A 72,089-nucleotide genomic window follows, 5' to 3' on the forward strand; every position below is an offset into this window, starting at 1 on the left:
GTGCATAAATTTGGGCACCCTTGTCATTTTATTGATTTGAATACATTTAGCACTAATTATTGGAACACAAAATTGGTTTGGTAAGCTCACTGGCCCTTGACCTCCTTACACAGGTGAATCCAATCATGAGAAGGGGTATTTAAAGTGGCCATTTACAAATGTTTCTCCTCTTTGCATCTCTTCTATTGAGTGGCAACATAGGAGCCTCTAAACAACTCTCAAATGACCTGAAAACAAAGACTGCTCAACATCGTGGTTTAAGGTGAGGATACAAAAAAACTATCTCAGAGATTTCAGATGCCAGTTTCCACTGTGAGGAAACTAGTGAGGAAATGAAAGACTGCAGGCACAGTACTAGTTAAGGCCTGATGTAGCAGGCCAAGAAAAATCTCAGATAAGCTGAGGTGAAGGATGATGAGAACGGTCATAGTCAACCCACAGACCTGCTCCAAAGACCTACAACATGATCTTGCTGCAGATACTGTCTCTGTGCATCATTCAACTATACAGCGCACTTTGCACAAGAAGATGCTGTATGATGCTGTAATGCAGAGGAAGCCTTTTCTGCGTACACACCACAAACAGAGTCACTTAAGGCATGCTAAAGCACATTTGGACAAGCCAGCTTCATTTTAGAATAAGGTGCTGTGGACTGATGAAACTAAAACTGAGTTATTTGGACATAACAAGGGGCGGTATGTATGGCTGAAAAAGAATGCAGCATTCCAAGAAAAACACTTGCTACCTACAGTAACATTTGGAGGTGGTTCCATCATGCTGTGTGGCTGTGTGGCCAGTGCAGGTACTGGGAATCTTGTTAAGGTTGAGAGTCACATGGATTCCAGTCAATATCAGCAGATTCTTGAGAACAGTGTTCAAGAATCAGTGACAAAGTTGAAGTTGTGCCAGAGCTGGATCTTTCAACAAGAAATTAACCCTAAACACTGCTCAAAATCTACTAAGGCATTCATGCAGAGCATTCAAGTACAGCATTCTGGAATGGCCATCTCAGTCCCCAGACCTGAATATTATTGAAAATCTGTGGTGTGATTTTAAGCAGGCTGTCCATGCTCGGAAACCAACAAACCTGTGATGTTTTGTAAAGAAGAATGGTCCAAAATACCATCAACCAGAATCCAGAGTTTCATTGGAAGCTATAGGAAGCGTTTAGAGGCTGTTATTTCTGCAAAATGAGGATCTACTAAATATTGATGTATTTTTTTCTGTTGGGGTGCCCAAATTGATGCACCTGCCTAATTACCTCCACCAAGGAGGTTATGTTTTCGGTTACGTTTGTTTGTTTGTCTGTCTGTTTGTCAGCAGGATAACTCAAAACGTTTTGAACGGATTTTGATGAAATTTTGTGGAGTGGTTGGAAATGACAAGAGGAACAAGTGATTAAATTTTAGTGGTGATCTGGATCACGATCCGGATCACGATGCTAACGCGTTAGCATGTCTATGGCATTTTCAATGTTAAAAGTTAGCATTAAGCAGTTGCAGCTGTCATCATGTTCGGGTGCATTTGTTTTCAAATTGTAATATTTCTTACATTTATTTTTGTTTATATATTAATAATCTAATGATTATTATATACAATTTTAGAGAAAGAGACAAAAAGAAATAGATCACTGTGCCAAGGAGGGAATCTCTTTAGGGTCAGTGACCCTATGGCCTTGTTTAGAGAAGTGTTTCATAAATGTTAAAAAATTCATATATTTGCAGTTTAGTTGAATAATAAATTGAAGTTTGTCTCTTATTTGTTTTTGTCTATAAACACATGCAATATCAATATCAGTGCTCAGATGACAGTAGCTTCTGTGAAAGGTGCAAGTTGCAATAAACTGTGATGCCAAGCGTTAAGAATACATTTTATCCAGTCACAGCAGATTAAACTTTTTTTACTACTGAGCAAACATCATTGTTAGACTTTTTTAGGTTCAATGATACGGCGTATAGATGTTATGGCGTCAGTGACCCCATGGCCTTGGCGGAGGTTTGCACTCTCTGAGTGCTTCTAGTTTTGTTTAAAGAATTATTGCACATTTTCTGTAAATACTAGAAACTTATTTTCACTTCTCAAATATCAGTGTGTTCATCTGCTATATGATATACTTAACTGAAATGTCTGATCCAGACAACCAATGATTTATAAAGGAAAATCATGAAAATTATCAGGGGTGCCCAAACTTTTGCATAAAGCTGTAGAAAACGTGCAGGGCAGGTGTCCTCCAGGAAATGGGTTTGTGACCCCAAATTTTGCAGGTGCATGTCAGACTGCGGTCCAGCGTCTGAACACAGTTTGAAAAAATTAAAAAACAGTTGATCTTTTAATAAAGAAAATACGGTCCCAGTTTTCCTCAAATCGGCAAGTGCCAGTGCTGAATTTTTATTTTGTGCTTCTGTTACTGGGCACGTCCAGACTGCTCTGTCCTGTACATTCGACGGATTTTTAATGGAAGTGAATTACCATCGGACAACGTCATACAAAATCCCTTATATACGGTGTTTATTACATGGAAAAACCATACAAAAAGACTGGGACTTTTGTCTGATGAGTACAAGTATTTGATTTTTATGATAACGGTTTAGGCGAGTTTTACTACTCTGGCTTTTATGACCGAAATGTCATCAGACTGATGACTGCATTCTGCACCCATCCAGCTGCGAAGAAGCTGTAGGCATCCAAACTTTTATATGCCTTCAGGGCTTCTATAGGTGATCAAGTAGTTGAAAATGTCTGCATTTGCAATATTGTCAAACATATTGTGAGTCTGGCTGCTGTTCAAAATATTAAAACTGGTGAACGTCTTCCAGGGAAATATTGTAGGGATCCAGGTATCTGTATTTTCTCTAAATACCTCTTCTGAAGTTCAGGATCGAGCACTTTAGCTATATGGGACAAATTAGCTTGGCTGTCCACCGACAATCTGGCATTGACCGTGATATGTGTACACGGAGCTTGCCATCCAGTGTGGTGGTGTAAACAAAACCATGTGTTGCGTGTAATGTCACTGCACATCGTCTATACCTAACATAAATACAATAGTGGCCGAAAACCAGATAGCAGGGAGAAACAGAAAGATACTGCGTACGGCCAACTAGATTCAATGGCAGCCCACACACATACAAACACACACACACACAAGAGCGGGGCGGGGGCACACGCACTCACACACCCTTGCACCCACACTGAACACTCACAGACCAGATGGAGACAAGACAGGTGAGCACTGAGACATAGACAGACATGAGGACAGGGAACACATGAACATAATTCCCAAAAACAACCCAACTAGGACAGGATAGATAGACAGATAGAGAAGGCCAGAAGGAGTTATATTGTGTGTTTGTGGATTTAGAGAAAGCCTATGACAAGGTATCAAGAAAAGAGTTGTGGTATTGCATGAGGAAGTCTGAAGTAGCAAGGAAGTATGTGAGGGTAGTGCAGGACATGCACAAGGATAATGTCACCGCGGTGAGATGCGCAGTATGAATTACAAACTCATTCAAGGTGGAGGTGGGATTACACCAAGGATCAGCTCTGAGTCCTTTCTTGTTTGCAATGGTGATGGACAGGTTGACTGAGGAGATCACACAGGAGTCTCCATGGACCAGTTGTTTGCAGATGACATTGTGATCTGTAGTGAGAGTAGAGAACAGGTTGAGTCTAGCCTGGAAAGGTGGAGATATGCTCTGGAGAGAAGGGGAATGAAAGTCAGTAGGCGCAAGACTGAGTACATGTGTGTGAATGAGAGGGAGCCCAGTGGAATAGTGCAGTTACAAGGAGTAGAAGTGAAAGCAGATGAGTTTAAATACTTGGGGTCAACTGTCCAAAGTAATGGAGAGTGTGGTAGAGAGGTGAAGAAGAGAGTGCAGGCAGGGTGGAGTGGGTGGAGAAAGGTGGCAGGAGTGATTTGCAAGAGTGAAGGGGAAAGTTTACAAGACAGTAGTGAGACCAGGTATGTTGTACAGCTTTCTTTGTAGGTGGGAAAACTTGCAAAATGGACAGTGGATCAAATAGTTATTTGCCTCATTATTGGGAGAAGGATGTTGAAGATGGATCCACCAGGCAGGAGGAGAAGAGAGAGGCCAAAGAGGAGGTTTATGGATGTGGTGAGGGAGGACATGCAGGTGGTTGGAGAAAGTTACAGAGGATAGGGTGAGATAGAAATGACTGATCTACTGTAGCAACCCCTAACGGGAACAGCTGAAAGAAGAACAAGAAGTAGTTGCATGACAATGGTGTCACAGTGGTGGCTCCAGAGATATTTTTCTGCAGGTGCTATGGGGGAGCTTGGCATTTTATGAGGGTGCTATGGGCTCGTGTGTCATGATGGCTCTCTGCTACACCTCTGCCACATTCATAGGCGTGTGTACACATAGCCACATGCTGATCTGTGACAGTCTCTAGTGACATACAGAATGACCAAAATCACACACAAACCTAGGCTACTATTCAATACAAATATCCACAGACCTACACATGTAGCCTATAGCCTGAGGTAAAAAAAAATGCCAACAGTAGGCAGAGGAAAAAAATCTTTCACCTACCATCAATGTCTTCATAACAGTACAATGCACCTGTTGTTGTGGTTAAGAGCAAAACCACCAATGATGACTGCAAACTCTCAAAATGGCACCAGGTGTCAATTTGAGAGTTTGCAGTATGAGAGTTGCACACAAGGTGCAACAGATCTGGCACCATCTGGCACTAAATGGGTGAGTTATTTGTAATGAAAACATGCATTTTATTATAAATTTAAATAAATGGAGGAGTGGGTGTACAGATGAACATAATACATGGTTTGAACTTTGGAGAGGTGTTGGTTTAGGGGTTATGGTCAGGAGGCTAACACTTGGCTTGTGATCAGAGCAACCTGGTTGCAAGTTTGCTGTCAGATTGGAAAAAAAAATAATCACTGAGGTCCCTTGGGTAAGACCCTGAATCACCAAGTTGTTCCTAGTGTGCAGCTAAGCACCTTGCATGGCAGTGTGCTGAAGTGGGTGAATGTGAGGCCTCATTGTAAAGCACTATGAGCATCTACAGCAGATGGAAAAATGCTACAGATATGCAGCCTATTTAACAGGCTCTCCTGACCGTGTCTGTCTGCCTGACTGGACCGAGCAGCTGCCTTGTGAATCATGATTTGTTTTAATGGGCAGATGAACAGGTGGACTTAATAAAGGGGCCGGTGAGTGGTTGTTAGAGTTTAAAAGCATGCCATCGAGTAATTAAAGTGACTCACACACTCACACACACACACACACACATCAGTCACAGCAACAATGACCAAATGCTGACCTCCAGCCAGAGCGTTATCAAGTCAAAGCTAACTATGGCCATTCCAAATCCATTACATCATAGCCCCCACCACACACACACACACACACACACACACACACACACACACACACACACACACACACACACACACACACACACATATATGCATCAACATACAACATACATACATCATACATAAAGCTGACCAGACAACAAACACACATCTCGGCGCTGGAGGCACAACAATCGTGGACTTGGGTGAGGAGGAAAGACTCTGAGAGAATAAAAGAATGAGTGCAGACTGAGAGGCGGTGGAAGGGTGGAGCCTCTCACAGCAGCAGCAGTGCACTTTTAATGAACTTTTGGGTTTTTTGGAAAAACAAAACATGCACATAAAATAAGGTGACACCAGCGAAAGTATGGGAACCGTCACTTGTTTTTCTTCCCACTTTCCCCTCTTTCCCTCATCCTGTGTGGCTCCCTGATCTTCACCCTCCCCATCCTCTGCTGCCTCTTGTCCTCCTTATGGACACCTCTGTGTCTTTGGCTTTCCCAGCTGTTGTTCTTGCTGTCAAGTGTAAAGTAATTGGGCGTCTTTCAGCCTGTACAATGTGGATTTGCATGTTGTCTCAGAGGAGCCTGCGGCTTCTTTCAAACTCGGATGGCATTAATAAACCACAAATACACCAGAACAGGAAGTCTTCTGAGTGTGATGCAAAGATAACTGCGCTCCATTTTGGCGGATAGGTTAAGCCTAATTTAATTCTTCAGCGGTTATTCTGATCCAAGCTCGCTCTCTCTCGAATCCCGCTCCGCCTCTGTCCATGCCAAGTCATAACGAATGAGCTCGATAATTAGAACCACAAAGCCAATGGTGGAGGGGGGAAGGGGTTTTAGGAATGGGTGGGGAAAGGACAAAAGGAATAGAGTGTGAGTAATACAGGCATCATGAGTGCAACTGCTCAGGCATCTTAAGATTTAGTCTCACTTTTGTGGGAGACAAAACAGCTAAACACAAACTCTACACTGCATTTTGTTTTTAGCCCAAATTCAAGCTTGCCTGAGTGGGGTGACATGGTGTGTGTGTGTGTGTGTGTGTGTGTGTGTGTGTGTGTGTGTGTGTGTGTGTGTGTGTGTGTGTGTGTGTGTGTGTGTGTGTGTGTGTGTGTGTGTGTGTGTGTGGTTTTCACTCGCTATTCTTCTGTTTGATTCCTGCCAGATAAACTTTTTACCCGAGAAGTAAATTAAATGAAGAACAAATGTGTTTTACGGGAAGATTTCATGACACACATTTACTGGCACACAAGAGCATGCACACACATGCACACACATGCACGCGCATGCATCATGTGCACAAAGCATTACAGCATTGTACCAAACTGGCCTCGTCTTCAAACAGAGTGTTTGGTTGATGTTTGTGAGATCTGGTTTTCACCATCTTTCAGTTTCTCTTTTTTCCTCTTCTCCTCTTGCGTTCCACCTCTCTGCCTTTCTTTTCCATACAAAATCTTAAGTCCAGCCATCCCTTTTGCGTTAACAGAGACCATGTGGTTTCAAGGATCCACATGGCCAGTAGTGCAGCACATTATTTGGCTTTGAATGTGTTACTGCATAAAACGGTGTAAATCACACAAACCCTCTGAGATGTCAGACCCAAACTCATGGACTTTTTCCACCTCATTGTCCTTACCTCTGATCTTATCCTCTCTTCTTGCATTTATCTGCCTCCCTTTGCATTTGATTGCATTCAGATGCAGACCTACCCTCCCGGCCACTGCAATCAACCTATCAGTTTTCTTGTGGATGTACTCATACATACAAGTAGTTGCTTTAAACTTTAAAATCTAGGTCTTTGAGTACATTTCTGCATCTGGGTTTCTGGAAGGATCCTGATTAGCAATGCTATGAAACGCCAGTCATATCAGAAACATTTTCTAGAGGTTGGGTCCTCATCTCTGACCCCTGCTTCTCGATCATATCTAACCCAGTTTTGACATTGTGTCAGTTTAATGCCAGCTCTCAAAACCCATCCATTGCCATCACAGGCCAGGCAAAAGCTAAACAGGAACTGATTTGCGTCAAACTTGATTTACCAAAAAGATTATATGACAGGCAGGAGAGCTGAGTAATCACGAAACAATCTACAAACTACAGGGTGATGATGATCTCATTCAGGTCAAGATTTGCCAAACTGGTGCAGAGGGGGCATAGAAAAGGAGCAGAGGTTTACTCAAAGAAATGTTCAACTATATATTTGTTTTGTCTGTATATTCGTTTTGTAAATTGTTTTGTCAATTGTGTCGCGAGCATGGCCCAGGCAGAGGGTCGCCCCTTTGAGTCTGGTCTGCTTGAGGTTTCTTCCTGAAATCACTAGAGGGAGTTTTTCCTTACCATTGTTGCCTGTGTGCTTGCTCTTGGGGTTGGTAAGGTTAGACCTTACTTGTGTGAAGCTCCTTGAGGCAACTTTGTTGTGATTTGACGCTATATAAATGAAAATAAATTAAAATAAATTAAATTGAAACTTTTGTACTGACAGACATCTTCATGAAACCGTCAAGTACGACAGCAACTTCTATAATTGTTGAAAGTGTGTGACATTCCCGAGAGGTTAAAGGCCGGTCGTAACAACTTCCAGGGGTTTAAGTAAGGGTCAAGTTCACATCTGGCATCACTGAGGAGAACTGGGGGTGAGCGGATTTACTAGGGGTCATCTGGATGCTAAAGTGGAGAATGTAGCTGAAAAGAAATATTACTACTGATTGATAACGCAAACACACACACAGCTACACTCACAACTTCCAACAAAAAATATGACTGAAACCAGTTAACAAGAGCTCATCCTGTGGTGAGAGTAGTTTCTTACTTCAAACCGGTGTAAGTTCTGTTTACGACTGTAAACAACCTGTTCTTACATCTGCATTATATGAATGAACAGAAGAAGTATGGAGGAAAAATCAAGCTGAAGAGAAAGCAAAACCAGAGATGTAAAGTTCAACCAATTGTTGATACAAACTTGATTTGAATGGGAGAAAGAGTTGTATAGCTAGTTCAGTTCTTTCTCCTGATACAGATATGGTTACATCTCTTTTTCAGGATTCAGGCTATTGGAAAACAATCCATTGCCTTTCATTTCCAACTGTGGAAAGCTGTGGGAAACATGAACGGATTAAATAATATAAAAAGAATAACTCAAACAAAGAAGTTCTGGTCTTACAGGTTTATGGTTTTTAGGCATGAGAACAGGTTAATAATAAGAGTTAAAAAAACTGTGAAGGACTCCAAATGGCAAAACAGTGTGGCTGTTGGAGATGTCAAGTTGGTGATATCAGTTACAACGGTCTTCTTCGTGACAGCAAGAACGAAGGATGACGATGGCAGAACAAAAGAGATAAGTAGTATATGGGCGGATGATAGCTGGGTGATTGAAATAAAGTTGGCACCAGCAGCACAAAATAATACTGGTTCCACTTCCACAGACAGAGCAGTCTCTCTCTTTATGTATCCTTTTCTCAACCTCTTCATCTCTGTCACTGTCTGTTTGCCTTTGATCCCTGGCTCCTTCAGTCTGTTTGCTCTCTCTCGCTTTCTCTCTCTCCCCCCTTTTCTTCTCACCCGTGAGATAAAAAAATGACCTGCACTCCAGTTTTGAACATTCTCACTTTCGCTCCTATCCCCTTCACTCCCTTCAACGTGCTTGAGGAATGTGTCAAAGTCGCACAAAAGAACAAAAGCCCGACAGGAGGTGAAGGAGAGGGGGGAAGGAAGGAGGGAAAGTTGCAAGAGGTAAGGAGGGAAGGAATGAGAGGATGAGGTGAGAAGAGTGGAGCATGGTCGGCTCTGCTGGGGGCACTTTGTCACTGAGCTGAGGTGCAGCATTGCCCATGTTTCAAACAGCACCACCACCAGATGGGTGAGGTTGGCACTGCGTCGTCTGTCGTGGCTGTCTTTTGAACTCAGTGGACCATTTGATGTATTTTATGTTAACTTGTGGAAAAATGCAAATGAGCAAAGATTCATTTTCACATCGCTGACAGGTCTCGATTGTGACCATTGTGTTTGCATTGCCCACTTTTAAACAGGAGCAAGATCCTGCGTTCAACAGGCCCCCACTGAAAAAACAGAAAACCAAATTAAATTGCTTCAACTAGAAACACTTAAATGAATCAAGTTTGTCAACGTTAACAAGTTAATGTAAATATTATTTGTAGTTTATTTGGATCAACCTAATATATTTGACTGTTACCAACTGAAGAACGTTATTAGTTCAGTTCAACAATTTCTCTGTATTTATTATACAGCATGGTGGCTTAGTGGTTAACACTGTTGTCTCACAGCAAGAAGGTCATGGGTTTGATTACCACCTATGGCCTTTCTGCACTCAAAAAACTGATGCATTGGATGAACTCAATTCAATTATGTGCAGTATTTCCATCTAATAAATATATGTAGCCCCAACTCAAATAAAGAGTATCTATGCAAGATAATTTAATTTAATTTAGTTGGGATTACATATATTTATTAGATGGAAATCCTGCCCATAACTGAACTGAGTTCAACCAGTGAGCCATTTTGTGTGTGTGTGTGTGTGTGTGTGTGTGTGTGTGTGTGTGTGTGTGCGTGCGTGTGTGTGTGTGTGTGTGTGTGTGTGTGTGTGTGTGTGTGTGTGTGTGTGTGTGTGTGTGTGTGGAGTTTGCATGTTCAATAAAAAAAACAAAAAACAAAACTGACTCACTGGATGAACTCAGTTCAATTATGTGGAGGATTTCCATCTAATAAATATATGTAGCCCCAACTCAAATAATGCACATCCATGCAAGAAAATTTAATTTAATTTAGTTGGTACTACATATATTTATTAGATGGAAATCCTGCCCATAACTGAATTGAGTTCATCCAATGAGCCATTTTGTGTGTGTGGTGTGTGTGTGTGTGTGTGTGTGTGTGTGTGTGTGTGTGTGTGTGTGTGTGTGTGTGTGTGTGTGTGTGTGTGTGTGTGTGTGTGTGTGTGGAGTTTGCATGTTTAATAAAAAAACAAACAAAAATGACTCACTGGATGAACTCAATTCAATTATGTGGAGGATTTCCATCTAATAAATATATGTAGCCCCAACTCAAATAATGCACATCCATGCGAGAAAATTTTATTTAATTTAGTTGGGACTACATATACGAGGTCTGTTAGAAAAGTATCTGACCTTATTATTTTTTTCAAAAACCATATGGATTTGAATCACGTGTGATTACATCAGACATGCTTGAACCCTTGTGGGCATGCGAGAGTTTTTTCACACCTGTCGGTTACGTCATTCACCTGTGGGCAGTCTTTGAGTGAGCAGTCGCCCACCCTCTCGTCAATTTTTTCATTGTTTAGGAATGGCTCAGAGACTGTTGCTTTGTTTGATCAAAATTTTTTTCAAAACTGTAAGGCACAACTGAGTGGACACCATTCGATAAATTCAGCTTGTTTTCGGTAAAAATTTTAACGGCTGATGACAGATTTTGGTCTGGTAGTGTCGCTTTAAGGACGGCCCACGGCGCCTGATGGCGATCTGCGCTTCGAGGCGGCAGCGTCTCGCCGTTTCAAGTTGAAAACTTCCACATTTCAGGCTCTGTTGATCCAGGAAGTCGTCAGAGAACAGAGAACTTTCAGAAGAAGTCAGCATGAGGAGTTTATTCGGACATTCCATTGTTAACGGACATTTTGTAATGAAAGAACGTGCGGGCAGAGTCGCATGTCAGGCCGGACCCGACCGCGGGGGGTCGTGACAGGAAAAACACCTCCGTTGGAAACCTTAACGGGCAAGTTGGAACATGCCCAAGCTGTTAAACAATTTCTCAGTTACTCACTTGTTGAAAGCCATCAAAAGCCGCCTGAATTTTACAAATGGTTTTCAACACGGAGGTGTTTTTCCTGTCGCGGCGCAGACGGATTCGCCGAGTCGTCACGGAAACGACTCAGCGAATTTGCGCGCACGTCTTTCATTAAAAAATGTCCTTAAACAGTGGAATGTCCGCATAAAGTCCTCATGCCGGCCTCTTCTGAATCTTCTCTGTTCTCTCATGATGTCCTGGGTGCAATAAGCCTTAGATTAGGATGTTTTCAGGTCAAAACAGGCCGACGACGGCGCCTGGCAGCACTGCGCGACGTCCTGCTCCGTGGGAAGTCCTTACAGTGACAGAAACACCCCATAATCTCTCATCAGCCGTTAAAGTTTTCACCGAAAACCAGCTAAATTTCTCGAATAGTGTTCACTCGGATATCCCTCACAGGTCCAGAAAAAATTTTGATAAAGCAACGCGCGCCGTCTCAAGCAGCGTGTGAAACAAAGGAATTCAGCTGAGAAGGCTGTACCACATCTCACTCAAGGCCTGCCCACAGGGAAATGATGTCACCGACACGCGTGAAAAACTCACGCATGCACACGAGGGTTCAAGCATGATTGGTGTAATCCCACCTCATTCAAATCCATATAGTTAAAAAAAAAAGTGTCGGTTTCTTATCTAATAGACCTCGTATTTATTAGATGGAAATCCAATCCAATGAGTCAGTTTTTTGAGTGTTCTCCCCGTGTTTGCGTGGGTTTCCTCTCATATTTAAAGACATGCAGGTTAGGTGAATTGGAAACTTTATAAATGTCCAGGTCTCCCTTGCAAAAGGACTAACCCGATTAAATTAAATACAGTAACTTTAAGATGAGGCAAATACAAAAACACATCAGAGTGACGTATGCCACAAAAACTACAGTGTTAAAATTTCACAATCAAATATTTCTGAACTGATTTCAACTCATAAACTGTTACTTCATTTTTACTATTTTTGCTATGAGTTACCTGGACATATAGTCTTCATTCAACTGGCTACAAGTGTCATTTTCCATTCTGAAAGTGTCATTTTAACTCCATGAGTAGACTGAGAAATGGCATTTTTAAGTAAATTTCCTAAATCAGAAACTGAGAGGCAACTCAGAAATCTGCCGTCAGATGATCAGCTCTCAACCTGCCACCAGTTTAATTCAAAAACAATTTAAAAGTGTTTTTATTGGTATAAAATGACCTAACGACGAGCTTTACCTACATTTGTCTTATAATCAACAGAGGAGGGCAGAGGTCATGTGATCAACATGTGATCCTGCAGCAGGTGGGATTTAATCTCCAAAAAGGACATTTTATTCCCATCAAACTGAGAGCAATCAAACTGTTAATACACCAGGAATCAAGTGGTTGGTGGTTACATTTCAGCAGATGTGCCGGAAAACTGCTGAACAGTGGCTGACACACACACACACACACACACACACACACACACACACACACACACACACACACACACACACACACACACACACACACACACACACACACACACACACACACACACACACACACACACAGGTCCCAATGACCACCATTTGGGGCTCTTGCCAAGAAGTTGAAAAAGAGATAACTGGAAAAATCTGGCAGATATACAACCCCTGGCAAAAATTATGGAATCACCGGCCTCAGAGGATGTTCATTCAGTTGTTTAATTTTGTCGAAAAAAAGCAGATCACAGACATGACACAAAACTAAAGTCATTTCAAATGGCAACTTTCTGGCTTTAAGAAACACTATAAGAAATCAGGAAATAAATTGTGGCAGTCAGTAACAGTTACTTTATTAGACCAAGCAGAGGGAAAAAATATGGACTCACTCAGTTGGAATCACCTTGTAAATTTCCATCCCCAAAACTAACACCTGCATCAAATCAGATCTGCTCGTTAGTCTGCATCTAAAAAGGAGTGATCACACCTTGGAGAGCTGTTGCACCAAGTGGACTGACATGAATCATGGCTCCAACATGAGAGATGTCAATTGAAACAAAGGAGAGGATTATCAAACTCTTAAAAGAGGGTAAATCATCACGCAATATTGCAAAAGATGTTGGTTGTTCACAGTCAGCTGTGTCTAATCTCTGGACCAAATACAAACAAAATGGGAAGGTTGTTAAAGGCAAACATACTGGTAGACCAAGGAAGACATCAAAGCATCAAGACAGAAAACTTAAAGCAATATGTCTCAAAAATCGAAAATGCACAACAAAACAAATGAGGAACAAATGGGAGGAAATGGGAGGAAACTGGAGTCAACGTCTGTGACCGAACTGTAAGAAACCGCCTAAAGGAAATGGGATTTACATACAGAAAAGCTAAATGAAAGCCATCATTAACACCTAAACAGAAAAAAAACAAGGTTACAATGGGCTAAGGAAAAGCAATCGTGGACTGTGGATGACTGAATGAAAGTCATATTCAGTGATGAATCTCGAATCTGCGTTGGGCAAGGTGATGATGCTGGAACTTTTGTTTGGTGCCGTTCCAGTGAGATTTATAAAGATGACTGCCTGAAGAGAACATGTAAATTTCCACAGTCATTGATGATATGGGGCTGCATGTCAGGTAAAGGCACTGGGGAGATGGCTGTCATTACATCATCAATAAATGCACAAGTTTACGTTGATATTATGGACACTTTTCTTATCCCATCAATTGAAAGGATGTTTGGGGATGATGAAATCATTTTTCAAGATGATAATGCATCTTGTCATAGAGCAAAAACTGTGAAAACATTTCTTGCAAAAAGACACATAAGGTTAATGTCATGGCCTGCAAATAGTCCGGATCTTAATCCAATTGAAAATCTTTGGTGGAAGTTGAAGAAAATGTTGTGTGGGCCGCCAGAAGAGGAGGTACTGCTGGCCCACCACCAGAGGGCGCCCTGCCTGAAGTGTGGGCTTCAGGCACGAGAGGGCGCTGCCGCCACGGACACAGCCGGGAGTGACAGCTGTCACTCATTAATTCCTGACAGCTGTCACTCATTCTTCATCATCTCACTCCATAAAACCCAGACGTCATCTCCACCTCATCGCCGAGATATCGTACTTCTTTGGAGGTAACTTTCTCTGCCTATATTAATTGATTCTAAGAGCTATTGTTTTGCAGCTGTCAACCAGAGGACCGGCGTGGGTCGCGACTGTTTCGTCCTACGTCCGTCAGATAAGTGGTTAAACAGACGCTGCACGAGTGTGTGTTAGAGGTGGAGGTGGCATTCCCACCGTTGTTGTTACGGGGTGTACACACACCCACACTTGACTGTCTTTGTTCTTCGCCAGCAGTACCAGATCCGACAGTCGGGGACGGTGATCACCTGCGAATTCGGGACTTGGCGGCTCCAGTATTCACCAGGTTCGGTGGCGGCGGAAATCGTGTGGTTCCGGCTCTTCTCAGGACAGACGTCTTCTATCCTCGAGCCTGCCCACACGTCACCTTTGTGGATTGACTGTAATCATATTCTGAGATTGTCTGTGTATTCGTTGTGCACATTCACAACATTAAATTGTTACTTTTTGGCTCATCTATTGACCGTTCATTTGCGCCCCCTGTTGTGGGTCCGTGTCACTACACTTTCACAACAGAAAATGGTCCATGACAAGGCTCCAACCTGCAAAGCTGATCTGGCAACAGCAATCAGAGAAAGTTGGAGCCAGATTGATGAAGAGTACTGTTTGTCACTCATTAAGTCCATGCCTCAGAGACTGCAAGCTGTTATAAAAGCCAGAGGTGGTGCAACAAAATACTAGTGATGTGTTGGAGCATTCTTTTGTTTTTCATGATTCCACAATTTTTTCCTCAGAATTGAGTGATTCCATATTTTTTTCCCTCTGCTTGGTCTAAAAAAGTAACCGTTACTGACTGCCACAATTTTTTTCCTGATTTCTTATAGTGTTTCTTAAAGCCAGAAAACTGCCATTTGAAATGACTTTAGTTTTGTGTCATGTCTGTGATCTGCTTTTTTTCTACAAAATTAAACAACTGAATGAACATCCTCCGAGGCCGGTGATTCCATCATTTTTGCCAGGGGTTGTACAGCTTACAATCAAAATTTGATTGATTGACTGATATTTCCTTATTCAAGGACAGTCTCCCCCCAAAAATCATATCTTGTACACGGACAGACAGGCAGCCAGCCACACAGACAGATCAACAGTCTTTCTTTCTTTCTTTCTTTCTTTCTTTCTTTCTTTCTTTCTTTCTTTCTTTCTTTCTTTCTTTCTTTCTTTCTTTCTTTCTTTCTTTCTTCACAATTTGAGATGAAATTTGTCTTTAATTATTGTGGTAACACCATAATTAAATTGTGTGTGGACAAGATAACTCAAAAACGTGTGGATGGATTTCCTTCAAACTTGGTGGGAATATTACTGTGATTTATATTGTGGTGTGCAGAACATGCAGGGTATGCATCAGATCTCTTATGCCTTTTGTTGTCGTTCTTGTTGTTGTTGGTCGTGGTGGTGAGGTGATCACCGCTTTGTGTGATATCACATTGTTTGTTACACTATTCCAAAAATTGCTGACTTGTTTTCTGCACAGACACTTCATCAGAAATGAAGTGATTGTATTTGGTTGGTAATCTTTTTAATGTTTCTTGCTTCAACAACCGTTTTCCCTTTATGGAATTACAAAGATGCAATTACAGTTAGAAATAAAATTGTGATGGCCTTCCTGTCTGTTAATGGAGATAATAATGTTTGGCCATGGCTGAAGTGTGCTCCCCGGAGTTCCCTTCTACTTGTTGTAGTTGTTGATATCATCGGTGATGATTTAGTCGATTCAGAGTGTTTTATTTCAGTAGCCCAGAGCACACTTTTAACAAGTTCACAAAATCAGATGCAAACAAAGTGCAACTGAGCTTGTGACCTCTAATATTATTACTATCTTGTCTTTGTTGTTTAGACTTGGAGGAACTTGTGAAGTCTCACGGCAGTTCGTGATGGCATTACGAAAAGTAAATTAATCTATGGTTCGTGATACCGTCACGAAAATGTGGCGCTTTTCGTGACTGGGGCACAAATTCATTTGGGGTGACATGGTGGGGGTGGGGGGTTATGGTTAGGGTTAGGGCAGGGGTAGAATTAGAAATAGTAAAATAAAAAAACGCGTCACGAAAATGTGACTCATTTCGTGACGGGGGACGAAGAAATGCTGTGATTGGGTTGGATTGGAGCACGGTGTGTGGCCAATGAGTAGCGTGCGCGCGCGCTAATGTATGTGCGCGAGCTTTGTTCTCATCAAACAGCCTCGCGATCAGTGCGTAAAGCGCACATGACCTTATCCAATATCACACACACACACACACACACACACACACACACACACACACACACACACACACACACACACACACACACACACACACACACACACACACACACACACAGTCTCCTGGGTTACCTAATAAATTTGCTGTGCAGTGCAGCAGTCGGGATCATCCATCAAGAGTCAATAGTTAACAGCGGCTTTGTCCCATTTCCATCCATCATCAGCGCGTGCATATATGCAATGTGTGCGTGTGTGTTCTTCATAGGACTACCTCTGACCCCGAGGGCCCCTAACCCTGCCCTCCGGGGGCCCCCGTCTCCTCCTCCTCTCTCCTCTTTCTTCCGTTCGAGCAGCAGGGAGTAAAGGGCTCCGAGGAGCCACCGCCGCCCGCGCGCGCACACTTTTATTTTAATCTCTCCCCCTCGTGCTTTCACAGGGTGTTTTAGCCTCGGTGGCAGGTTCCGCTAAATGAACCAGTTGAGGGCAGAAGCTGTATCCCATTACCACCGCTTTTATTTTTATGACACTGCGCCTTGGTGCAGACTGGGGGTGAACTTGACCTCCCTTTTCTGGCTCCTCGCACGCGCGCACCCAGCTTGGCCATGCACGCAGCTTGGCAGTCTGGCTCAGGCTGCCCTGCCACGAATAAAGTTCAGTCATTCAGCTGTGAACGATGTAGACATTTCTCCTGACTTTACGCGCACACAGTGGGTCGTCTTCGAACGCTGGCTATGTGGTCCATGGGCGTGGTCAGGGTGGCACTGTGGCGCTTGTCTGCAGATCTGCAACGTACGGGGCGTGCCCACGAAGAAGGGGCGTGTCCATCCCTTCACCAGCACCTTTGACTTCAGAGCAATTCCATTGCATCGCACCGCATATAACGCGCGCCGGCACAAAGGAGAACGATTTGGAGTCAGAGCGCTGACTGCTGGACACTCATCCCTGGAGTAACGGGACAGAAGCAAACCGTCCACTGTAAAACGCTCCTTTGGACCATTTTGCGCACAAACGCGAATGGACAGCGTCAAACTTGGACCTGACAGTTCATTTAAGGTCAAATTACTAACAAACATGGAGCGCAAAATCCCTGACTTCTCCGGCACCTGGGTGATGAAGAGCTCAGAAAACTTCGAGGAGATGTTGAAAGTGTTGGGTAAGTGATGAACATTATGTTAGTCACCTGACCATGCGGTAAACAGTCTGAGTTTACGCGCAATAATATGTTTGAAGCTTTTTGCTTCTGTGCGTAATGACGCATGATCCGATATGTCAGCGCGTACTGCAGCGGCTTTCTGAGAACTTTATGGGTCAAATCCTCCTCTGTGTCCGCGGGTCAGCGCCCGTGGGTGGTGGTGCTGGTGAAAATGTGGCGGTGGGGATGGGTGTGTGTGTGTGTGTGTGTGTGTGTGGCGGGGGGGGGGGGGGGGGGGGGGGGTTGTCTTTGTCATTCTGCACAAACCGAAACAGCGCCTGGCCGCGGGGACAGACTCAGCTATCGTTGTCTCCTTTCCCTCTTTGGCCTCCTGCGCTGACACAATGGGGACAGAACGGCGACACATCTGTCTGTGTCACAGCGCACATTGTGTGCGAGCAGCGCCGTTATGGCTCCATACAGTGCGGGACAGTAACATCTTTATCCGATGTGACACTGGCAAACAAAGACAAACACCTGCTGCCCAGTTTCGGATTGTTCCATCTATTGTGCGCGCCTGCCCTCCATCAGGCGTCAGAGCGTGTACGTGTGCGCGCGCGCGTTAAATCCGTCGGTCGTTCCCAGCTAATTCCTGGTGGATGCCACGGACTGTGCACACCTGGAATTCACATCATCACAAGTTCACACGAAGAGATATGACAGGTCCAAACAATGCCGCCTTTTTCTATCTCCGACTTTCTCCGACGCGCGCGTACGCACGCACTCTGACTGTGTGAAGCTTAAGGTCAAAATCCAGAGTTCTTCTTTTGGCTGCACCCATCCTCACTGACCCAAGCACCAACTTCAGGTTGGCTGACGCTCTAATTACTGATGCATTTATATTTTTAAAACTCTGTTTCGTCTTTATTTAAAAGTTTGTACTTGTGTTGTGTGTGCGTGTGCGTGTTGTGTTGTGTGCGCAGAACAGGATGCAAGTGGAGGTGATGGTGTTCACAACAGCATGTGTTAAAACCTGCAGAGTCTTAGAGTGTTGTTTTCACACCTTGTTAATCTTTGCACAGCCTTGGACGCGTTTCTCAGAGACAATTACATATCAGTGTTGATTCATTTAGTGTAAGTGAATGAATGAACTCTCTGAAGATATTTTAACCCTGTCTATACGAGCTGAGTGAGAAAGGACAAACGTGAAACTTGGAAGTATAGTATCAAAGCCACACGAAGCCTGAGCAGTGTCATACAGCAGCACGATATTCTACATGGTTGCTGTGTTCCACTTCATGGTTGTGTCGTTTGTCCAATCAGGTTTAACAATTTTTTGGTGCTAATGAACAGTGCGTGTGTACATGTGTTAATGCTCGCTTTCTGTCCACTGCATGGGTTGCAATGCAGGCTGCAGTGTCTGCAAAATAAGGCAATAATAATAGTGCACCACTTCCGTCAGTTTGTAGGTAAATGTATGCAATTATGGAGAGTTCTGAAACAACTTATGGACAGATGAATGAGACAAAGACCAGCTTGTAGAATGAAAGGAAGAACAGCTGGAAGATCAGGGAACTATCTCATCTGTGAAGCAAGATGGAGGCAGTGGTAGGTTTGGCTGCAAATGGAACTGGTTCACTAATGTTTATTAGACTTGATGCAAAGCAGAAATAAACTGTTGTCATGACCCTGTCTGTCAGTTTGTTTGTCTGCTGCAATATTTTCACAATGCAAAGAGAAATTTCAATCAGACTTGGTGCATAAACTCAGTGGACTATCTGCTCACAACACAAGCCATGTTAAGATCACTGGTCTGAGGTCAAGGTCATATCAGAGGTCATTGTCTAAAATACATTCATGACCACATCCGAGGAGCTGTGGAAATGTGTTTTTCTACTTAGAAGTCTGTTCTCTTGGGACTATGATATCATGTGATGATGTCAAATTAAATTAAAAAAAATTAGCTGATGGTGGCGAGGCACTGCATCCCCTTGGATGCCTTGTTGATGATGTATCTGCTGCCAAAAGGTCAGAGTTACTGCTTTATATTCCCAAATTCTTCAGAACGCTTCACTGAAGCATACAGAAAAAGCAAACTAAGATTTTTTTTTAAAGGTAAAGAATTGTTCTGCAATGGCCAAGTACAGCAGCTAAAGCTGAATCCAAATGAGCATGTGTTTCACTTTTTGAAGGCAAAAAAAAGAATGCAAGGTGTCTCAATAAGCAGAAACTGAAAACTGCTGAACTAAAAACCAGGAAAGACCCCCCCCCCCCCCCCACCCACCCAAAAAAAAAAAAAAACTGGTGATGTATGCTGGTTATATGGACTACAAAGAATTAGTAGCCAAACATGATAGATGACAATTCATTTGCAGTTGTGTTAGTTTGTCCAATTATTTAAGGTCATTTTAAAAGAGGGAGCCACATATAAAAACATCTACAACATTCTTTTTATTTGGATATCAATACTCTCAATTTAAAGATGAAAGTTTGCACTTTGATCAGATGTGAATGATCTACTTTCACATACAGAAAGCTCTCAACATGTTATTTAATGCTCAGATAACACATATGTACAGTGAGGAAAGTAAGTATTTGATCCACTGTCGATTACAAAGAATGACGAGGTCTGTAAGTTTTATTGTAGGTGCACTTTCACTGTGAGAGACAGATTCTATATATATATATATATATATATATATATATATATATATATATATATATATATATATATATATATATATATATATCAAGAAATCACATCGTATGATTTTTAAATAATGAATTTTCATTTTATTACATGAAATAAGTATTTGACCCCCTACCAACCAGCAAGAATTCTGGCTCACACAGACCTGTTAATTTTTCTTTAAGAAGCCCTCTTATTCTGCACTCTTTACCTGTACTAACTGCACCTGTTTGAACTTGTTACCTGTATAAAAGACACCTGATCACACACTCAATCAATCACACTCCAACCTGTCCACCATAGCCAAGACCAAAGAGCTGTCTAAGGACACCAGGGACAAAACTGCAGACCTGCACAAGGCTTGGATGGACTACAGGACAACAGGCAAGCAGCTTGGTAGAAGACAACAACTGTTATGATTATTTATTAGAAAGTGGAAGAAACACAAGATGACTGTCAATCTCCCTCAGTCTGGGATTCCATGCAAGATCTCACTTTGTGGGGTAAGGATGATTCTGAGAAAGTCCAGAACAGCACAGGAGGACCTGGTCAATGACCTGAAGAGAGCTGGGACCACAGTTGCAAAGATTACATTAGTAACACACTACGCCATCATGGTTTAGCATCAAGTAGGTCACACAAGGTCCCCCTGCTCAGGCCAACATATGTCCAGGTCTGTTTGAAGTTCACCTGTGATCATCATCTGGATGCTTGGGAGAAGGTAATGTGGTCAGATGAGACCAAAATAGAGCTTTTTTGGTATCAATCCCACTCTCCATGTTTAGAGGATGAGGACAACCCCAAGAACACCATCCCAACTGTGAAGCATGTAGGTGGAAACATCATTTTGGGGGGTGCTTTTCTGCAGAGGGGACAGGACGACTGCACCATATTGAAGGGAGGATGGATGGGGCCATGTATTGTAAGATTTTTGCAAACAACCTCCTTCCCCCAGTCAGATCATTGAAGATGGGTCGTGGCTGGGTCTTCCAGCATGACAGTGACTCCCAAACACACAGCCAGGGCAACTAAGGAGTGTAAGAAGCAGTGCCCTAGCCAGTCTCCAGACCTGAACTCAATAGAAAATCTTTGGAGGAAGCTGAAACTCAAATTCTGAAAGATCTGGAGAAGATCTGTATGGAGGAGTGGACCAAAATCCCTGCTGCAGTGTGCAAACTTATTCAAGAACTACAGGAAAACATCTGATCTCTGTAATGCAAACAAAGGTTTCAGTACCAAATATTAAGGTCTGTTTTTCTATTGAATCAAATACTTATTTCATGCAATAAAATGCAAACTATTTATTTAAAAATCATACAATGTGATTTTCTGATAATTTTTTTTTAAGATTCTGTCTGACAGTTGAAGTGTACCTATAAAAATACAGACCTCTCCATTCTTTGTAGGGGGGAAAACGTGCAAAATTGACAGTGGATCAAATGCTTATTTGCCTCAGTGTATGTACATTTGTATAAGTGACTCAAAAAAAGAGCAGAACACAGGTACCTTGTACTTCCCAGCATGTGTGCATGATTTCACAGCTGTGCACAGCCTGTCAGTGCCATCCTTCTTTCCTCAGCTGGGCTCTATTCCCCTATTCCTCTTGCCTTTTCCCACTGTTTTCTCTGCTTTTTAACTTCTGCTTCTGAGGATCACTGTTCGTATGTTGGGGGTTGCCAGGTCTGTTTGTCTTCAAGCATTTTGGTTGTACTTTTGTAAACGTCTCCAGGTAATTTCTGCATGACAGCTGGCAGTTATTTGAGAAGCTGTGCCCCCACCCCTTGGTGGCTCCCAAATGGTCCACAGGTCAGCACTTGACTTCTGTGTTGCAGGCAACACAGTGAAGATACACAGAGTTCGTTTCATGTATGGTGGTGTTTTTACTGCCTGAAATCATCCAGATGCTTGAGTTGGAGAATTTTCTTTCTTCATGCAGAAATATACACATAAGAGCTAATGCTCCTTTTCATTTAAAAAAAACAGGAGAACAAACATTGAAATTATCTGGGTACAACGTTGAGAATCCCAGAGTGCAGCATACACTAAATATTTCTGCACAGGTAATGACAATAATGTAGTTCTGTGGACTGAGCGTGAATATCCTGATGGATGCTGTATGACTGCACGTTTCTGTCTGTGTATATATTTACACTTGGTGACAGGTGGGAATGCGTGAGCAGTGGGAAGTGTGAAACCTAAATCATCTGTAGGAACATAACCATGTGCAGACACTTCCCCTCACATTTGGACAGAGATCATCACACACTGCCTTGTCCTTTTGACTTACCCCCCCCCCCCCCCCCCCCAGCATCTTAGCTGCACCCTTCTCCCAGTTTGGAGGTCAAAGCCCTGAGAGCTCCTATTAGCACTGGGACCCATGCGGCCTTTACCTTTTACATATTTTCTGGTCTTATGATGCTCTTTCTTTCTGCCGTTGCTATCACTTGGAATCAGAATCAGAATCAGAATTTCTTTATTGTCCCGTAAAGGGAAATTAGTGTTGCAGCAGGAGCACACAAAAGACAAGGTACACAAAGATAACAATATTAACAGTGAAAATAAGACCCAATTAAAAGTCTAAAATCAAACATTATAAAAATAATAAAAACAATACCCATACAATATCAAATATTCAATCCAGAGTCCATGCCAAAACAAAGTATTGCAAAAGTGCAATATGAGGATGTGCAAATAAGCAATAGTAGTGCAAAATAAACAAGAACATCAAATGCTAATTGCCATTAAGTAATGAAATTGCACTGGGGATAAACGAGACCTGAAATCTTTTAGTCCTCCTCATAGGAGCCCTAAAACGACCACAGTCACAAAGATCAGATGTGATCTTTGTGACTGTGGCAGTAGATCAGTTCTTGGAATTGTTGTATCTACCAATACTGCCCCTTTCTACTCCTTTCTACTCTACTCATTATGTCTGGTTGGTTGATGCTGTTTTTCTGTCTGCCTCGATGTACCTGGTGCTCGGGGCCTGTTCTAAATGGTAAATGTTCTAAATGGTAAATTTATATGGCGCTTTCCTATCTGCATCAGACGCTCAAAGAGCTTTACAATAATACCTCACATTCACCCTGATGTGAGGGTGCTACCATACAAGGTACTCACAACACACCGGGAGCAACTAGGGGATCAAGGACCTTGCCTGACCTTTTGGTCAGGCTGGGATTTGAACTGAGGATCCTCTGGTCTCAAGCCCAACGCTTTAACCACTAGACCATCACCTACCCCAGGTTCCCTAGATTGGAACCTTTGTTGAATTATGAGGAGTGTGTCTTGACATCTGTGGCATTGATCTCTACCTTTTTTTTATTCCAGTAGGGTGTCTGATGACTGGTGGTGAAAACATGTTGCTGGCTTGGATCTTATTTCTACCACTGAGCTGCGTTCTTAAAGGCTCCTTCACACATAGTGCGAAGTTTGGTCGAATACGGCTAAATAGGGCGAAACAGTTCAAATTAGCGCACCACGAAACATTGCGCTGATGGGCAGGCGTGCATGATCCCGGTGCGAGGGTTCGTGCACGCGACAGTGTCTTTCGAGGAGGAACACAGTGTGAGGTGCACCACTGATGTGGAACAAAGACAACATAAAAACCAGCTGATACCTGTGGAACCACAGGTACCAGTGTTATGTGGAATATAAAAAAAACGTACCACCCATGGGATTCATACCTGCACTTTACTGATTGTCAGCTTGAAACTTTACCACTGAGCTACTGTCACTGGCCTCTTATCAAGCGGGCAATACTAATATGATCCATCTGTTCCTTAGTAGATGTCCCATGGTCACTCACATACAGTCATGAAATGATAGAATGAGAAGCAGTTCGCTCTTCTCATGTCCACATCTGCTGGTGCGTATCCAGCCGGCCCGTGCGCGTGTCCTGCCCGACACGCGTGTCTTGTGAACGGTGCGCCAGAACTGACACTGCGCCATATGGAACAGAGCTCATGTGGGTGACGTGAAAATCAGATCGCTCGCTGCGTGTTCTGATCTGACGGCCAGTTTCAGCCTGGGGGCAGCCTGTCAATTGGCTGCAGCGAGGGAACATGCGCAGGCTGGAGCCCACAGCATATGTCGCCACAGCGATATATGTTTTTATTTATGTCCACGTGATGACAGCAAACAGACACACGTGCATCACAGTGGGCTTTTGTTAGTCCATGTCTGTCCAAACACAGTACGTGTTGTCCAACTGGGATGTCCAGAATGACAGATCTCCACAGCTGCTTCAGTGGGCGGACACACCTCCTGTCAGTTTAGGGCACATACCAAAGCCACACTCGTGGGGAACATAGATAAATTTCACTGCCAGCATGACAGTGATTGTCTGCAGTCTGTTGTTGTGCCAAGAGTGCGACTGGCTACACATTTTCTAAGTGCCAAATGAGCGGTGTTAGATGTACATGTGTGTCAGCTGGAATTTGGCTGATACCTACCGCAAGAGGGATCGACGGGTTTGCACAGCGCACATTCTGTCTTTCAGCCACTGGTGTGCGCAAATAGTTGTAGCAACAGGTGTACGAGGCATTTGAGGCAGGGATGATTTTACATGTTTTGCACACGATTCCTGCTTCATGCACACTTTGTGCGCACTTCGACTAAACTTCGCACTGTGTGTGAAGGGGCCCTAATGCTTGCCTTACTCTGAGGAGGTACTTGATTGTGGCTGTCCTCCTGGCTTCTTCAACATAGCTCCCATTGCCCTGTGGAATACCAACATACGTGTAACAGTCCTGTATGTCTGCAATCCCTGCCTTCAGGTTACTTTACTCCCTCAATCTTAAGCATCTTCATCCTCTTTGCCGCTGTTTGGCCACTCATCCATTCTGACCGTCATGCAGATGTCATTGCTCAACGTGTTCTCATGAGTCAATGTCTTGGCATCGTTTGATGTCCTCCATGTAGGAGGTGGCTGATGGTCACCCAACTGCTGAACCTTAATCCACATACAGTCTTTACAATGATCTGGCCAGTATTCAACTTAAAGGTTAACCTATTTAATAAAAGCACTATCTGGATGTCAGCTTGTTACCCACTGAACACATATTAGCACAATACATTATTTGTTCACATATCAGGTCAATTTCTGAGCCAGTTGTTTAGCAAAGGCTTCATAAATAATCATAATAGTGATTGGTCTAAATAGGTAGCATAGTTGCCGCACAAATTCTACATTAGTTAAATGAAGAGTGTACATATATAAGAGCCATTATTATCTTATATCTGACTCCAAACTATACAGTAAATTTTGTTGAGTAAAATTTACTCTGTATAAGTATGTATGTATACTAATTTTCTTAAATCCTCCAAACCGTGACTATCCAGGGTTGGGACCAGGAAGCAGAGTTGTAGTCTTACACACCTCTCTGCAGCTTCTCTCCCCCTGCCATCCCCTCATTACCCCATCCCCATAGAGACGGTGCCTGCTCCCAGACCACCAATAACCAGCAAAAATCTATTTAAGCATAAAAATTCAAAAAGAAAAAATAATATAGCATCTTCAACTGCACCACAGACTAAAACAGTTAAATGTGGTCTATTAAACATTAGGTCTCTCTCTTCTAAGTCCCTGTTGGTAAATGATATAATAATTGATCAACATATTGATTTATTCTGCCTTACAGAAACCTGGTTACAGCAGGATGAATATGTTAGTTTAAATGAGTCAACACCCCCGAGTCACACTAACTGTCAGAATGCTCGTAGCACGGGCCGGGGCGGTGGATTAGCAGCAATCTTCCATTCCAGCTTATTAATTAATCAAAAACCCAGACAGAGCTTTAATTCATTTGAAAGCTTGACTCTTGGTCTTGTCCATCCAAATTGGAAGTCCCAAAAACCAGTTTTATTTGTTATTATCTATCGTCCACCTGGTCGTTACTGTGAGTTTCTCTGTGAATTTTCAGACCTTTTGTCTGACTTAGTGCTTAGCTCAGATAAGATAATTATAGTGGGCGATTTTAACATCCACACAGATGCTGAGAATGACAGCCTCAATGTTGTGTGGGCCGCTGAAGAGGAGGTACTGATGGTCCACCACCATTAGAGGGCGCCCTGCCTGGAGTGCGGGCTCCAGGCACCGGAGGGCGCTGCCGCCTTACAGGAGCAGCCAGGATGACAGCTGTCACCCATCACTGGAGACAGCTGATTCTAATCAACAGGGAGGTATATCAGCAGGACGGCATCTCCACCTCATTTGCCGAGATATCGCCTAATCAAAGAGGTAACAATCTCTGCCCGAACATATAAATAACCATTGTTGTATTTCTTGTTGAGTATTTGTAGGACAGCAGACTTCTGGACAACAGTTGGATAAGTACTCACCTTCCTACACTCCTGCATTGTTGTTAACGAGAGGTGGAGGTAGACTCTCCACCCTCCGTGTTGCTGGGTGCAGCCGCATCCACACCTGACTGTTTTTGTTCCTTGCCAGCAGTACCGGATCCGACGAGCGGAGGCAGTGGCCACCTGGGAATTCGGGACTTGGCGGCTCCAGTATTCCCGGGGTTCGGTGGCAGAGGAAATCGGGTTGGTTCTGGTTCGACTTGGAGAGACGTCTCCTATCGTCGAGCCTGCCCACACGACACCGTTGTAATTGGACTCAGTCTCAATATTGTAATCGGCTGTGTTGTTGTGCCTGTTTTCACAACAGTAAAAACAGTGTTATTTGACTCCTCCATTGTCCGTTCATTTGCGCCCCCTGTTGTGGGTCCGTGTTCCTACACTTTCCCAACACTCAACACTGCATTTAATCTATTATTAGACTCTATTGGCTTTGCTCAAAAAGTAAATGAGTCCACCCACCACTTTAATCATATCTTAGATCTTGTTCTGACTTATGGTATGGAAATAGAAGACTTAACAGTATTCCCTGAAAACTAATGCCATATACCAACACAGTGCAGAGTAGCTACCTAAACTCTGTAAGTGAGATAGAGTATCTCATCAGTAGTTTTACATCCTCATTGAAGACAACTTTGGATGCTGTAGCTCCTCTGAAAAAGAGAGATTTAAATCAGAAGTGCCTGACTCCGTGGTATAACTCACAAACTCGTAGCTTAAAGCAGATAACCCGTAAGTTGGAGAGGAAATGGCGTCTCACTAATTTAGAAGATCTTCACTTAGCCTGGAAAAAGAGTCTGTTGCTCTATAAAAAAGCCCTCCGTAAAGCTAGGACATCTTTCTACTCATCACTAATTGAAGAAAATAAGAACAACCCCAGGTTTCTTTTCAGCAGTGTAGCCAGGCTGACAAAGAGTAAGAGCTCTATTGAGCTGAGTATTCCATTAACTTTAACTAGTAATGACTTCATGACTTTCTTTGCTAACAAAATTTTAACTATTAGAGAAAAAAATACTCATAACCATCCCAAAGACGTATCGTTATCTTTGGCTGCTTTCAGTGATGCCGGTATTTGGTTAGACTCTTTCTCTCCGATTGTTCTGTCTGAGTTATTTTCATTAGTTACTTCATCCAAACCATCAACATGTTTATTAGACCCCATTCCTACCAGGCTGCTCAAGGAAGCCCTACCATTATTTAATGCTTCGATCTTAAATATGATCAATCTATCTTTGTTAGTTGGCTATGTACCACAGGCTTTTAAGGTGGCAGTAATTAAACCATTACTTAAAAAGCCATCACTTGACCCAGCTATCTTAGCTAATTATAGGCCAATCTCCAACCTTCCTTTTCTCTCAAAAATTCTTGAAAGGGTAGTTGTAAAACAGCTAACTGATCATCTGCAGAGGAATGGTCTATTTGAAGAGTTTCAGTCAGGTTTTAGAATTCATCATAGTACAGAAACAGCATTAGTGAAGGTTACAAATGATCTTCTTATGGCCTCGGACAGTGGACTCATCTCTGTGCTTGTTCTGTTAGACCTCAGTGCTGCTTTTGATACTGTTGACCATAAAATTTTATTACAGAGATTAGAGCATGCCATAGGTATTAAAGGCACTGCGCTGCGGTGGTTTGAATCATATTTGTCTAATAGATTACAATTTGTTCATGTAAATGGGGAATCTTCTTCACAGACTAAAGTTAATTATGGAGTTCCACAAGGTTCTGTGCTAGGACCAATTTAATTCACTTTATACATGCTTCCCTTAGGTAGTATTATTAGACGGTATTGCTTAAATTTTCATTGTTACGCAGATGATACCCAGCTTTATCTATCCATGAAGCCAGAGGACACACACCAATTAGCTAAACTGCAGGATTGTCTTACAGACATAAAGACATGGATGACCTCTAATTTCCTGCTTTTAAACTCAGATAAAACTGAAGTTATTGTACTTGGCCCCACAAAGCTTAGAAACATGGTGTCTAACCAGATCCTTACTCTGGATGGCATTACCCTGACCTCTAGTAATACTGTGAGAAATCTTGGAGTCATTTTTGATCAGGATATGTCATTCAAAGTGCATATTAAACAAATATGTAGGACTGCTTTTTTGCATTTACGCAATATCTCTAAAATCAGAAAGGTCTTGTCTCAGAGTGATGCTGAAAAACTAATTCATGCATTTATTTCCTCTAGGCTGGACTATTGTAATTCATTATTATCAGGTTGTCCTAAAAGTTCCCTAAAAAGCCTTCAGTTAATTCAAAATGCTGCAGCTAGAGTACTGACGGGGACTAGAAGGAGAGAGCATATCTCACCCATATTGGCCTCTCTTCATTGGCTTCCTGTTAATTCTAGAATAGAATTTAAAATTCTTCTTCTTACTTATAAGGTTTTGAATAATCAGGTCCCATCTTATCTTAGGGACCTCGTAGTACCATATCACTGCTGGGGAGTTTCCATAATGCACTGTTTCTTTCTCTTTTTGCTCTGTATGCACCACTCTGCATTTAATCATTAGTGATTGATCTCTGCTCCCCTCCACAGCATGTGTTTTTCCTGGTTCTCTCCCTCAGCCCCAACCAGTCCCAGCAGAAGACTGCCCCTCCCTGAGCCTGGTTCTGCTGGAGGTTTCTTCCTGTTAAAAGGGAGTTTTTCCTTCCCACTGTAGCCAAGTGCTTGCTCACAGGGGGTCGTTTTGACCGTTGGGGTTTTACATAATTATTGTATGGCCTTGCCTTACAATATAAAGCGCCTTGGGGCAACTGTTTGTTGTGATTTGGCGCTATATAAAAAAATTGATTGATTGATTGATTGACTCTGCTGGGATAACATTTGGTACCAGTCTAAATAGAGTAAAATCCACTCTACTATAGAGTGAAATCAGCTCTACCGTCTTGTCAAATCAAGTGTTTCTACTCCATTAAGACTTGATTTTACACTGTGATAGAGTTGATTTAGCACTGTGATAAAGTATATTTAACTCTGTATGGAGTATAAAATATACTGGTATGTAGTACCAAGTGGGACACTCAGACAGACAGGCAGGATGAGAGATCAACCTGCTTACTTGTGGTGTGAAAGAAAATCAGGGACCCTGTGTGGGCAATATTACGTCCAGTTGGTTAATTATTCCCTGCAATGCTAACAGCATAGGGCTTGAACAGGAAAAAATGTAGATGAGTGGGTGAGTGAGTTAATCCATCCTAGCCAGCTTGGGTCAACAGCATCTTTCTCACCTTTCTAAGTCACCAACTAAAAATAAATGAGGGAAAACCCTATTGCGTCTGGCAAATGTTGACGGACCAGATTGATCAAAAGTACAACTTTGAATTTCCTGTGTCATATTCCATAAACGTGTCTGCCACCTGTTGGGTGGTTAATGGGTGTTACATAAGTTATCAGAAAATACAGACACCTATGGCTGAGTTCACATATAGTTTCTCTTCCTTCTAAACATTACACACGTGTGCTCATCGCTGCACTCTGCGCTCAGTTAACAATCTAGCAGCCTTGGGGAGAAACATGATGCCCACTACATAATCAGATAAGGGATGAAATATACAATACAAATGGAAAGTAAAACCAGAATTACACAAAAGAACCTGTGACTGGTCATAGTACCAAAACCTTTCATCTCTACAGCAAATTACTGATGCTGTCTTGAAACACTGGTCCGAATGTTTTGAAAATGTGCGTATGTTGTTGTTGTTGGGTTTTTTTTTGCTGTTTGTTTTTTAAGGAGACATCATGAAGTATACAATAAATGTGGCCCCAGTATGTCACCAACTAATTTGAAACAAATCAAACCTAGGCTTTGAACCAGTTTGTGGAACAAAAATGAAAGCCAGAAACTTTATATATTTTTTATGTTCCGGAAGAGAATCGTTATGTTAAAATAATGGTAATAATGGTTAATAATGTTATTTTTTCATTCTTGAAAAGGTTTCCATTGACAATGATCCAGTGAGGTTCTCTTCCTCTTGTTCACTTATTTTGGTTGTTGTTGGCGGGACAAAGTGCCATGTCATGTGTTTCACGCTGAGAATCGAACCCAGAGCAGACAAACATGGAGGGACGTTTTTTTAAAAAACACTGCATGTATTGGCATTATTATGCTTTTTTTTAAATGGAATTTAAGGCCCTGTCACACCATGATGATTTAGCCAGTGTATGCCAACTGTATTAGAAATGCTGGGCATATGCTGATGTATATCTAATAAGTTATGGGTAGGTTTTTTATAAGTTAAGTGCACACTAAAGCACGCTGATATACGTATGTCGTAACTGAGCACCTCAAAAAAATTTGGCCATGGTTAAAATGTTCAGTGTATGCCAGCATATAACTCATACATCCTGTACAGGCGGGACATAAGTTGTGTGATTGCTGGCACATTTCTTGTAATTTACTCGAAATACGTCCATTAATGGTGTTCATTGATTGGCTGAAAGCTGCAGTCCTCATGCAAACAGACTGGTTTTAATGTTTGAAATGTTCACACATGGAGTAATAATAAAATCTTAATCAATCAATCTGTTTTATTTATATAGCGCCAAATCACAACAAACAGTTGCCCCAAGGCGCTTTATATTGTAAGGCAAGGCCATACAATAATTACGTAAAAACCCTAACGGTCAAAACGACCCCCTGTGAGCAAGCACTTGGCGACAGTGGGAAGGAAAAACTCCCTTTTAACAGGAAGAAACCTCCAGCAGAACCAGGCTCAGGGAGGGGCAGTCTTCTGCAGGGACTGGTTGGGGCTGAGGGAGAGAACCAGGAAAAAGACATGCTGTGGAGGGGAGCAGAGATCAATCACTAATGATTAAATGCAGAGTGGTGCATACAGAGCAAAGAGAGAAAGAAACACTCAGTGCATCATGGGAACCCCCCAGCAGTCTAAGTCTATAGCAGCATAACTAAGGGATGGTTCAGGGTCACCTGATCCAGCCCTAACTATAAGCTTTACCAAAAAGAAACATTTTAAGCCTAATCTTAAAAGCAGAGAGGGTGTCTGTCTCCCTGATCTGAATTGGGAGCTGGTTCCACAGGAGAGGAGCCTGAAAGCTGAAGGCTCTGCCTCCCATTCTACTCTTACAAACCCTAGGAACTACAAGTAAGCCTGCAGTCTGAGAGCGAAGCGCTCTATTGGGGTGATATGGTACTATGAGGTCCCTAAGATAAGATGGGACCTGATTATTCAAAACCTTATAAGTAAGAAGGAGAATTTTAAATTCTATTCTAGAATTAACAGGAAGCCAATGAAGAGAGGCCAATATGGGTGAGATATGCTCTCTCTTTCTAGTCCCCGCTAGTACTCTAGCTGCAGCATTTTGAATTAACTGAAGGCTTTTCAGGGAACTTTTAGGACAACCTGATAATAATGAATTACAATAGTCCAGCCTAGAGGAAATAAATGCATGAATTAGTTTTTCAGCATCACTCTGAGACAAGACCTTTCTGATTTTAGAGATATTGCGTAAATGCAAAAAAGCAGTCCTACATATTTGTTTAATATGCACTTTAAATGACATATCCTGATCAAAAATGACTCCAAGATTTCTCACAGTATTACTAGAGGTCAGGGTAATGCCATCCAAAGTAAGGATCTGGTTAGACACCATGTTTCTAAGATTTGTGGGGCCAAGTACAATAACTTCAGTTTTATCTGAGTTTAAAAGCAGGAAATTAGAGGTCATCCATGTCTTTATGTCTGTAAAACAATCCTGCAGTTTAGCTAATTGGTGTGTGTCCTCTGGCTTCATGGATAGATAAAGCTGGGTATCATCTGCGTAACAATGAAAATTTAAGCAATGCCGTCTAATAATACTGCCTAAGGGAAGCATGTATAAAGTGAATAAAATTGGTCCTAGCACAGAACCTTGTGGAACTCCATAATTAACTTTAGTCTGTGAAGAAGATTCCCCATTTACATGAACAAATTGTAATCTATTAGATAAATATGATTCAAACCACCGCAGCGCAGTGCCTTTAATACCTATGGCATGCTCTAATCTCTGTAATAAACTTTTATGGTCAACAGTATCAAAAGCAGCACTGAGGTCTAACAGAACAAGCACAGAGATGAGTCCACTGTCTGAGGCCATAAGAAGATCATTTGTAACCTTCACTAATGCTGTTTCTGTACTATGATGAATTCTAAACCCTGACTGAAACTCTTCAAATAGACCATTCCTCTGCAGATGATCAGTTAGCTGTTTTACAACTACCCTTTCAAGAATTTTTGAGAGAAAAGTGTTATATGGCTGGGGGGGGCCTGGCTGCCGGTTTGTTTGTCTGTTTGTTTTCCTCCCAGGTGGCGTGCATTTGGGACTGAGTGGCTGTGTTGCTGAGGCTGTCAGGACCTCACCCTGATCACCTGCGACTCGTCAGGACTCACAGCTGAGGTGCATCTGGATGGATTGGAGCATGTTGGCATTTAAGACTGGAGTGCACAGTGTGTATTTGCCAGAGACTCGACCTTGTGACCAGACGGGTGAGATCGTCGTCTCGGGAGCCATCTCATCAGCAGCGGATGCTGAGAAACGTCCAGGTTTGATGCACGGTCTGTGAAAGAGGAGGGGGTGAGGTCTCACGCTCGTCAGCACACTTCCTGAGGTACGTTGGATTTTGTGACTAACAGTTATACAGTCAGTAAATGTGGTGTCCCTCACACCTTATTGTATTGAGCTGTATGTTAGTCATGTATCAGCTTCCACTGCGGTGGAGTTTTGTGAACGGGATGTTCCATGCCTGCAGGTTGGAAGCTGATCAGCAATCAAGCCAGGAAGTGTTTGCTGTTTGTACACCTTTAAGTGTTCTGTGTGTAGAGTGTGGACTCACATAATGGTTCCTTCTTTCACAGACTCGGTTGTTGCGGCCACCTGGGGGGTGTCGGCGGGGTCCTTGGGTCCGAAACAGCTTCTGGCTCCGGACCGTTAGCGCTGCTGGGAGCGCACCACGCCAGACCGCACCTTTTTGTATTATCACTGTTATGTATTAAATTCAGTTAGCCTTTGTACCGTGCTCTGCTTATTTCATACTGGGTCCTTCAAACGCTGGTCGGTTCTCCGAGCTGCGTCCGACACATAACAAAAAGGAAGGTTGGAGATTGGCCTATAATTAGCTAAGATAGCTGGGTCAAGTGATGGCTTTTTAAGTAATGGTTTAATTACTGCCACCTTAAAAGCCTGTGGTACATAGCCAACTAATGAAGATAGATTGATCATATTTAAGATCGAAGCATTAAATAATGGTAGGGCTTCCTTGAGCAGCCTGGTAGGAATGGGGTCTAATAGACATGTTGATGGTTTGGATGAAGTAACTAATGAAAATAACTCAGACAGAACAATCTGAGAGAAAGAGTCTAACCAAATACTGGCATCACTGAAAGCAGCCAAAGATAACGATGCGTCTTTGGGATGGTTATGAGTAATTTTTGTTGTGTGCTGGGGGGTTTGGCTGGACATTTTGGTGTTGTTCTCTTTTCTTTGCTCTCCAGGTGGTATGCAAACTGTTTTTTTGTCTGTGGAGAAGGTGCTGGCAGAAGAATCCTTCACCCTCATCAACATTATTGGCTGCACTTGTGGAGGATGTTCATGTGCAGGCCTAATGACTCGCAGCACCTGTGGATGATGCTCACGTGCAGACTTAAAAACTTTCAGCTGAAGCAGATAATGAGATGGCGTTCTAGATTTAAGCCATGAGTGATTCAAGCAGAATTGCCGGGAACTCGACCTTGTGACGTTCGATTGTGAGACGCTGAGGACCGCGCCTGGGTTTGACACATCGTGCCTGTGAAGGAGGACGGGTGAGGGACACATGCTGTCAGCACACATCAGAGGTGATGATTGTCTGAATAAGTGTTAACAGTAATTTGGTATTTTGTTACGCAGTATATTTGAACATTGATGAGAATTGTGCAGCTCGCTTCTCACTGCCGTGGTGTACGGAATGATGATCCTCCACCTGTTGTGAGAAGCTGCTCATTTACATAAAGCTTAAATTCAGACCTGAATGTGTTGCTGATAGTGTGTGCCTTTGAAGGATATATATCCAGAAGCGTCGGGCTTCGATCCATTTGGGCGCTGGAGAGCGCGCCGTCCTTCACCTCGCCAGACAACCGCACATTTATGTTGTACACAAATTATTGCACAGAAGGGAAATAAAGTTGTTTTGTTTTTGGAACCGCTTTCTGGTTATTTAGCGCTGGGTTCAGTCAGACGCTGGTCCGCTCCTCAACCCGCGTCGGCACATAACAGTAGTTCCCAGCCATTCCAAAATGGACCCAGCGGCAGAAGCGGTTCCATTTGCCGAAAGAGTTCAAGAACACTTGGAGAAAATATGGGAGCAATTACAGCATCTCGCAAACCAAATTAAACAAACAGATGCCCGCGTTACGGAGCTTGCAGCGCAAGCCGTTCCGCTTCCTGCTGCTCCAGCTGCGGTACCATCGATACCGGTGCAGATAACTCCGTCACCCAGAGATTCGGCTTCCGAACCAATTATTTGTCATCCGGAGCCTTATGCGGGAAACGTTGAAGCCTGTGCTCCATTTTTGATGCAATGTTCTCTGGTTTTTGCTCAGCGACCGGCTTCCTTCTCTTCTGATGGTAGCCGTGTCTCATATGTGACAAATTTGCTCCGAGGTGACGCCTTAGCTTGGGTCACTGCGTTGTGGAGTAATAACTCTCCATTGTTAGGATCCTTTAAGGATTTCTCCCGGGAGTTCCGATTGGTTTTTGACCATCCGGTGAAAACAAATATCGTTGCCCAATGGTTGCTGAATCTCAGGCAGGGGAGGCGGAGCGCGGCGGATTATTCCGTGGATTTCCGAATTTTTTCTGCTCAGTCCGGTTGGAATGCCGCAGCTTTAAGAGGAGTGTTTGTGGATGGTTTAAACGATTCATTAAAAGACGAGCTAGCAGTCCGTGACGAACCAAAAGATTTAGATGAGCTAATATCTTTGGTTATTCGTCTAGATGATCGGATAAAGGAGCGTGGACGCGAGAGAGGGCGGACATCAGAGCAGGTCTTTTCGTCTCGGGGCTTTCCCCGACACAGATCTGGGCTGCCTCTTCTTCGCCCCACTGAGACTCCTCCGACAGGACCTCTGGCTTTTCTGCGGATGAGCCCATGCAGCTCAGACGAGCTGAAGCCGCCATATTGCCCCGTCACATAAGCGTCAAGAAAGATAGTGATGACATATCTCCAGGTGTTCTGGGACAGGCACAATAATGGACACAAAAAAAAAAAAAAAAAAAAAAAAACTAATTAGTTATGTGGGCTGTTTTTGTTTTTTTTGTAAGGGGTTATAAATTGTTTGGGTGTTTAGAGGCGGTTCTGGTGGAGTGAACGATTGGCGGTTCGGAGCTCGGCTGGACTCAGCCAATCGTTGGTTTTTATCATTTGAATTTAGGTATTTTTTGTTTGGGATTGGGTCGTTTTGTTTTGTTGTTTTTTATTTCCCTGCTTCCCTAACCACAACCTCATTTGCCCTAACACCGTTTGTCTTGTGGGTTGTGGGGTGGTGCAGGTTGGTCACGCTGAGTGTTTCTCAGAAGACCTCTGCACCTGGGGGGGGGGGGGGGGGGGGTTGTCAGGGGCGTTTTTTTGGGTTTGGTTAGGGCCCGGTTCCACTCCAGCTTCGGTGGGCCTTTGACCGTTCGTCATTGGTGTTACCGGGGTGTGGTGCAGCGGGAACATACCTCAGTCCAACGGGTGGGCCGATCTGTTGCCGTTCGCCATTTCGGTAGTTCCGCCCCTCCCGATAGGCTGGTGGTATGGTCGGGTAGGGGCACCGGACGTATTTCCGGTTTTCCGCTGCGCTTCGGGGTTGGGACCGGGTTAGTTTTTCCTGTTTCCTTCCCCGGCTTAGTGGTTTTGTGCCGTTCGCCAAAATGGAGCTAACGACTGGCTCTGGGAGTGATCTGGGGTCTTTCGGGGTGCTGGGGGAGGTAACAGGGTTTTCCAGTTGTTTTATTTGCCCCTGGGGTGTTTTAATGAAGTCCGCCGGGGGTTGGATTTTTGTGTTTTTATGCTTACTTCCAGGTTCCACCTCCAGGGTTGATGGGACGGTCCTCTGGGGGGGAATTGATTGTGGGGCCGACTGACCAAGTGTGGTCGGGTCTGGGGTTCCTGGGTTGTGGGGAGGGGACCTCCTGGGGTTGATGGTACGGTCCTCTGGGGGGCGCTGCTCCTCCATGTAAACCTGGGGACCTCTGTTGGATTCCGGTTTTGGTTGTCTCTCCTGGAACTGGCGGTAAAGGTCTTCTGGGGGGGGGGGGGGGGGGGGGGGGGGTTGGGCTCTGCATATCGTTCTGGGGGGGGTGTTTGTTATTTTTCTTTGTGAATTTGTGTTTGTATTGTGTTGTTGGGGCTGTGTTGGGTTTTTGCATTTGGGAGTTTTTCTTTTCTTCCCAGGGTTGGATGGGACGGTCCCCTGGGGAGGTTTTGGGTGGGTTTTGTGTTTTTCTTGTATGTTGGGTTGTATATGGGACTTTTTTGGGGTTTTGTTGATGCCAGCCGGCCTTCCAGCCGCGGTGCCCTGTCCTGCTGTCTGCTGTGGACCTTGGGAGCGTTACGCCATCTGCTTGCTGTCATGGACCCCGGAGGGAGGTGCTGTTCTCGGGCCTGGTCTGTTCAGTCGCCGTGAGGCTTCCCGTTGATGGGGGGGTACTGTTGTGTGTTGGGGGGTTTGGATGTTTTTGTGTTGTTTTCTTTTCTTTGCTCTCCAGGTGGTATGCAAACTGGTTTTTGTCTGTGGAGAAGGTGCTGGCAGAAGAATCCTTCACCCTCATCAACATTATTGGCTGCACTTGTGGAGGATGTTCATGTGCAGGCCTAATGACTCGCAGCACCTGTGGATGATGCTCACGTGCAGACTTAAAAACTTTCAGCTGAAGCAGATAATGAGATGGCGTTCTAGATTTAAGCCATGAGTGATTCAAGCAGAATTGCCGGGAACTCGACCTTGTGACGTTCGATTGTGAGACGCTGAGGACCGCGCCTGGGTTTGACACATCGTGCCTGTGAAGGAGGACGGGTGAGGGACACATGCTGTCAGCACACATCAGAGGTGATTGATTGTCTGAATAAGTGTTAATAGTAATTTGGTATTTTGTTACGCAGTATATTTGAACATTGATGAGAATTGTGCAGCTCGCTTCTCACGGCCGTGGCGTGCGGACTGATGATCCTCCACCTGTTGTGAGAAGCTGCTCATTTACATAAAGCTTAAATTCAGACCTGAATGTGTTGCTGATAGTGTGTGCCTTTGAAGGATATTAGTTGTAGCTGTTGACTTACCTCACCTCTTCTATCCTTCACAGTCAGTTTGTCGTGTCCACCTGGGGGGTGTTTGGCGGTGAATTTGAGTCCAGAAGCGCCGGGCCTCGATCCCTTTGGGCACTGGAGAGCCTGCCGTCCTTCACTCCGCCAGACAATCCATATATTATGTTGTACACAATTATTGCACAGAAAGGGAAATAAATGTTTTGTTTTTGGAACCGCTTTCTGGTTATTTAGCGCTGGGTTCAGTCAGACGCAGGTCCACTCCTCAACCCGCGTCGGCACATAACATTTTATGCTTAAATAGATTTTTGCTGGTTATTGGTGGTCTGGGAGCAGGCACCGTCTCTACAGGGATGGGGTAATGAGGGGATGGCAGGGGGAGAGAAGCTGCAGAGAGGTGTGTAAGACTACAACTCTGCTTCCTGGTCCCAACCCTGGATAGTCACGGTTTGGAGGATTTAAGAAAATTGGCCAGATTTCTAGAAATGAGAGCTGCTCCATCCAAAGTGGGATGGATGCCGTCTCTCCTAACAAGACCAGGTTTTCCCCAGAAGCTTTGCCAATTATCTATGAAGCCCACCTCATTTTTTGGACACCACTCAAACAGACAGCAATTCAAGGAGAACATGTGGCTAAACATGTCACTCCTGGTCCGATTGGGGAGGGGCCCAGAGAAAACTACAAAGTCAGACATTGTTTTTGCAAAGTTACACACCGATTCAATGTTAATTTTAGTGACCTCCGATTGGCGTAACCAGGTGTCATTACTGCCGAAGTGAATTACAATCTTACCAAATTTACGCTTAGCCTTAGCCAGCAGTTTCAAATTTCCTTCAATGTCGCCTGCTCTGGCCCCCGGAAGACAATTGACTATGGTTGCTGGTGTCGCTAACTTCACATTTCTCAAAACAGAGTCGCCAATAACCAGAGTTTGATCCTTGGCAGGTGTGTCGTCGAGTGGGGAAAAACGGTTAGAAATGTGAATGGGTTGGTGGTGTACAGGGGGCTTCTGTTTAGGATTACGCTTCCTCCTCACAGTCACCCAGTCGGCCTGCTTTCCCGGCTGCTCGGGATCTGCCAGAGGGAAACTAACGGCGGCTAAGCTACCTTGGTCCGCACCGACTACAGGGGCCTGGCTAGCTGTAGAATTTTCCACGGTGCGAAGCAGAGTCTCCAATTCGCCCAGCCTGGCCTCCAAAGCTACGAATAAGCTACACTTATTACAAGTACCATTACTGCTAAAGGAGGCCGAGGAATAACTAAACATTTCACACCCAGAGCAGAAAAGTGCAGGAGAGACAGGAGAAGCCACCATGCTAAATCGGCTAAGAGCTAGTAGCTGCGCTAAGTTAGTGGATTCCTAAAAACACACAAAGTGAATAATGTGTAAATAATTTAGAGGTGATTCAGCAGAGGGAGTGCTTTAGTTAAGGCACGTGAAGATTACACTGTGAAACAAATCGTTATCTAGGTAACTAGATCAATCTAACTGCACAGATTAAACAGCTAACAGATACAGCAAAACACCGCTGTGCTCCGGAACAGGAAGTTAATCTTACCTGTTCATTTCAGTTGGATTTATCATCACATCCTGACAAAAACGTATCCATATAAAGCCTCCTGATTTTAGAAAACAACATCTGAAAATACTTTAATCCCTTGTTGTGGCTGGAAATGTAGTGTTTGAAAGTATGTCCATCAGTGGTTTTCTGCTCCAGGTGTGTTTCTAAGCCTGAGGATGCCAGTGTCGCAGTCTGACTGGTCCCCCATGCGGTCTGACTGATCAGATGGGGGATCGACCTGGGGTGGTTATTCAGACCGCATGGGGGACTGTGAACGGTGCTTAATAGTTTAAAGAGTCACAGAGCTTCATCCATTCAACATTTACCACAGCCATCAGTTGACTCATAAGCAGTCTGCACGTGATGAAATAAATCCCATGATCCACCAAAACTAAACTAAAATAAAAACAAATAAAATGTTAAATTTGGAGAAGAGATGCCGCGCAACAGCGTAGGTGCACTCAGTGACATGCTCATCAATATTTAAGTGTTCCACCTGCCAAACAAAAGGGTTCTGCTGGTGGTACAAATGCAAACCAAGCCAGACTTGACCATTCTGATGTGCACCACACCGTGCAGTACAGACCCAAACCACTTGGTGGAAACGGGACTGTCAGTATACGCTGGATAAATCGTCAACATGTGGCAGCTCAGCCCAGTCTCACTTTTTTTTTTTTTGTGCTCCCATGACGAAAGAGTCTAATTTTCATGACAGGGTTTTTTAAACTCACTTATTACTAACCCTACTCCTGCCTCCGACCCTAACCTTAACCATAACCTAATCTTACTCTTTTCTCCCCACCCTAACCATAACCACCTGACCCCCCCTCTTCACTTTTAATTTTGTGCAGCCATCACGGAATGAATTAGAATGAATTCTTGCAGCTGTGATGAAAATGAGGCGCTTTTCGTCACAATATCAAGAACCAATAGAGTAATGTATATTTCGTGCTGCTGAATCACGACTTGCTGTGAGACCAGGTTGGACAGCTGCATAATTTATTAGACGTATGCCAGCGTTTTTAATACGGGTTGCATACGTAGGCTAAATTGTCAAGGTGTAACAGGGCCATTATTTTCAAGATGACGGATACCTGAATGGAGCACTGTGACGACGGACTTCTTTTTCAAAAATGCTGTGTGTCTTCAGTAATTTCATGATAAGGAATTAAAGTGTTTCCCAGACATCATCTTCCAAAAAAGTAATATCGTCCGGCTGTGATGATGAATCCGACCAAAATGATGTAACAGGTCAGATTAAGACTGTATTTACTCAGTGTGTGAATGGTTTTAATATTTTAAACAGTCAGAACTGTAAGAATGATCATGTGAGGACTGGAGCTTTAGCTTTAGCTGTTGGTTAGAGCTCGGCCCATTATTTTCGTCTGCGAGGCTGAGAGCCACAATTCAAGGACACACTGCTTTGCTTCAAATACACAATAAGTCTGTTTCTCTTAAATGGCTTTATTTTACTCAGTGTCCCGCTTCTGCTGCCTGCTACAGAAAGCTGTATTGTCTTGTTCTCCCTTTTTCATGGGAGTGTTACAGCGCCACATGTAGGTCTGGCATATACGATATTTTCAGTGTCCCACAGCTGACATGGAACATTATTAAGCAGTTCAGGAACGATATTTTTTTTGTTCTTACTGGTTCGAGAACATCAATTTTGGGGTGGAACCCAAAACAGGCAACGTTAAAATATCGCTTCTGTTTGGAACAGATTCTAGTTCAAAGGCCTGGTTTCACCACATTCCATTTGATCTCCCTCTCTGGTGTTGAAACATATTAGAACTCAAGTGAACGAACCAGAATCACAGTTTTTGAACTTTATATTCAAACACTACTGTCAGTGCAGGGTCTGCATGCACACCAGCACCGTACATTGTTTGCACCATCATTTGATACAATAACATTTTATGTATATCTGGTTGCATCCTAATAGAGGGCAGGTCTAACTCTAGGACTAGTAATGATGACTTGGATGTGGAATTTGTGCAATGCATTGTGCACATAACACTTTTTAACTGATACAGTGGATCAGTCCATTAATCAAATGGTCATTGATGGAACAACAACTATCAGCTATTTTAGTGTTTAAATGTTGAAATAATTTATTTTAAAAAAGCATGTTGAATTGTTCCACCTTTTGGAATCTTTCTGTTGTGAAATAACTTGTGCTTCAAAACTGTTTGAAACCAATAGTATCATGGTTTAATCCTCCCCTAAGAGGCAATAAACCGGCTTTAAACAGAATAAATTAGGACTGAATGATTTTTTATGAAGGACATTCTAGTTTGAAGCTACTTTAAATGGACAGTAAAGCAGATGGTAGCTGTGAGAGTCTTTATTATTTTCTCACATTTTCAAAAAAATTCATTGATTAGTCATGAAAATAATCATGAGCTGCAGACCTCTTGTCATTATTTTTGCATGATACGTGATACATCACTAAAATCAACATTTCTGGGCAAAAACTGCCATTTGTAATAAATACACTACTTTAAAGCAGTGGAATCTAACCTGTACATACCTTTTATTGATACGGTGAAATCAAATAGAGAATTTCATGAAATCATTTAATTTTATAAACTTTGCAGAAACAATAATATATTTAAACTCATGTAATGTGTCATATAGCATCCTCACATTTTCCGTCTGTGTCTGTATTTCCTGTCTGGATGACATAACAGATTGTTGTGCCTCTGGGTGACTCCATGAACCTCCTCCTCCCTCTGCTGTTCCTCTTTAGCAACTTCATAAACACTCAGGCACTAACTGATCAATACATTGGGAATGCTGATTACGTATTCAGCTGTGTCCATCATATAGTTTTTTGTGTGTGTGTGTGTGTGTGTGTGTGTGTGTGTGTGTGTGTGTGTGTGTGTGTGTGTGTGTGTGTGTGTGTGTGTGTGTGTGTGTGTGTGTGTTGTCAGTGCACAGATGATTACCGTGGGGGGAAATGTGAGCTCGACATGCTTTGTGAGTGACACAGCTTCATTGTTTCCTCTGTCATCATTTATTGGACCGAGTTGTGCATTGCTACACAGGTTTTTTTTTTTTTTTTTACCTCGAGACGACACAGCAGTGTACAAGCAACAACATGCACACACTGTTTCACTGTAATATGCTTGAAACTGGTTTAGTGTAACATTACCCTGCATGTGCACACTACTTGCATGAGTGGAACACAAAGTGTGCCGTTGTGCGTGTTGGTCTTTGTGTAACTTCAGATATTTCCTTACATGTATTATTGGTAGATTTGACATCATCTTGTTTTACATGCTGTGTTACAGGTGTAAATGTGTTACTGCGGAAGATCGCAGTCAAGGCGGCCTCCAAACCGCTGGTGGAGATCACACAGAACGGAGAGACTCTGTCCATCAAGACATCAACCTCCGTCAGGACCACCGACATAACCTTCACCGTGGGACAGGAGTTCAGCGAGGCCACAGTGGATGGACGCCCATGCACGGTACACCACACACACACACACACACACACACACACACACACACACACACACACACACACACACACACACACACACACACACACACACACACACACGCATCTTTTTAAACATTGTTTTAAGCTGAAGCACAGGCTTGACCACATTGTGTCAGTCTGTTTAATTTGGCATTCCATCATATTGTGTGTCTTTTCCCTCCCTCGGTCTCTCAGGGCCGATCGTGTTCTGCTGCATTCCGTCACGCTCTTTATGACACCTTTCAGCTTCCCTGTGTTACCCCATCTTGCCCTTTCTTGCCCTGCGGCTCTTCCTGTTGCAGTTTTCCCACAGATGCTCTCTGTTCTGCCGTCTCCAAAGCAAACACACACAAGCAGCCAGAGCTTCACACTGCTAACGATGACAGCATCGCAAATAAACACGGCCAAGTGATTGCATTGCTCCACCGTGCTTGACTCCCCCACCCCGGCTGCCAAACCCATTTCTGAATGATGCTGAATTCATCCTTGCATTGATGACACATTATGTTGATATTTGCCCTTTTTTATCTTGTGTTTTGTTGCTTTTCTACAACCCCAATTCCAATGAAGTTGGGACATTGTGTGAAATGTAAATAAAACAGAATACAATGATTTGCAAATGCTCTTCAACCTATATTCAATTTAATACACCACAAAGACAAGATATTTAATGTTCAAACTGATAAACTTTATTATTTTTGTGCAAATACACTCAACAAAAATATAAACGCAACACTTTTGGTTTTGCTCCCATTTTGTATGAGATGAACTCAAAGATCTAAAACTTTTTCCACATACACAATATCACCATTTCCCTCAAATATTGTTCACAAACCAGTCTAAATCTGTGATAGTGAGCACTTCTCCTTTGCTGAGATAATCCATCCCACCTCACAGGTGTGCCATATCAATATGCTGATTAGACACCATGATTAGTGCACAGGTGTGCCTTAGACTGTCCACAATAAAAGGCCACTCTGAAAGGTGCAGTTTTATCACACAGCACAATGCCACAGATGTCGCAAGATTTGAGGGAGCGTGCAATTGGCATGCTGACAGCAGGAATGTCAACCAGAGCTGTTGCTCGTGTATTGAATGTTCATTTCTCTACCATAAGCCGTCTCCAAAGGCGTTTCAGAGAATTTGGCAGTACATCCAACCAGCCTCACAACCGCAGACCACGTGTAACCACACCAGCCCAGGACCTCCACATCCAGCATGTTCACCTCCAAGATCGTCTGAGACCAGCCACTCGGACAGCTGCTGAAACAATCGGTTTGCATAACCAAAGAATTTCTCCACAAACTGTCAGAAACCGTCTCAGGGAAGCTCATCTGCATGCTCGTCGTCCTCATCGGGGTCTCGACCTGACTCCAGTTCGTCGTCGTAACCAACTTGAGTGGGCAAATGCTCACATTCGCTGGCGTTTGGCACGTTGGAGAGGTGTTCTCTTCACGGATGAATCCCAGTTCACACTGTCGAGGGCAGATGGCAGACAGCGTGTGTGGCGTCGTGTGGGTGAGCGGTTTTCTGATGTCAATGTTGTGGATCAAGTGGCCCATGGTGGTGGTGGGGTTATGGTATGGACAGGCGTCTGTTATGGACGAAGAACACAGGTGCATTTTATTGATGGCATTTTGAATGCACAGAGATACCGTGACGAGATCCAGAGGCCCATTGTTGTGCCATACATCCAAGAACATCACCTCATGTTGCAGCAGGATAATGCACGGCCCCATGTTGCAAGGATCTATACACAATTCTTGGAAGCTGAAAATGTCCCAGTTCTTGCATGGCCGGCATACTCACCGGACATGTCACCCATTGAGCATGTTTGGGATGCTATGGACCGGCGTATACGACAGCGTGTACCAGTTCCTGCCAATATCCAGAAACTTCACACAGCCATTGAAGAGGAGTGGACCAACATTCCACAGGCCACAATTGACAACCTGATCAACTCTATGCAAAGGAGATGTGTTGCACTGCATGAGGCAAATGGTGGTCACACCAGATACTGACTGGTATCCCCCCCCCAATAAAACAAAACTGCACCTTTCAGAGTGGCCTTTTATTGTGGACAGTCTAAGGCACACCTGTGCACTAATCATGGTGTCTAATCAGCATCTTGATATGGCATACCTGTGAGGTGGGATGGATTATCTCAGCAAAGGAGAAGTGCTCACTATCACAGATTTAGACTGGTTTGTGAACAATATTTGAGGGAAATGGTGATATTGTGTATGTGGAAAAAGTTTTAGATCTTTGAGTTAATCTCATACAAAATGGGAGCAAAACCAAAAGTGTTGCATTTATATTTTTGTTGAGTGTATTTGCTCATTTTGAAATGGATGCCTGCAACACGTTTCATAAAAGTTGGGATGGGGCAACAAAAGACTGGGAAAGTTGATGACTGTTCAAAGAATATATAATTGGAAACAGGTGAGTGTCATGATTGGGTATAAAAGGAGCATCCCCAAAAGGTTCAGCCGTTCACAAGCAAAGATGGGGTGAGGATCACCACTTTGTGAACAACTGCATGAAAAAAAAAGTCCAACAGTTTAAGAACAATGTTTCTCAATGTTCAATTGCAAGGAATTTAGGGATTCCATCATCTACAGTCCATAATATAATCAGAAGATTCAGAGAATCTGGAGAACTTTCTACTGCCGAAAACCATCATTGAATGCCCGTGACCTTCGATCTCTCAGGCAGCACTGCATTAAAAACCAACATCATTCTGTAAAGGATCTTACCGCGTGGGCTCAGGAACACTTCAGAAAACCATTGCCAGTTAACACAGTTCGTCAGCAAGTTAAAACTCTACCATGCAAAGCGAAAGCCATACATCAACAACATCCAGAAACACCGCCGCCTTCTCTGGGCCCGAGCTCATTTGAAATGGACAGATGCAAAGTGGAAAAGTGTGCTGTGGTCTGATGAGCCCACATTTCAAATTGTTTTGGAAATCATGGATGTCGTGTCCTCCGGACAAAACAGGATAAAGACCATCCAGATTGTTACCAGCACAAAGTTCAAAAGCCAGCATCTGTGATGGTATGGGGGTATGTTAGTGGCCATGACATGGGCATCTTACACATCTGTGATGGCACATCAATGCTGAAAAGTACATCCAGGTTTTGGAGCAACACATGCTGCCATCCAAGCAACGTCTTTTTCAGGGACGTCCCTGCTTATTTCAGCAAGACAATGCCAAGCCACATTCTGCATGTTACAACAGCATGGCTTTGTAGTAAAAGAGTGTTGGTACTAGACTGGCCTGCCTGCAGTCCAGACTGTTGAACAACTGAAGTCGTACATCAAGCAAGAAGGGAAAAGAATTCCACCTCCAAAGCTTCAACAATTAGTGTCCTCAGTTCCCAAACACTTATTGAGTGTTGTTAGAAGGAAAGGTGATGTAACACAGTGGTAACATACCACTGTCCCAGCTTTTTTGAAACGTGTTGCAGGCATCCATTTCAAAATGAGCAAATATTTGCACAAAAACAATAAAGTTTATCAGTTTGAACATTTAATATCTTGTCTTTGTGGTGTATTCAATTGAATATAGGTTGAAGAGGATTTTCAAATCATTGTATTCTGTTTTTATTTATATTTTACACAACGTCGTCTGTTGTTTGTTTTCTTCTATATTTGTTTTGTTTTTCATGTCCGTTATAAAACCTTCAATCAATCAATGTAGTCTGTAGTATTAACTAGCAGTTTGTGTGTTCTCAGAGTTTTCCATGTTGGGAGACAGACAGCAAGATCAGCTGTGAGCAGACTCTGTTGAAAGGGGAAGGACCTAAAACCTCCTGGACCCGCGAGATAACCAAAGAAGGGCAGCTGATCCTGGTAAAGTTCACAAAATCACCGACGATGGAGACGGTTATAAAGTTTCTACAGTGGCTGATACAGGCCACAACATTTCCCAAATTAAGACAAAACTAGCAAATAAAAAAAAACAAATACAAAAAATAAAGATTAAAAATACTGCATCAATTCAAATTTACACAAAGCACACAAAACAAAGACGATTTGCAAATCTGCACAATACAAAAAGACACAACACTCACAACACAAAAAGACACATTTTGCAAAAGCTGCAGTCTCAGAATCAGAATCAGAATCAGAATTACCTTTATTGTCATTGTAATTTGCATTGCAATGAGATTTGAGTGCAACTCCAAAAAGGTACTTTTCCAAGGTGCGAGTATAATTGTTAAGCAAATTGAAGATAAATTTCAATTCAATTTATTTTCAATTTATTTTCATTTATATAGCGCCAAATTATAACAGAGTTGCCTCAAAGCGCTTCACACAGGTAAGGAGCAACAGTGGTATCAGGAAAAACTCCCTCTGAGGAAGAAACCTCAAGCAGACCAGACTCAAAGGGGTGACCCTCTGCTTGGGCCATACTACAAACATAAATTACAGAACAATTCACAGAACATTTCACGGACGAATATACAAGAAATGCTATTGGTGCACAGGACAGGAGGATCGCCAGCACGAATACAACTCCCATCTCTGGATGGAGCTGCACCTTAAACAGAGAGAAAAAACAGAATCAGGCATCAGAAACACAAAAAATACTGTTTAATTTGCCAGCATTAAACAACAAGAAAAACAGAGAAATACTAATACTGATTGCCGGCCACTAGCCCTAAACATCACTAAAAGACCCAGAATTTAGGTAAAGGTGAGGCCGCGGCCCGCTCCAATTACTAATAAATGAATTAAAAGAGTAAAAAGCGTAAAACAAAACTGTACCAGTATGCTAGCCATATGAAAGGGAAAATAAGTGCGTCTTAAGTCTGGACTTGAAAATCTCCACAGAATCTGACTGTTTTATTGATGCAGGGAGATCATTCCACAGAACAGGGGCACGATAAGAGAAAGCTCTGTGACCCACAAGACTTCTTATTCACCTTAGGGGCACAAAGTAGTCCTGCACCCCGAGAACGTAAAGCCCGGGCCGGTACGTAAGGTTTAATTAGGTCAGCTAGGTAGGGAGGTGCCAGTCCATGAATAATTTTATAGGTTAGTAGCAAAACCTTAAAATCTGATCTCACTGGGACAGGAAGCAAGTGAAGGGATGCCAAAATGGGTGTAATGTGGTCGAACTTTCTGCTTCATGTCAAAAGTCTGGCTGCAGCATTTTGAACCAATTGGAGACCCCTAATGCTAGACTGTGGTAAACCAGAAAATAGAACATTGCAGTAGTCCATTCTAGAAGAGATAAATGCATGGATCAGGGTCTCAGCATCAGCCATAGACAGGATGGGATAAAGCTTCACTATATTTCGCAGGTGGAAGAAACCTGTCCTAGTAATATTTCTAATGCGGAGGCCAAAGGACAACGAAGGATCAAAAATTACCCCAAGGTTCCTCACTTTGTCAGTGTGATGTATGACACACGAGCCGAGGCTGAGCGTTAACTGGTCAAATTGATACCGATGTCTCACTGGACCAAGAACCATCATTTCAGTCTTATCAGAGTTTAAAAGTAGGACATTTCTAGACATCCAACTTCTCACTGCTGCAAGGCAATCTTCTAAGGATTTTATGTGAACGAGATTACCAGCAGTTATCGGCATGTATAACTGAGTATCATCTGCATAGCAGTGAAAGGTAATCCCAAAATGCTGCAATATGTGCCCGGGGGTGCTATATAAAGGGAGAAAAGCAGGGGGCCTAATACAGACCCCTGTAGAACCCCAAATTTCATGTCACTAAGGTTAGAGGTAGTGTTACTGTACAAAACACAGTGAGAACGACTGGTCAAGTATGACGTCAGCCATGCAAGGGCACTCCCAGTAATCCCAAAATGATTTTCCAGCCTATCAAGTAGAATATGATGATCCATTGTATCAAATGCAGCACTGAGATCTAACGGCAACAGAACCGTAGTGGTGTCCGAATCCATTCAATTAATCAATCAATTTTTTTTTATATAGCGCCAAATCACAACAAACAGTTGCCCCAAGGCGCTTTGTATTGTAAGGCAAGGCCATACAATAATTATGTAAAACCCCAACGGTCAAAACGACCCCCTGTGAGCAAGCACTTGGCTACAGTGGGAAGGAAAAACTCCCTTTTAACAGGAAGAAACCTCCAGCAGAACCAAGCTCAGGGAGGGGCAGTCTTCTGCTGGGACTGGTTGGGGCTGAGGGAGAGAACCAGGAAAAACACATGCTGTGGAGGGGAGCAGAGATCGATCACTAATGATTAAATGCAGAGTGGTGCATACAGAGCCAAAAAGAGAAAGAAACAGTGCATCATGGGAACCGCCCAGCAGTCTACGTCTATAGCAGCATAACTAAGGGATGGTTCAGGGTCACCCGATCCAGCCCTAACTATAAGCTTTAGCAAAAAGGAAAGTTTTAAGCCTAATCTTAAAAGTAGAGAGGGTTGTCTGTCTCCTGATCTGAATTGGGAGCTGGTTCCACAGGAGAGGAGCCTGAAAGCTGAAGGCTCTGCCTCCCAATCTACTCTTACAAACCCTAGGAACTCCAAGTAAGCCTGCAGTCTGAGAGCGAAGCGCTCTATTGGGGTGATATGGTACTACGAGGTCCCTAAGATAAGATGGGACCTGATTATTCAAAACCTTATAAGTAAGAAGAAGAATTTTAATTCTATCTAGAATTAACAGGAAGCCAATGAAGAGAGGCCAATATGGGTGAGATATGCTCTCTCCTTCTAGTCCCCGTCAGTACTCTAGCTGCAGCATTTTGAATTAACTGAAGGCTTTTTAGGGAACTTTTAGGACAACCTGATAATAATGAATTACAATAGTCCAGCCTAGAGGAAATAAATGCATGAATTAGTTTTTCAGCATCACTCTGAGACAAGACCTTTCTGATTTTAGAGATATTGCGTAAATGCAAAAAAGCAGTCCTACATATTTGTTTAATATGCGCTTTGAATGACATATCCTGATCAAAATGACTCCAAGATTTCTCACAGTATTACTAGAGGCCAGGGCAATGCCATCCAGAGTAAGGATCTGGTTAGACACCATGTTTCTAAGATTTGTGGGGCCAAGTACAATAACTTCAGTTTTATCTGAGTTTAAAAGCAGGAAATTAGAGGTCATCCATGTCTTTATGTCTGTAAGACAATCCTGCAGTTTAGCTAATTGGTGTGTGTCCTCTGGCTTCATGGATAGATAAAGCTGGGTATCATCTGCGTAACAATGAAAATTTAAGCAATACGTCTAATAATACTACCTAAGGGAAGCATGTATAAAGTGAATAAATTGGTCCTAGCACAGAACCTTGTGGAACTCCATAATTAACCTAGTCTGTGAAGAAGATTCCCCATGTACATGAAACAAATTGTAATCTATTAGACAAATATGATTCAAACCACCGCAGCGCAGTGCCTTTAATACCTATGGCATGCTCTAATCTCTGTAATAAAATTTTATGGTCAACAGTATCAAAAGCAGCACTGAGGTCTAACAGAACAAGCACAGAGATGAGTCCACTGTCCGAGGCCATAAGAAGATCATTTGTAACCTTCACTAATGCTGTTTCTGTACTATGATGAATTCTAAAACCTGACTGAAACTCTTCAAATAGGACCATTCCTCTGCAGATGATCTGTTAGCTGTTTACAACTACCCTTTCAAGAATTTTTGAGAGAAAAGGAAGGTTGGAGATTGGCCTATAATTAGCTAAGATAGCTGGGTCAAGTGATGGCTTTTTAAGTAATGGTTTAATTACTGCCACCTTAAAAGCCTGTGGTACATAGCCAACTAACAAAGATAGATTGATCCTATTTAAGATCGAAGCATTAAATAATGGTAGGGCTTCCTTGAGCAGCCTGGTAGGAATGGGGTCTAATAAACATGTTGATGGTTTGGATGAAGTAACTAATGAAAATAACTCAGACAGAACAATCGGAGAGAATGAGTCTAACCAAATACCGGCAATCACTGAAAGCAGCCAAAGATAACGATACGTCTTTGGGATGGTTATGAGTAATTTTTTCTCTAATAGTTAAAATTTGTTAGCAAAGAAAGTCATGAAGTCCATTACTAGTTAAAGTTAATGGAATACTCAGCTCAATAGAGCTCTGACTCTTTGTCAGCCTGGCTACAGTGCTGAAAAGAAACCTGGGGTGTTCTTATTTTCTTCAATTAGTGATGAGTAGAAAGATGTCCTAGCTTTACGGAGGGCTTTTTTATAGAGCAACAGACTCTTTTTCCAGGCTAAGTGAAGATCTTCTAAATTAGTGAGACGCCATTTCCTCTCCAACTTACGGGTTATCTGCTTTAAGCTACGAGTTTGTGAGTTATACCACGGAGTCAGGCACTTCTGATTTAAAGCTCTCTTTTTACAGCTACAGCATCCAAAGTTGTCTTCAATGAGGATGTAAAACTATTGACGAGATACTCTATCTCACTTACAGAGTTTAGGTAGCTACTCTGCACTGTGTTGGTATATGGCATTAGAGAACATAAAGAAGGAATCATATCCTTAAACCTAGTTACAGCGCTTTCTGAAAGACTTCTAGTGTAATGAAACTTATTCCCCACTGCTGGGTAGTCCATCAGAGTAAATGTAAATGTTATTAAGAAATGATCAGACAGCAGGGAGTTTTCAGGGAATACTGTTAAGTCTTCTATTTCCATACCATAAGTCAGAACAAGATCTAAGATATGATTAAAGTGGTGGGTGGACTCGTTTACTTTTTGAGCAAAGCCAATAGAGTCTAATAATAGATTAAATGCAGTGTTGAGGCTGTCATTCTCAGCATCTGTGTGGATGTTAAAATCGCCCACTATAATTATCTTATCTGAGCTAAGCACTAAGTCAGACAAAAGGTCTGAAAATTCACAGAGAAACTCACAGTAACGACCAGGTGGACGATAGATAATAACAAATAAAACTGTTTTTTGGGACTTCCAATTTGGATGTACAAGACTAAGAGTCAAGCTTTCAAATGAATTAAAGCTCTGTCTGGGTTTTTGATTAATTAATAAGCTGGAATGGAAGATTGCTGCTAATCCTCCGCCCCGGCCCGTGCTACGAGCGTTCTGACAGTTAGTGTGACTTGGGGGTGTTGACTCATTTAAACTAACATATTCATCCTGCTGTAACCAGGTTTCTTTAAGGCAGAATAAATCAATATGTTGATCAATTATTATATCATTTACCAACAGGGACTTAGAAGAGAGAGACCTAATGTTTAATAGACCACATTTAACTGTTTTAGTCTGTGGTGCAGTTGAAGGTGCTATATTATTTTTTCTTTTTGAATTTTTATGCTTAAATAGATTTTTGCTGGTTATTGGTGGTCTGGGAGCAGACACCGTCTCTACGGGGATGGGGTAATGAGGGGATGGCAGGGGGAGAGAAGCTGCAGAGAGGTGTATAAGACTACAACTCTGCTTCCTGGTCCCAACCCTGGATAGTCACGGTTTGGAGGATTTAAGAAAATTGGCCAGATTTCTAGAAATGAGAGCTGCTCCATCCAAAGTGGGATGGATGCCGTCTCTCCTAACAAGACCAGGTTTTCCCCAGAAGCTTTGCCAATTATCTATGAAGCCCACCTCATTTTTTGGACACCACTCAGACAGCCAGCAATTCAGGGAGAACATGCGGCTAAACATGTCACTCCCGGTCCGGTTGGGGAGGGGCCCAGAGAAAACTACAGAGTCCGACATTGTTTTTGCAAAGTTACACACCGATTTAATGTTACTTTTAGTGACCTCCGATTGGCGTAACCGGGTGTCATTACTGCCGACGTGAATTACAATCTTACCAAATTTACGCTTAGCCTTAGCCAGCAGTTTCAAATTTCCTTCAATGTCGCCTGCTCTGGCCCCCGGAAGACAATTAACTATGGTTGCTAGTGTCGCTAACTTCACATTTCTCAAAACAGAGTCGCCAATAACCAGAGTTTGATCCTCGGCGGGTGTGTCGCCGAGTGGGGAAAAACGGTTAGAAATGTGAATGGGTTGGCGGTGTACACGGGGCTTCTGTTTAGGACTACGCTTCCTCCTCACAGTCACCCAGTCGGCCTGCTTTCCCGGCTGCTCGGGATCTGCCAGGGGGGAACTAACGGCGGCTAAGCTACCTTGGTCCGCACCGACTACAGGGGCCTGGCTAGCTGTAGAATTTTCTACGGTGCGGAGCCGAGTCTCCAATTCGCCCAGCCTGGCCTCCAAAGCTACGAATAAGCTACACTTATTACAAGTACCATTACTGCTAAAGGAGGCCGAGGAATAACTAAACATTTCACACCCAGAGCAGAAAAGTGCAGGAGAGACAGGAGAAGCCGCCATGCTAAATCGGCTAAGAGCTAGTAGCTGCGCTAAGCTAGCGGATTCCTAAAAACACGCAAAGTGAATAATGTGTAAATAATTTAGAGGTGATTCAGCAGAAGGAGTGCTTTAGTTAAGGCACGTAAAGATTACACTGGGAAACAAATCGTAATCTAGATAACTAGATCAATCTAACTGCGCAGATTAAACAGCTAACAGATACAGAAAAACACCGCTGTGCTCCGGAACAGGAAGTGATACAATACCGCAGTGAGAGACAACCACCATTGTAAGCAGAAGGTCATTCACCACTTTAGTGAGAGCCGTCTCTGTGGAATGATATTTTCTAAAAGCAGACTGCAGTGGCTCAAAGAGATTATTCTCAGTAAGATAGTCTACGAGCTGCCGTGACACTACTTTTTCCAGAATTTTAGAGAAAAATGATAGATTTGATATCGGCTGATAGTTTGTCAATACACTAGGGTCAAGATTAGGTTTCTTAAGTAATGGTTTAATCACTGCAGATTTGAAACATTTAGGAACAGATCCAGAAGTTAAAGAAAGATTAATAATTTCCAGCACAGTCGGCCCAAAGGTGGGCCACAGGTCCTTAAACAGTTTTGTTGGTATAGGATCAAATAAACAGGTTGTGCTTTTTGTTGACATTACGAGTTTTGTCAGCATGCCTAGTGAGATACTGTCAAATTCTGTAAAACTAGGTAATACCTCAGTAGTGGCGCCCACATCAGTAGCAGGGTGTAGTGGCTGGATTAAGGCATGCCGGGATATGTTTAACCTGATGTCTTCTATTTTCTTCCCAAAGTAATCCAGGAAATCTTGTGCTGTAAAAGGAGAGCAAACTACAGGTGGTTGTCCATGCAAAAGTGTTGCCACCGTGGCAAACAAGAACTTTGAGTTATGCTTGTTTTTGTTGATCAAATCAGCGTATTAAGTCCGCTTTGTAGCCAATAATGCATGCTTATAGTCTAAGATAGCATCACGCCACGCAAGGTGAATAATGTGGAACAACTAATTTGGAACAACGCCATTTCCGTTCTAGACCTCTTGCTTTATGCTTGAGGTCACGCAGATAATCATTGAACCAAGGTGACTGTGATTTGGGGGAGCGCGGTTTTAACACAGGTGGTGCAATCATGTCGAGTGCAGTTTTGAGCACTGAGTTTAAACTATCCACAAGTCTGTCTACTGACTGGGTATTTGTCAAACGTGAAGCTAAGACATAAATAAAATAAAATGTGGACCAAGTAAAATGTAAAACAAGAATTATATACAACTGTGGGATAATATTGCAATATTGGAAATATTGCACATGGTTTACAGATATTGCACAAGAAATTTGAAAAGTGCAGATTAAAGTGGTTTGTTATTGTTCAGAGCAGTGATCGCTCTGGGGAGAAAGTCCTAGTTTTGATTGACCTATACCATTGGCCAGAGGGTAGTAGGTCAAACAGGTGGTTGCTGGGGTGGGATGTGTCTTTGCTGATGCTGCCAGCTCTGCTGAGGTAGCGAGAGCTGGCAATGTCTTCCAGGCTGGGCAGAGAGCAGCCAGTGATCCTGTGGGCCGTTTTGATCACCCTCTGCAGTGCTCTCCTGTCTGCTGCTGAGCACCCCCTCGTACCACGCTGTGATGCAGTACATCAGGATGCTCTCGATGGTGGCTCTGTAGAACAACACCAGCAGCTTCTCCTCCAGATTGTTCCTCCTGAGCACACTCAGGAAGTGGAGTCGCTGCTGGGCTTTCTTCACCACCACTGTGGTGTTGGCAGTCCAGGAGAAGCTGTCAGAGAGCTGTACTCCCAGGAAGCTGATGGAGCTGATCATTTCCAAACAGTCCCCATGGATTTAGAGCGAGGCTGGGTCAGCCCTGCCATTCCTGAAGTCCAGGATTATTTGTTTTGTTTTTGTGGTGTTCAGCGGCAGGTTGTTAGCTGAACACCACGCTGTCAGTCGATTGATCTCATCTCTGTAATCAGACTCATCCCCCCTGAGATAAGCCCAATCACGGTGGTGTCATCCGCAAACTTTGTGATGGTGTTTGAGAGATAGGTCGGAGAGCAGTCGTGCGTGTAAAGGGTGAACAGGAGGGGGCTCAATACACAGCCTTGAGGGGAACTGGTGCTGAATGTGATGGTGGAGGAAAGGTGGGGGCTAGGTTTCACAGACTGTGGGCGATTTGTGAGGAACTCCTTGATCCACTGGCAGATGGGGGTGGAGATGCCCAGATGTATCAGTTTCTGGACCAGGATCTCCGGGATGATGTGGTTGAAGGCTGAGCTGAAGTCCAGGAAGAGCATCCTCACATAGCTCCCCTGGTGCTCCAGGTGGCTCAGCGCGATGTGGAGAGCTGTGGTGATAGCGTCCTCCGTGGAGCGGTTTGCCCTGTAGGCAAACTGGTGGGGGTCCAGAATGGGAGGCAGACAGGCCCTGATGTGCTGAGAGACCAGTCTTTCAAAGCACTTCATGACCACAGGCGTAAGTGCAACAGGCCTGTAGTCATTTATGCTGTCCACTGCTGACTTCTTTGGGACTGGGATGATGGTGGAAGATTTGAGGCAGAGTGGGATGATGGCCTGCGACAGGAACAGGCTAAAGATGCAGGTGAAAACTCCAGCCAGTTGGCCAGCGCACGCTTTGAGTACCTTTCCAGGTACACCATCGGGGCCGGCCGCCTTCCTGGGGTTCACTGCCTTCAGCACACGTCTCACTTCATGTTCCTGAAGTGTTAGTGTGCCAGTGCTGGAGGCTGGTGGGTCTTGCACACCTCTTTGACACCATAACGATATTACGGCTCTTATTCACATTTCACGAACCTGGTTCAAAAACTATGATTTTGAGGCTGCTTTTGTGCACAATAAAGTGGCGTCAAACTTGTGAGTGAATGAGCAACTTTTGCGTAATCCATCAATATGGAACATAGAGAGTGTAAAAAAACATGATGTGACAGAAGAAATCTGAACTCAGATTCAGATTCAGCACCCCAAAATTACCATAAATCAGTTCTCAAAGTCCATGCAAGAATGTATTTATTTATTTATTTTTTAGTGTTATTATTATTAGCTTCAATGGCTTGTCTCTGGAATTTATGATTTATTTTTAGAGATTACAAATGAAATGTGATAATGACAGTCGCTGTCATCTATGACTTTGGGCTTTTAATGCTACTTTACTTGCTGATTTAATCATTTCTGATCATATTTTATTTGAAATGTGCAGAACCATCTGGATGTTTGAAATCAATTCTGATGTGAAATTTAAACAAATGTAAGATTAGACTGAATCGTGTGTTACTGTTTCAGTAGATCTAAACAGATTTCTACCTACATAAGATGGCAGCCACACTGACCTTGCCATTCTCCTCCCTTTTCAGACAATGCGAGCGGATGACGTGATATGCACCAGACTCTATGAACGGCAATGAACAAGAGCACTTCTCACTTTTCACCCTTCCAGCCTGTCTCTCCCGCCTCACCGCTCCCGTCACTCCCCGATGTTGATAGCCACATGTAGAATGTATTTTTTTTTGTGCCATAATGTACCCACAGTATATGTCGTATAAACTTTGTCCGTAGCTCCTGAGTTATCCGTCTGTTTTTGCAGCTCCTGCTTATGATTTCAACATGTTGTCTTGTATATGTGATTTGACTGACAGTCAGCACATTTGGCGTTACACGTACATGTGCATGGTTGCAGCAGAGGGTGTTATCGATGATATTTGTTGTTTTGTGGAAACCAAATTGTGAGCTGTTTCAGCTCAGTTGTGACCCTCCTTTATTTCTTTAACCCTGCTCCATAACTTTGACATTTTCTATAGAATGACAGCTTTTTGATATTTATTATCACGCTACTGTCTGATACAGTACTGCTTGAGTTTTTACTTTGAGTCTCTTTTATATGACATGTCTGAAGACTTTCTCAATAAACCATAATATTACTGAAGCTTGATGTTTTGCTCTTCTGTCTTACAGTTTGTGAGTGTCGCTGCAGAATACGTGCACATTAGACGGCTCCGTCTTATTTTAGGCATCCTGTCAGCCATCTGAACCTGGAATAACGTGTCCCCTCCCACACCCTCTTGATGTTTCTTTCTTTCCATTCATCCTTCTTCTCTCTGCCACGTGCTCTTGCTCTTCCTCTCATTTCTCTCCAATTTTAGTTCGTATTTTTCCTTCCAGTGTGGAAAATGTTGATTGGACATTTCATAAGGATCTGCTCATCCTGCAGTTTTCCCTGGCAGCTCACTGATAGAGTGCTATTTCAGACTTGACATTCTATTTCCATTTAGCTTACCAGCTGGGTGAATTTGAATCTCTTGTTTTAGCATTGCTGTCTGACATTTATATATTCTTCCAGTTGATGGAACATCTGTTGTTATGGTAACAAAAGAAGGTGGAACAGAATGGAGTTAATTACTCTGATGATGGATGTCAATGGACGTGTCAGACACACCAGTGTTTGTTTGCACAAAATAAGTGTCTCTGCTGTCTCTTTCTCAGTCATTATGTAGGCCCTGCCTCCCACAAGCCTAAATAGAGTTGGGTTAATCGAATAATTATGTGTGGGTGCTCTGTGGCTTAACTGCAACCAGACTTTACAGATCCATCTCCTTTCTCACAGATGGTGCTGAGTGATGCACCCTTCATAATTTCCACCACAAATGAGTTAATGGTTTAATAATGGCTGGCGCTGGAGGCATACGTTCTTGTGATCACCTCAGGACCTAACTATATTTATTTGTATTTTAGCAAGATATCTTAAGAACACAGAATCTGATTTTGATCAAACTTGGCAGGTATGTTGGGCTTATGAATGGGAACAAGTGTTTTGATTTTGATTATGATCAATCAACAATCAAGGTTAATGGTTAAGATCAAATGTTGGGCCCAGCACTAATATATATGAAAATTTTATTGAAAGTAGTTCTGATATTTTTGTTGTTGTTAATGTTGAATGATTACAGCTGCAACATTTTCTCTACTTGCCTGGAAATGTGGGTGTAAATGATAAGTGGGTTGCATTTATATAGTGCTTTTCCATCTGCATCAGACGCTCAAAGCGCTTTACAATAATACCTCACATTCACCCTGATGTGAGAGAGCTGGCATACAAGGTACTCACTACACACCAGGAGCAACTAGGTGATTAAGGACATTGCCCAAGGGCCCTTAGTGATTTTCCAGTCAGGCTGGGATTTGAACTGAGGATCCTCTGGTCTCAAGCTCAACGCTTAACCACTAGACCATAACCTCCCTCAAGTATCACTTGGTGTGGTGTCACATTCAAAACACGTGAATGGTGAATAGAGACGTCTCATTTCAAGGAATTGCTGATTAGATTTCGAATGAGATGTAAATTCAGAATGATTTTATATTGTATTCCTCCCATTTCTGTGTTATCTGTATTCTGGCTAAACAGGACCCCCCCCCCCCCCCCCACTTCACCACAGGTATGTGATCTATGTGACCTCTAGTCTTTGGCTGGAAACAAGACTACCATATAAATCGTTAGATGGTCAAGCATCAAGGGTCAGTGGGCGTGTCTCTGAATGCAGGAAATGCCAATTGGATTACAGGGTTCAGCTGATTGACAGCAGATGTGCTTAACAAGAAGGTGGCTGTTAAGAAACCTGGAAATGAAAAAAGGAGGCCGCTGAGAAAGATGAATGACCCCACGTTCACACATGCACACACATGTATATTGATGCAATTTAGCAAAGACCTTTACAGGGAGGAGCTCCTGCAAGAAGAATTTAGTGATACTAAAACTGCTCTTTTTTATGGCAAACTCATCTTTATTTTGTCCTTTTGCCCTACAGCTGTGAGTAGTTACAGTGTGACCCCAATAAAGTCTCCTCCTCTGCCTCCTGCCCTAATAAAAGGAGTAAATAACTGCCCCTCCTGCTCCGTTTATTGCCCCCTGGGGCAGTAAAAGGCAGCTGTCTGCCGCCTCCCCCTTCAAAATGTTCAACTTGCCCCTGTAAAAAAAAAAAAAAATCACACATGCACAAACACACGTACACATACCGGGCAGGGAAAAACATTCTGGGAAGTCATCAAATGCTCCATCAAGCCACCACACTCACTGAGTAGACTCAAGGCTGTCCTCAGAGGCACACAGACACACTGTGGTGCGCGCGCGCACACACACACACACACAAAAAACTGCAGTATCATGTCAAATAAGTCCAATCATGTGTGACTATTGGACTGACCTGTGAATGGTGTAATGTTCAGTATTTAGATTTCTGAATTTTGAATTTGTTGATGTATGCGTTATATGCTGAATGATGATGGGTTTTATATTGTACGAATGCACCACAGCTGAAGATAAAAAAAAAACCTTAAAGATGCACCACTGCATGGTTTGAATCCAAAATTCCCTGCCGTTAGTGCCATGATATTAACTCACAAAAGAAACATGCTGCTGCTGTATGGTATGTCATATTTTGACACTTAAACTGCAAGTAAAAACAATAAAAAAATAAAGAATATAATAATAATAATAATAATAATAATAATAATAATAATAAATTTATTTAAATAACACTTTCAAGACAGAACAATAAAAAATTTTGCATCCATGAAAACAATTCAAATTGAACATTACATGTAAATCACACATACACACGAGCAGATATAATTAAATAAGATAAGCAGTATAAACAGCAACTTGGAACACTCGGTTGCACAGCTGAATAATATATTCAACAAAAATATAAATGCAACACTTTTGGTTTTGCTCCCATTTTGTATGAGATGAACTCAAAGATCTAAAACTTTTTCCACATACACAATATCACCATTTCCCTCAAATATTGTTCACAAACCAGTCTAAATCTGTGATAGTGAGCACTTCTCCTTTGCTGAGATAATCCATCCCACCTCACAGGTGTGCCATATCAAGATGCTGATTAGACACCATGATTAGTGCACAGGTGTGCCTTAGACTGCCCACAATAAAAGGCCACTCTGAAAGGTGCAGTTTTATCACACAGCACAATGCCACAGATGTCGCAAGATTTGAGGGAGCGTGCAATTGGCATGCTGACAGCAGGAATGTCAACCAGAGCTGTTGCTCGTGTATTGAATGTTCATTTCTCTACCATAAGCTGTCTCCAAAGGTGTTTCAGAGAATTTGGCAGTACATCCAACCAGCCTCACAACCACAGACCACGTGTAACCACACCAGGCCAGGACCTCCACATCCAGCATGTTCACCTCCAAGATCGTCTGAGACCAGCCACTCGGACAGCTGCTGAAACAATCGGTTTGTATAACCAAAGAATTTCTGCACAAACTGTCAGAAACCGTCTCAGGGAAGCTCATCTCATCTGCATGCTCGTCGTCCTCATCGGGGTCTCGACCTGACTCCAGTTCGTTCGACTTGAGTGGGCAAATGCTCACATTCGCTGGCGTTTGGCACGTTGGAGAGGTGTTCTCTTCACGGATGAATCCCTGTTCACACTGTCCAGGGCAGATGGCAGACAGTGTGTGTGGCGTCATGTGGGTGAGCAGTTTTCTGATGTCAATGTTGTGGATCGAGTGGCCCATGGTGGCGGTGGGGTTATGGTATGGGCAGGCGTCTGTTATGGACGAAGAACACAGGTGCATTTTATTGATGGCATTTTGAATGCACAGAGATACCGTGACGAGACCCTGAGGCCTATTGTTGTGCCAACATCCAAGAACATCACCTCATGTTGCAGCAGGATAATGCACGGCCCCATGTTGCAAGGATCTGTACACAATTCTTGGAAGCTGAAAATGTCCCAGTTCTTGCATGGCCGGCATACTCACCGGACATGTCACCCATTGCGCATGTTTGGGATGCTCTGGACCGGCGTATACGACAGCGTGTACCAGTTCCTGCCAATATCCAGCAACTTTGCACAGCCATTGAAGAGGAGTGGACCAACATTCCACAGGCCACAATTTACAACCTGATCAACTCTATGCGAAGGAGATGTGTTGCACTGCATGAGGCAAATGGTGGTCACACCAGATACTGACTGGTATCCCCCCCCCCCAATAAAACAAAACTGCACCTTTCAGAGTGGCCTTTTATTGTGGACAGTCTAAGGCACACCTCTGCACTAATCATGGTGTCTAATCAGCATCTTGATATGGCACACCTGTGAGGTGGGATGAATTATCTCAGCAAAGGAGAAGTGCTCACTATCACAGATTTAGACTGGTTTGTGAACAATATTTGAGGGAAATGGTGATATTGTGTATGTGGAAAAAGTTTTAGATCTTTGAGTTCATCTCATACAAAATGGGAGCAAAACCAAAAGTGTTGAGTTTATATTTTTGTTGAGTGTATGAATGACAGGTGAGTTTATCCTTTTATGTCTCTAGTCAGACATAAATGGGAATCTGACGCTGTTTACAGAGAACTGCTGTTTTTCATGCTGAGCATATTTGAGCGCAAGCTCATTGGTTTGAGCACCCCGGGGCCACGGCTGACTCGGGTGGAGTTTGATAAATGACTAGAGCACTGTGTGTCTCCTTGTCTGCACATGTATGTCATGAAAGGCACCGTGGGTGATTTGTGGTCTCTTTGGAGCATTTATCACCTGTCTGTGTTCATGTATTCTGGGTGAGGTCAATAAAAAAAGTAGGAGGGCTTGTGCAGAACAATGCCCTGCAGGTGGTTAGCTCAGAGATCATGATAAATAGAAGAAGCAAACACACTTGCAACACATCTGCCTGAGTGCATTGACAGGTTTGTATCCATGAAGCCCTAAAAATCTTGTAAAGTCTCCATCAAAGGTCTTGACGGCTACTAACACCAGCTTGAACAATATAATGACGTACTGCTGCAACATGCACCAACCTCCTGTGGCACATGCACTTAGACCACCCAGGAACCATTTGACACCTCTTGTTAAACACTGTCTATGAATATTACACAAAAGGGTGCACACCATAAATTTTAAATGTTGTGTCATTCAATATAGTGTTAAATCAACTCCACTATAATCTTAACTCCCTGAAGTGTTAAGCAACTCATTTTTGGAAATAAGACTTCATTAATCTTATGCTGGGGAAATTCCCTTGTTACAGGAGCATAGTCAGAAAAATAGGCAAATAAGCAGAATAGAAGTTGGAAAAAAAGGACAGAATAGATATGTATATAAACAAAGGACAATACATCAAGCTATTTACAGAATATATGGCACATGTTGAATACATTTATGTGTGTGTCTGTTATATATATATATATATATATATATATATATATATATATATATATATATATATATATATATATATATATATATATATATATATATATATATATATATATGTAAATTAAACATAACAGTTTAATGGGGAAAAAGGAAATGTGCAGGATACAAAACTGCGCAATGAAATGAACTGCAGTAAGAAAGTAATTGCACAGGATATGGAAACTGCATAAGGGAATTAACTGCATGAATAAATTAATTGTAATACAAAAGAAGCAATTGCACTGGGAAATGTAGCAGGTGTAAAATAAAAGATAAAAATAAAGATATAGTTTTTAATATATATAATTAATTTCACACACCTTAATTAATTTCATTATGAAGTTAAGTTAAAGATGGGAAATAATCAGGGGTGAAAGTAAGCTTGCATAATAATAAGATATTAATATTAAAGACTGCTCTTAACCCAACTGTGGCGCAGCTTTTACGCAGCACTTCTCCACGAAAATGTAAATAAAATAAATAAAACAAAACAGCCACGATGGCCAATTTTGTCGGTACTGAAGTCTTCCCCTTAAGTGTGTGCTAACTCCGCTAAGCAAGATGGTGGCTGCCTGGCAACAACTCATAGGCTGCATCCGCCATTGAGTGTATTAAATAGAAATCGATGTTTGGAACCTGAGGTGTATTCAGAAAAAAAAAAAACTTCAAATATGTCTGAGATTGGATAACCACAAATAAAGTAGTAATCAGTATATACCCTGAAACACAAAAGCATTCTGATGATTTTACTTCTCCCGTGTTAGCACTGAGAAGCCACGTAGAATATCATTCTGCTGTGTGGTGCTGCTCCATTTTCTCATGGCTTGATGGAAGCAAAGTCATTGTCTCCCTCAGTATTTTCAAGTTATATGAGTTCCATGGTCAGTAAACATCAGAGAGCCACTGTCACGTTTGTGCCGCTTGATTCTTTCATTTGTCCGTTCACAGTCAATAAGCATGTGAAACGGACATCAGAAAGCTGGAATGCACCCTTCAATATTAGAATATGACAGATAGCTAGATGCACTCAGTGCATCTGGAAAGTATTCACAGTGCTTCACTTTTTAAAAATTTTGTTATATTACAGCCTTATTCCTTGGCCACGTGTGGTTGTCAGGGTTTCACCTGACAGCTGTACGCAGCGATTGACAGTGGTGGTTGACAGCTTAACTCCTAACCCCCCCCCCCCATGGTCTGGTTGTGTTTCCTGATACTCTGAGTGCTGCTGTGCTGTTCTTTCTGTTGTCTTATTATTACATTGTTCCAGTTCAGGTCTCACGGGTATTTCTGTTGGTCATCTCACCGTTAGGTTTCAGGTCTGTCTTACTGTTCTGGATGGTTCCATATTTTAGTTGTTCTTCTGTGAGCCAATTATCTGTCAGTTCACATTAGACCTTGCAGTACGTGCACTTGTCGTTATGTGTTTTCATGATCTGGTTTTATTTTTCCACGTCTCGGGTTGTCCATTTATGCTTTCATCTCTGTGCTTTCCTTTAACTGTCCCATGTGTTCCAGCTTTTCCGTTCACCCTTGGTGTGCCTGTTGGTAATCAGTTTAGTTTATGTTTAAGCCACACCCTTGTTTTAGCCATTTTCTGGTCTATTACTTTCTGTATCTGCATCTCATCACGCGTGTTGTCCATAATCTCCTGTTGTGTGAAATTAGTAAGTGAATTCTCACTGTCATTTTTTTTTGTGACAGTTGTTTTCTTTGTAGTTTTATTACCTTGTCAGCCATTTTGGGAATGTTTTTTGTCACCACTGTATTATCATTGTCACCTGGACATTAAGACACCTTTGTTTTTGCACAAACCTCTTGTGACCTGGGGTCCAACCCTGTCTCTTTGTAGGGCAAATCACAACAAACAAAGTAATAATAAATACAACCCCTGGCAAAAATTATGGAATCACCGGCCTCGGAGGATGTTCATTCAGTTGTTTAATTTTGTAGAAAAAAAGCAGATCACAGACATGACACAAAACTAAAGTCATTTCAAATGGCAACTTTCTGGCTTTAAGAAACACTATAAGAAATCAAGAAAAAAAGATTGTGGCAGTCAGTAACGGTTACTTTTTTAGACCAAGCAGAGGAAAAAAATATGGACTCACTCAATTCTGAGGGCAAAATTATGGAATCACCCTGTAAATTTTCATCCCCAAAACTAACACCTGCATCATATCAGATTTGCTCGTTAGTCTGGACTAAAAAGGAGTGAACACACCTTGGAGAGCTGTTGCACCAAGTGGACTGACATGAATCATGGCTCCAACACGAGAGATGTCAATTGAAACAAAGGAGAGGATTATCAAACTCTTAAAAGAGGGTAAATCATCACGCAATGTTGCAAAAGATGTTGGTTGTTCACAGTCAGCTGTGTCTAAACTCTGGACCAAATACAAACAACATGGGAAGGTTGTTAAAGGCAAACATACTGGTAGACCAAGGAAGACATCAAAGTGTCAAGACAGAAAACTTAAAGCAATATGTCTCAAAAATTGAAAAATGTACAACAAAACAAATGAGGAACGAATGGGAGGAAACTGGAGTCAACGTCTGTGACCGAACTGTAAGAAACCGCCTAAAGGAAATGGGATTTACATACAGAAAAGCTAAACGAAAGGCATCATTAACACCTAAACAGAAAAAAACAAGGTTACAATGGGCTAAGGAAAAGCAATTGTGGACTGTGGATGACTGGATGAAAGTCATATTCAGTGATGAATCTCGAATCTGCATTGGGCAAGGTGATGATGCTGGAACTTTTGTTTGGTGCCTTTCCAATGAGATTTATAAAGATGACTGCCTGAAGAGAACATGTAAATTTCCACAGTCATTGATGATATGGGGCTGCATGTCAGGTAAAGGCACTGGGGAGATCATCAATAAATGCACAAGTTTATGTTGATATTTTGGACAATTGAAAGGATGTTTGGGGATGATGAAATCATTTTTCCAAGATGATAATGCATCTTGCCATAGAGCAAAAACTGCAAAAACATTCCTTGCAAAAACACACATAGGGTCAATGTCATGGCATAGGGTCAATATGAATGAGCAGATCTGATTTGATGCAGGTGTTAATTTGGGGGATGAAAATTTACAGGGTGATTCCATAATTTTTTCCTCAGAATTGAGTGATTCCATATTTTTTTCCTCTGCTTGGTCTAAAAAAGTAACCGTTACTGATTGCCACAATCTTTTTTTCTTGATTTCTTATAGTGTTTCTTAAAGCCAGAAAGTTGCCATTTGAAATGACTTTAGTTTTGTGTCATGTCTGTGATCTGCTTTTTTTTCTACAAAATTAAACAACTGAATGAACATCCTCCGAGGCCGGTGATTCCATAATTTTTGCCAGGGGTTGTACATACCCTGAAACACAACCGCATCCTGATCATTTTACTTCTCCCGTGTTAGCACACAGCAGCCATGTGGAATATTGTTCTGCCGTGTGGCGCTGCTCCAGTTTCAGGCGACTTCATATGGGAAAAAAATGTATTATCTCTCTCAATATTTCCAAGTGTGTGAGTTCCACATGATGATCAGTAAAGATCAGATAGCCACTGTCACGTACTGTATGTGTTGCTTGGTTCTTTCATTTGTCCACCCACAGTCAGTAAGCAGGTAACATCTCTAAGGTCACAGTTCTCCTGCTGAGAGCTGCTTTTTTTTTTTGTTGCCAGAGTTAAAAAGTTCACTGAACCTGGCAAGGAGAATCCTAAGCTGGCAGCAGATCAGTATGTCTCCTCCTCCTCCTCTTTGTTTTCTGTGTGACAGAGACAGACTGCAGAGGCTGAAAGAACACATTGTCTCGATGACAAATCTGATTCTAATTTCTGAGACTGACGCCTGGGTTGATCAGAAAGCTGGAATGTACCCTTCAATATTACAATATGAGCAAAAGGTGTGTGAGAAAAATTAGAGTGTGTCAAATGTGAAAAGGTTGGGACAGTAATGAAAAAAACAACAACGCATAAATAAATAAATTTGTTTAAAAAAAATTAAACCCACTCAGTGATTGTTACAATTACTTTGATTTCTATTACATTGCAGACACTGTGAATTTAAATGTTATGTTTTGTGTGGATGACTTCATTTAATTTAATACACATCCATTCTGGCATTTTAGGACCCCAACACATTAAAAAAAAAATGTTGGGATGGGGACAATTTAAGACTGGTAATGAGGTTATAAAAATCAAATAATTAAATAATGATGTAATTTTAAAGAAGCAATGTCAACAGTTGACTAATGATTTAGTACAAACGCAGTATACATGAAAGTCAGAGTCTCTGAGGACCAAGGATGGGCAGAGGATCTCCAGTTTGTCAGCAAATGCGTGAGAAAACTACCGAAATGTTTAAAAACAATGTTCTACAAAGAAGGGTTGAAAGGGATTCCCATATTCACTGTCTACAATATCGTTAAACAATTAAAGGAATCTTGACGAATTTAAGTACATAAAAAGCAACGGCACAATCTGAAGCTGAACATGTGTGATCTCCGATCACTCAAACAGCACTGAATCAAGAACCGTCATTCATCAATAGCTGATATAACCACATGGGCAACGGATTGCTTTGGGAAACCATTGTCAAGCACTACAGTACAGAGCTACATTTAGAAATGGCACTGAAGTCTTTATTGTGCAAAAAAGAAGCCTAATGTTAACCGCTGCTCATCACTGCTTTTTGCAGATGATGTGGTCCTGTTGGCTTCATCAGCCTATGACCTCCAGCACTCACTGGCTCGGTTTGCAGCTGCGTGTGAAGTGGCTGGGATGAGTATCAGCACCTCTAAATCTGAGGCCATGGTTCTTAGCAGGAAACCAACGGATTGCCTACTCCGGGTAGAAAATGAGGTCTTGCCCCCAAGTGAAGGACTTCAAGTACCTCTGGGTCTTGTTCATGACTGAGGAGACAATGAAACATGAGGTTGGCCGGAGAATCATTGCAGCAGGGATGGTATTACATTTGCTGTGCTATACTGTTGTGACGAAAAGGGAGCTGAGCCAAAAGGCGAAGCTCTCAATCTAGTGGTCAGTCTTCGTTTCAGCTCTTACCTGTTGTCATGAGGGTTGGGTCATGACTGAAAGAACTAGATTGCGAGTACAAATGGTCAAAGTGGGTTTCCTCAGGAGGGTGGCTGGTGTCACCCTTAGAGATTTGGTGAGAAGCTCGGTCATCTGTGAGGAGCTTATAGAGTGACAAGCTAAGGTGGTTCAGGCATGTATAATGTATGTTAACTTTGTCCAAAAGCAACATCACCTTCTTTTGGCTCAGAGACATGTGGGTTGGACCATCACACAGTAGAAAAGTGTATTGTGGTCAGATGAATCAGTATTCCAGATCTTTTTGGAACAAATGGATCCTGTCTGTACTGCACCAAGGACAAAAAGGACCATCAAGACTGTTATCAGCAACAAGCCCAAAAAGCCAGGGTCAGTCATGGTATGGGGGTTGTGTCACTGCCTTTGGCAAAGGTAATTTACACTGTAATGGCAGTATTAATGCAGAAAGTACAAGAAATTTTACAGCAACATGCCTTTTCCAGCGATGTCCATGAATTTTTCAACAAGACGATGCTAAACCATATTTTGCACGCATTACAAAGGAAGGAGAGGATCCAGATACTACAATGACTTGCCTACAGTCCTGACCTTTCCCCAACAGAAAATGCATGGAAACATTTGAAACAAAAAATGCCACAACGATGACCCTCAGTGCACTGTTTCACACCTTAAGACCTGTTTGCAGGAAGAATGGGACAAAATATCACCTCGCACAATTCATTGTGTGTATCCTCAACACCACAGTGTCTTTTAACTGTTGTGAGAAGAAATAGCAACATTACAAAGTAGTAAATGGTTTAGGGTCCCAACTTTTATTTTTATTTATTTATTTATTTGGAAGGTGTTGCACACCTTAAGGCAAGAATGGATGTATATAAACAAATGAAGTTGATCAGACAGAACATGAAATATCTTTTCATACTGTCAACAGTGAATCAGTAAGTAAATGTAAATGTAAGAATCACTGCATTTGTTTGCTTTGGACCAACGGTTCTGCTTCAGCCCAAACACCATTGATCATGCTGTAGAGGTGTTACCGCAGTAAGAATACTTGGGCACCTTCATCGATAATAAATTCACCTTTGAACCCCAAGTGGATTTTGTCCTTAAGAAAACCCATCAGCAAATGTACTTCCTACATAAACTTTGTAGTTTTAATGTTGACAGTTCTTTTATGAAGATGTTTTATTGAATCAGTCCTGACCTTCTCCTTGGTGACCTTCTCCAGAAACAAGCTTTAGAATATAATTAAAGTGTGCAGCAAAACTGTGGGCAGAGCCTTAAGCGACCTGACAAGTTTATGTTATGTCATGTCTTTGAAGATGATGAGGAAAATTTTGGCAGACAATCAATCCACTGTTCAGAGAATTCCAGGCGCTTCCTTCGGGCAGGAGATGCAGAATGCCAAGATGCACAACAAAAAGGTTTAGGAACTTTTAGACCTTATAAACAAGTTTGATTAATTAATTAAATATGATTTGAAATATGCTTTGAAACTGTGCTTTGAAACAGGGACTTAGTGGTTAGTACTGTTGCCTCACAACAAGAAGGTCATGGGATCAATTCCCACCTGTGGCGTCATGGACTGTTATCCACGTCACACTATAATCTCCAGGGAAAAACACTGGATAAGCCTCAGCGTTTGTATAGGACTTTCTTTCTCTCATCAAGAGAGATTGGCTGATTGTCACTCTATAATAATATTTCTCTCTTTCTCTCTCTCTCATGTGTGTGTGTGTGTGTGTGTGTGTGTGTGTGTGTGTGTGTGTGTGTGTGTGTGTGTGTGTGTGTGTGTGTGTGTGTGTGTGTGTGTGTGTGTGTGTGTGTGTGTGGAGAGAATGAGAGAGTTACCCCAGGAGGATCATCGTACATTACATTGTAATCAACTGTCAGAACTCCATGAGTCATTCTGTTTTTATAGGATCAGCTTGCTTTATGGACACACACACACAAGCAGATAGAAACAAAAAAGCCATATTTTTCACAGGAAATATCCATATTATTTTCATGTGTATCCTCTTCAGGAACCCCCCACCACCACCACCACCACCACCCCACGACCCGACCTCCACCTAAGGATAATTTGGTTTATTGTCTTTAAAAAAAACCTACACAGAGAGAGAAGAGTACTGGAGATCCACTAAACTTGAAAATACTCAAAGGAATAAAAGAGAAATTACATTAAACAATCGTATCAGCATCAGCAATTCTAAAGGAAAAAGATATACATAAAAATACATTAACATAAGGTCACTGTCCTCAAAATCACTGCTGATAAATCATCTAATTATGGGACACAGCCTAGATATGATTGGTTTATTTGAAACCTGGCTGAAACTTACCGCTGTCTAATTATACCCTATGTACCAGCCCATGCTCTGTGTTCTCAGGTTGCAGGACTACTTTGTGTCCCTAAGGTGAATAAAAAGTCTACGGGCCACAGAGCTTTCTCTTATCATTCACCTGTTTTGTGGAATGATCTCCCTGCAAGGATAAAACAGATTCTGTAGAAACATTCAAGCCAGACTAAAAAAGCATTTATTTTCTCTCTCGTATGGCTAGCATACTGGCATAGTAGGAACTATGCTTCCCATCTTTTTAATTCATCTTATAAGCAATGAAACAGGTCTCAACCCCACTTTATCTAAATTCAGGGTCCGTTAGTAAAGCTCAGGGCTAGCTGCCAGTGATCACCTTTGTATTCTCTCTGCTTCCTTGTCGAGTTACTGTTGGTGAACTCATAACTTAAGTGCAGTTATTTCCAACTGATGCAGTTATTTCCAACTGATTCTGCTGTTTTTCTCTCTATCTGAGGCACTGATGAGATCTCCTGCGGATGATGGCTACTCACCCAGTAACAACTGGAGTGACCACGAGATGCCCTGGCTGAAGCTGACGCAGCGGCCCGTGGATCACCTTGCTGACAGTGACTTCTCTGCCCCACTGCAGTCTGCTTTGGAATGCAGTCTTCAGCTTCTACAACCCCTGGCAAAAATTATGGAATCACCGGCCTCGGAGGATGTTCATTCTGTTGTTTAATTTTGTAGAAAAAAAGCAGATCACAGACATGACACAAAACTAAAGTCATTTCAAATGGCAACTTTCTGGCTTTAAGAAACACTGTAAGAAATCAAGAAAAAAGATTGTGGCAGTCAAGTAACGGTTACTTTTTTAGACCAAGCAGAGGAAAAAAATATGGACTCACTCAATTCTGAGGAATAAATTATGGAATCACCCTGTAAATTTCCATCCCCAAAACTAACACCTGCATCAAATCACATCTGCTCGTTGACATTGACCCTATGTCATGAAATTGACCCTATATGTCTTTTTGCAAGGAATGTTTTCACAGTTTTTGCTCTATGGCAAGATGCATTATCTTCTTGAAAAATGATTTCATCATCCTCAAACATCAGAATAGTGTCCAAAATATCAACGTAAACTTGTGCATTTATTGATGATGTAATGACAGCCATCTCCCCAGTGCCTTTACCTGACATGCAGCCCCATATCATCAATGACTGTGGAAATTTACATGTTTTCTTCAGGCAGTCATCTTTACAAATCTCATTGGAACGGCACCAAACAAAAGTTCCAGCATCATCACCTTGCCCAATGCAGATTCGAGATTCATCACTGAATATGGCTTTCATCCAGTCATCCACAGTCCACAATTGCTTTTCTTTAGCCCATTGTAACCTTGTTTTTTTCTGTTTAGGTGTTAATGATGGCTTTCATTTAGCTTTTCTGTATGTAAATCCCATTTCCTTTAGGTGGTTTCTTACAGTTCGGTCACAGACGTGACTCCAGTTTCCTCCCATTCGTTCCTCATTTGTTTTGTTGTGCATTTTTGATTTTTGAGACATATTGCTTTAAGTTTTCTGTCTTGACGCTTTGATGTCTTCCTTGGTCTACCAGTATGTTTGCCTTTAACAACCTCCCCATGTTGTTTGTATTTGGTCCAGAGTTTAGACACAGCTGACTGTGAACAACCAACATCTTTTGCAACATTGCGTGATGATTTACCCTCTTTTAAGAGTTTGATAATCCTCTCCTTTGTTTCAATTGACATCTCTCGTGTTGGAGCCATGATTCATGTCAGTCCACTTGGTGCAACAGCTCTCCAAGGTGTGATCACTCCTTTTTAGATGCAGACTAACAAGCAGATGTGATTTGATGCAGGTGTTAGTTTTGGGGATGAAAATTTACAGGGTGATTCCATAATTTATTCCTCAGAATTGAGTGAGTCCATATTTTTTTCCTCTGCTTGGTCTAAAAAAGTAATCGTTACTGACTGCCACAATCTTTTTTTCTTGATTTCTTATAGTGTTTCTTAAAGCCAGAAAGTTGCCATTTGAAATTACATTAGTTTTGTGTCATGTCTGTGATCTGCTTTTTTTCTACAAAATTAAACAACTGAATGAACATCCTCCGAGGCCGGTGATTCCATACTTTTTGCCAGGGGTTGTAATAAGTGAAACTGACGATGGATGGCCCTGCACCTCAGGGTGCCAGACATATCTCATGACATCCTGCCTGTGGTGTCAATG

At 42.5% G+C, this 72,089-nt stretch overlaps 1 protein-coding gene across 1 annotated transcript; it reads left to right on the top strand.

The window, feature by feature from the left end:
• The first annotated feature begins 17,248 nt into the window (after nt 1–17,248).
• Nucleotides 17,249–57,173, top strand: crabp2a (cellular retinoic acid binding protein 2, a). Its single transcript, XM_034174719.1, has 4 exons — nt 17,249–17,574; nt 42,752–42,930; nt 46,683–46,799; nt 56,609–57,173. The coding sequence occupies exons 1-4, from the start codon at nt 17,436–17,438 to the stop codon at nt 56,657–56,659; spliced, it is 486 nt and encodes a 161-aa protein (XP_034030610.1). The 5' UTR covers nt 17,249–17,435; the 3' UTR covers nt 56,660–57,173.
• Nucleotides 57,174–72,089: the final 14,916 nt, after the last annotated feature.

The sequence above is a fragment of the Thalassophryne amazonica genome, chromosome 7 (genome assembly GCF_902500255.1).
Source record: "Thalassophryne amazonica chromosome 7, fThaAma1.1, whole genome shotgun sequence".
Lineage (NCBI taxonomy): Eukaryota > Metazoa > Chordata > Actinopteri > Batrachoidiformes > Batrachoididae > Thalassophryne > Thalassophryne amazonica.

Bases quoted from the DNA above. Each gene is read 5' to 3' on its own strand.
- crabp2a (XM_034174719.1), top strand. From the start codon at position 17,436: ATGGACAGCGTCAAACTTGGACCTGACAGTTCATTTAAGGTCAAATTA. The intron at 17,575-42,751 runs GTAAGTGATGAA...GCTGTGTTACAG, and splicing joins GGAGATGTTGAAAGTGTTGG to GTGTAAATGTGTTACTGCGG. The intron at 46,800-56,608 runs GTAAAGTTCACA...CTCCCTTTTCAG, and splicing joins AAGAAGGGCAGCTGATCCTG to ACAATGCGAGCGGATGACGT.